The sequence below is a fragment of the Myotis daubentonii genome, chromosome 11 (assembly GCF_963259705.1).
Source record: "Myotis daubentonii chromosome 11, mMyoDau2.1, whole genome shotgun sequence".
NCBI lineage: Eukaryota > Metazoa > Chordata > Mammalia > Chiroptera > Vespertilionidae > Myotis > Myotis daubentonii.
The window spans coordinates 61317277-61389365 of record NC_081850.1 but is presented as its reverse complement, the minus strand read 5'-3'; the positions used below and the strand labels follow the sequence as shown (position 1 = coordinate 61389365).

The 72089-nt window shown below is 42.4% G+C and overlaps 1 protein-coding gene and 1 long non-coding RNA gene across 2 annotated transcripts; one reads left to right on the top strand and one right to left on the bottom strand.

Annotated features, from left to right (window-relative positions):
• Positions 1-15330: 15330 nt before the first annotated feature.
• On the bottom strand, positions 15331-62871 carry RAD23B (RAD23 homolog B, nucleotide excision repair protein). The gene is made up of 10 exons (XM_059657579.1): positions 62435-62871; positions 45363-45444; positions 43624-43703; positions 35485-35843; positions 31903-31958; positions 27441-27568; positions 25298-25430; positions 23118-23245; positions 22275-22451; positions 15331-17730 (listed from the first exon to the last, which is right to left on the bottom strand). The coding sequence occupies exons 1-10, from the start codon at positions 62498-62500 to the stop codon at positions 17617-17619; spliced, it is 1323 nt and encodes a 440-aa protein (XP_059513562.1). The 5' UTR covers positions 62501-62871; the 3' UTR covers positions 15331-17616.
• LOC132212236 (uncharacterized) lies at positions 52859-58984 on the top strand. Its single transcript, XR_009447690.1, has 2 exons — positions 52859-53094; positions 58592-58984. It is a non-coding gene; the product is annotated as an uncharacterized LOC132212236 (long non-coding RNA).
• Positions 62872-72089: the final 9218 nt, after the last annotated feature.

Here is a 72089-nt window from a genome sequence, read left to right as displayed (position 1 = left end):
AGATTAAACGTTGCTCAGCAAACAATTCCGATCATTTACAAGCAATGGGAAAGATTCTAAAGGAAGGAAAATGGGTGCCACATCAATTGAATGAAAGACAAATGGCAAACCGAACAGTCATCAGTAAAATGTTGCTTCAACAGCATGAAAGAAAGTCTCTTTTGCATCGACTTGTGACTGGCGATGAAAAGTGAGAATTTCAAATGCACAAAATCATGGGTTGGATCCAGGTCAACCATCAACATCGACTGAAAGGCCAGATCGCTTCGGAAAGAAGACAGTGCTCTGCGTTTGGTGGGATCAGGAAGGTGTGGTATATTATTAGTTTCTAAAACCAGGTGAAACCGTTAATACTGATTGCTACCAACAACAAATAATCAATTTGAACCACGCTTTGATCATAAAATGACCAGAATGGGCCAGAAGACACAGCAAAGTAATTTTGCTTCATGATGACGCACCATCACACACTTCAAAACCAGTTAAAGACACGTTAAAAGATCTTGCCTGGGAAGTATTAACCCACCCACCGTATTCACCAGACCTTGCTCCTTCAGATTACCACTTGTTCCAATCGATGGCACACGCACTTTCTGAGCAGCACTTCAAAACGTACGAAGAAGTGGAAAATTGGGTCTCTGAATGGTTTGCCTCAAAACAAGAAAAGTTCTATTGGGATGGTATCCACAAATTACCTGAAAGATGGGGCAAATGTGTAGCTAGCGGTGGACATTATTTTGAATAAAGCACTTTTGATGTTTCTCTTGAAATTATGTTTTCTTTTATTACAAAATCCGCATTTTTAACCGGTTAATAGCTACTCTGCATTCTTAACCGGTATCCGCAGCCCTGCTGACACTTAGATTTTATCCTTGTGAGACCCTCTGACATCCATAACTATAAGATGATAAATCCGGGCTATTTTAAGCTGCTAATCTCGCAGTGACTTGTTGCAGCAGAAATGGGAAACTAACATAATGCCCTTACTTGCTGAGCCCTTCCACCCACCCCAAGTCTCAGTGTTGGTTCTGGACAGGCCTCCTGGGCTGCCTCACGAGCTCGCACAAACACCAATCCACACTTGTCCACTCCAGCTCCTTCCATGATGGGTGATGCCGACATTGCCTTTGGGTCATGCTTTGCCCTGAGAGCACCAGGCCCACCCGAGAGGACCACCTCACAGGACACACAGAGCATGAGCTGCTGCATTCCCAAAGCGGCACTCTGCCCCCGCGCTGTCCAGGAAGGAGCTGAGAGAAGGCTCTCCCACCTGGGGATTCACTCAGGCATCTGGTCTCAAGGGAGTGTGGCCGTGTCCCTGTACACCTCCAGCCTGCATCCCGGTCCCCTCGGGGGGCAGTGTCCTGGCAGGACTGGGATCTGTGCCCCAGATGCCACCCTGACCATCTGTCCTACCCTGGTTCTCCCCAAGGCTCTTGCTGCAACCTGCCCTGCTCCTTCAGCCAAAACCCCTCACTCCATGAATTTCCACACACGCACCCACTCTCACCAGACCGGCAGATGCCGTTACATCCTGTGAAGGCCACATGACCCATCCATGCCCACAGAAGAGCTTCTGAGTTTGACCTGCCCCTGCTCCCTAGCCCACGTTTCCAGAATCTGGAGTTCCTCCACGGTGAACTCGGCCACCTCGGGAGTTTTCAGGACCTTGGCCTGACAGGAGGGAAGAGCCACTGAAATCCGCCCATCCCAATTCCCCGCCGCCCCATCTTCCGACCAGCCCACCATCCTCCTGCCGCTGGGCACGCTGAGCTCAGCGGGAGAAGTCAGCAAGCACCCTGCCCCGGTTTGTGCCCTCAAAGACTTCATTGCCAAGGCAGCCTCTTTGGGGTGAGATGAGATGACAGGAACTAAATACTATTGCCCCCCAACTTCATCACTCCCCCAATTTCACCCACAAAGCTCAGCTGCTCACCCCTGATGGCCACCAGGAGTAGGGAGGGACGACCCCGCCTCAGCCCAGGCCGGGCCTCTGGCGCCCCGGGTGGCTGCCTCTGGCTGACAGCAGTGAAGGGGAGGGAGCAGGGCCCCCAGCAAGCTGGGCCAGAGCCCACCAATCAAACCCTGCCTCTGCAGCTGTCTCTTGTGCGCTCATTTGCATAATTTGGTTCAATATTTAAGGAGCCAGCCTCATTTTCTGGGCCGCCTCCATGGCCGACAGCTGGGAAGGCTGCAATTACAGCATTACAGGCACGCAGGGAAGCCGCTGCGAACGCACACTGGGAGGCAGCTGCCAAAGGAGCGCAGCCCTGGGGGAGCCCCGCCCTGGTCTACCCCGGGGGTGGGCCCCTGCAGCTGGAGCTCCCCTGGGCCACATCTGCAAGCCACAGCCAACAACAACAACAACAACAACAACAACAGCAACGGCAATGGGGACAATTACGGTTACTTTTCATTATGCTAATCACAACAGCTGACTTTGATTGGGTGTGTAAGTGCAGGCACCGGGCAGAATTCTCTACATGAAATCTTTCACTTAACCCTCCCAGCAGCCCTGGGAAGGACTGAATCAGTTAGGACTGTCTCAAGCCACTATTTAGACAAAATGATTTCCTATGGACTACTTGTGTCCCCCGATACAATAGTTTTAAAAAAATAATAACTCAAATCATTTTTCAGCATGCTTTGCCATTTACAATGCACCTTGACAGTAATCTCATTTGTTCTCTAAACACCCATGTGAATTAGATGATAACTAAATATTTGCAGGGCTTATCCCTGCCAGGCACAGATGCTCAGCACCTGTGAATTCCCTTCCTCTTCACCACAGCCCTATCCAGTGGGTGTTATGCTTCTCCATGTGACACATGAGGAAACTGAGGCACACAGACAGGGGTCACATAGCTGATACACAGCAGAGGCCCAAATCATCTGGCTTCAGCCTGCCCTCTTTCACAAGACGCTGTTCTCGTGGGTCCCCTGAGAAAACTGGGGTAACACACAGGTCTCACCCGTGGTGAGTGGGGGAGCTGGGAACGGAGTGCAATCAACTGCATTGTTCCCACATCCCAGTGGCCAAGTGGTGTGGTGTGGGGGTGAGAACAGGAATCCCCTCCTTAACTATCTTTGCTTCAGGGCACACCTGCAGGGCAGGGAGCCCTTGGGTTGGCAGGTCAGACGGAGGGACATGCTAGCTGGGTGCCCTGGTGCAGCACCCACCCCCCCCACACAGGAGAGCACCAGGAAATGGCTGATGGGCCACATCAAAACAAGCACAGGACTGAGGTGGGTCCTGTGGGAGTTTTTTCCACGCCGGCAGCGAGGAGACACCGAGAAAACAGTGAGCAGTCAGATGCTGCATTCTGGGGCTGCCCACACACACCTGCGGCAGCGAGCGGCACCTGAATGGTTTGGGGCCACAAAACCTAGTTGTGGGAACAGCAGGCAGTAAGATCAAATGTGTACCCCTAAGAGTCCAAATCTCTGCGCAGCTAAATGCAAGGCAGGATCTTGGATTTGACCTTGGAACAGTAAAAGGACATCAGTGGAAATCCGCATAAAGTCTGCGGTTCGGTTAACAGTAAAATACCAGCATTAATTTCTCTGCTGTGTCCCATTATTTAATGTCCCATTATTTAAAATGTCACCATCAGGGACACTGGGTGAAGGGTATACAGCTCTCTGCATTATCTTTTTCTGAAAGTTTAAAATTACTCCAAGAAGATGTTATTTAAAAATATTTTAAATGCTCTGGGTGGGATCCCAACTCCAGCACATACTATGCAACCTTGACTGATTTTTTCACCTGGACACACAGACGTAGGGATAACAATGGTCCGTGCCTTAGAGTATGAATGGCGGTTAGCCTTGTCCAGCACTGTAAATACTCAAATGCTGGCTATTACTGTTATCCACATAGTCTGCTCTCAGGGATTGTGGTAACCATGGGGACTGCTCCCAGAACCCCCTTCATGGAAAGACTTACTGCCCAGCTACAGGGAACAGCCTTGTCCAAGGTCACGCCCTTCCTGGGACAGCTACATCTGAGACCGAGGAATAGGGTATGATTGACAGGGTCTAAAGGCCCAGCCACTTCAGCCAGAGGGGCAGCTCTGCCCAGCAAGGCTTGCTCCAGGTCTGCCCCTTCCTCCACACAGTTCCTCACAGGCGTTGATCCCTCATACACATCTTGCCCCCTGAGCCCCATTTTGGTGTTTGCTTCCTGAGAGCCTTACCTGGGGCAGCTGGCTCTGGCCTAGTCCAAGAAAGCAGGTGGTTAGATGGGGCTCTGGAGCTGCAGTACTCCCCTCTCGGCTGGCAAGGAGGCCCCCAGCACGGTGGTAGGTGAAGCACAGGCAGCCCCCGCACAAGGTGACTTCCAATTGTTTAACTTGCACAGGTGGTGAAGTGCATGGTGCATGGCGGGGGGGGGGCAGAGTGTGCTAGCCGGGGGGGGGGGGCGGGGGGGGGCAGAGTGTGCTAGCTGGCGCGGCATGTATCAGGCATTTGAGGCTGAGGTAACTCTAATGGTCCTAGTATTAGCGAGCACAGCTAAGCATTATCAACATCCTTTAGAAAGATGATGAACAGCTAATGGAAAGCCAGGAGTGAAACCCGCAGGGCCTCTTTAATTGCATATGAGGAAACGTTCATCTTCTACCAAGGGAAGGGGGAATGAACTCAGGACAAGCCTGAGATTAATAGTCCAAAGTGGCTAAGCTTCAAAGACAGTTAACTGCCCAACCAGGGCAAGTCCCTGAGGCCAAGGTAAAGTCCCTGGGACCCTGACCAATGGGATAGGGTCATCTGGGCAGGTGCCTCTGAATGTTTCAATACCCCAGACTCCTCTGCACCTTTGGGGCAGTGGCACAATCCAACCCACCCCTCCCCCACGACAATACTGAGTCCTCTTCCTGAAAGGGGCCCACCTCTACCTCCTCTTCTCCATTTGGGATGTTCTTTAAGAAATCCTTTACCTTTAGCCACAGCAATCAGAACAGAAGAAATAAAAGGCATCCAAATAGAAAAGGAAGAAGTAAAACTGTCATTATTTGTAGATGACATGATAGTGTATATAGAGAACCCTAAAGATTCCACTAAAAACTACTACAACTGATCAATAAAATCAGTAAAGTAGCAGAATACAAAATTAATATCTAGAAATCAGTTGCATTTTTTTTACACCAATAATGAACTATCACAAAGGAAAACTAAGAAAACATCCTATTTACAATTTTGCATTAAAAAACAAATCACCACCGCCCTAGCCAGTTTGGCTGGGTGGATAAAGTGTTGGCCTGAAGACTGAAAGGTCCCAGGTTGAATTCCAGTCAAGGGCACATTCCTGGATTGAAGGCTCAATCCCCTGAGTAGGGGATGTGAAGGAGACAGCTGATCAATGATTCTCTCTCACCATTGATGTTTCTCTCTCTCTCTCTCTCTCCCTTCCTCTCTGAAATCAATTAAAACACACACACACACACACACACACACAAAACACTTACTGCCCTAGCCAGTTTGGCTCAGTGGGTAGAGCATCAGTCTGTGGACTGAAGGATCCTGGTTTCGGTCAAGGGCACGTACCTTGGTTGCAGGCTCCTCCCTGGCCCGAGCCCTTGTCAGGGCTCCTGAAGGAGGCAACCAAGCGATGTTTCTCTCACATTGATGTTTCTCTCTGTCTTTCCCTCTCTCTTTCACTCTTCCTAAAAATCAATGCAAAAATATCCTTGGGTGAGGATTAAAAACAAACAAACAAACAAACACCTAGGAATAAATTTAGCCAAGGATATAAAAGACCTGTACTCGAAAAATTATGACACCGAGGAAAGAAATTGAAGAAGATACAAATAAGTGGAAGCAGATACCATGTTCATGGATAGGAAGAATTAACATCATTAAAATGTCCATACTACCTAAAGCAATCTATAGATTCAGCGAAATTCCTATCAAGGTACCGATGGCATATTTCACAGAATTAGAACAAATATTCCAAAAATTTATATGGAAACACAAAAGATCCCGAATAGCCACAGCCCGGGAAAGGGACTCATGAGCCACCTCTGGAGCACAGGCTGGGTGAAGGTGGAGTTGCTTGTCTGGCCGGAAATCTGCAGAGCTTGACGGACAGCCTCCAGCTAATGTCCTGGCTATTAGGCTCCTCATGTTGAACCTTTTGGTCCCTGTGGCGGACGTGACTCCCATGATGGTGCCTCCTACTCAACCAGGTCTGTAAAGTCCTTTCACTAGTTTTTATAGTGTTACCTTCCACACTTAGGTCTTTAATCAATCAAACATAACTGAAGACACACACACACACACACACACACACACACACACACACACACACGGTAACTTCATTTTTATCCAGGTAGAAGCCAGTTTCTCCAACACCATTTGCTAACTAGTCCATCCTTTGTCACTGATTCTTTTTTTTTTTTTTAATGTGTTCTTCTTGATTTCAGAGAGGAAGGAGAAGGAGAGATTGAATCAATGATGAGAGAGAATCATTGATTGGCTGCCTCCTGCATGCCACACCTTGGGGATCGAGTCCGCAGCCTGGGTATGTGCCCTTGACTTAGAATCAAACCCAAGATCTTCAGTCTACAGGCTAACACTCTGTCCACTGAGCCAAACCAGCTAGGGCTGTCCACTGATTCTTGATGCCACTCCTCTCACATGGCAAGCTCTCAGCTATTCCTAGATCTGTTTCAGGATGTTCCCTTTTCTTCCATGTGCCAGCTTCGTCCTGTGTGTCTTCTTCAGCTCTGGCTCTGTCATGTCTTAATAACTGGAAAGTGAGGTAGGTGTAAGTAATCATAATTATCATTACAGGTGAGGACGCTCAGGCCAGGAAAATATGAGTTGTCCAAAATCACATGGTTAATAAGCGGCCAAATCAGGATTTGAACCACATTTGCATTATTTCAAAGACTGGGCTGTTTCCACTCCACCAGGCTATCCTCCATGTTATCTCTCTCATGGAAAGGGGTTGGGATGGTATTCTGATTGCTTTGGCTTCATGCTCTCAGCCTCAAAGGAGGTCTACTTCCTTCCAGAGGGAACGGATATTTCCTTTTGGCTCCTGGAGACAGAGGGAGAAGCCTGATTATCTGCCACTATCTTCTCCTGGGAGCATCCAGCAGGTTCAGAGAACCAGTCCCAAGCTCAGACCCAGAGTTCCCTTTAGTGGGCTTCCTGCTTCCTGTACTGTGGCTGCAACAAAAGGCTAAGAAGCCACATAATTATCTTTATCTTTTTGAAAACAGATCCGACCACATCTGTCTCCCTTGTTGAAAACAAAATAAACAATGATACTACGGGCACCCCCCCCCCCCCCCACCACCCACCAAGAAAAACAAAATGTGCAGTGACTCCCGATGAAGCAATAGGCTGCAGATTTGTTTTTGTTGCTTTTCAGCCAATAACCCTCTTTCTTCCTATAATAGAATCATATGCAGAAGCCTCAAATAGAAAACATTAACATGTAGCTCTAAAGGCAGGTGGCCTGTTCAGCCCCCTCCTTGTGCCTGGCAAACAGTAGATACTCACTAAACATTTATAGACATGATGAAGCAGGCTTTGCAAGCTGTTCATGGAAGCCATTTGGCTGTCCACTGACCTTGAGCTCAAGTGTGAGGCTTCAAAATGGCATTTGAGCGCCTTATAAATTTGGCTTTATCCTAACTTAACCTCCCACTTCTTAGACCAACGCCTGAGCCACACTAACAGTTTCATCATTCCCAAATCTGCCTTTTTTTCCCTTGCTTTTGTGCCATTGCAAAAGCTGTCCCTTCATCCCGGAACACCCTCCCTCCCATTTTCCCTGCTGCGTACACTCCTACCAAACCTTCACAGCCCAGCTCCAGGAAGCTTTCCTGATTTCCTGCCAACTACTCTGTAGCCCCATCTTTGTGGTGATTATGCATCTACTATCGTGCTTGTTATAGCAGAGCTGTCACAGAGCTCTTTGGGGCAGGGAATGGGCCCTTAGTCCATGTCCGCAGCCTAGTACTCAGCCTGGCTTTTAGTGCTCAACAAATACTACATGAATGAATGAATGAATGAATGAATGAATGAATGAAATCATTAGCACAATCTCAGCACATGAATATGAAGATACTAGTCAATCCATTGGAAACCTGTCATTGGAGGAATCAGTCCAGGTCAGACCTCCCAGACAGAGCAGCAATGGCAGATAACTGGCAATGTGGTCAAGCCCTAAGAACACACTCTCTCTTTAAGTCTGGGAAGGGTAGCTACCATCTCCAGGTAAGAGGTAGCAACCAATCAAGAGTCAGCTCTTACAGGAAGGGGGAGGGCCTCTTCCCACCTTCAGACACCTCTTCTCCAGCACTGGATAGCCCTGGGGAAGATCCCTGAGAACCTGCCCAGGTTCCCTTCCTAAATGGTGATCCTTTTGGAGGTCTGGGGCCCTGCCGCATTAATCATTTTCTTTGTTGGCCCCAGGGGGTGCCTAGTGCTGGGCTTTGCCTTTGGGCTCAATGAATACCCTTTTCCCTGCACAGCTCAGGGCAATAGAGAACCAGGATGAGCTGGGTGTTTTTAGACCAGCATCTTCCCTCCCTCCGCCTGGCCTGAGTCCCCATAGGTTGCTTCAACTGGTCCATATACCAGGTGCTGGCTGTTCCTCACCTGCTTGGCTCTTCCCCACTTCATGCTCCCACCTGCTGCATGGCTCTCCCCCGCCACAAGGGGGCGTGTCGGAGAGCATTTTTCTCTGTACCTTTCCAGTCTGTTAGCCAGGTCCTGGCATTTCCCCTTTACTCACTAGGGCTTTTCGTTTTACTTTCCCTCTGCAATGCCAGACCAACCCTCCTTCTACCCCAGCCCTTAAACCAGCATATCAAAGCAATTCATTCTAGTGCTGGTTAGCTGAGCTCCTACTGCTGCTGACTGATATGGCAAGTTTTGCTTTTGGCTTTGACACATCCATAATACAAATGTGCAAATAAATAATTATGGTCAGATATGCAGAGTTTATGCATCACAAGTTCAGAGAGTAAACAAGAGAGCAGTCGTCTGCTGGCTTGGGTAGGAAAACCTTCACTGAAGTGGGTTTTAAAGGTTGAGTAGGAGTTCAGATTAGGAGAGAGGAACATGGGAGAATTTCTAGGCAGAGCGACCAGCCTTCCCACAGCTCCACACATTTACAGGAGGCAACACCTCAGCACCCTAGTCACCTTCCCAAGCAGGGCTTTCTGGGCCACTTCCCGAGTCTAAAGTTGAAAAACCATCACTAACGCAGCAGTTCCCAAATTTCTAGTCTCAGGGCCTCTTCCTCTCTTAAAAACTGAGAAACCAGTTTTTGTTCATATGGTTTATATCTATCAATATTTACTTGATTAGAAATTAAAGTGGAGAAATCTAAAAAATACCCTAATTCATTTAACCTGAAGTAATCCCATGACTACAGGTTAAGTTTGATTTTTGCAAATCTCTTTGTCATCTGGCTTACTAGAAGCCAGTGGACTCTCTCACACCTACTCCTTCATTCAATCTGCTGTGACAGCAGGTCATGTAGCCGCTGGGAAACTCCACTCTACCTAATAGAGCAGAGTCTTAGTGTTATGAAGATAGTGCTGGCCTTACAGAACCGCCCCCTCCCCAAGTAGTCCCTAAGCCACATTTTAAGAACTACTGGTCTAATAATAGCCAGGCAGATCTGACAAAACAGAAAGGTTTAAAGAAAAATCACAGGAGGGAAAGACTTCACTCAGAGGAAGTGAAGAGGCAGGGATGAGAGCAAGAGGGTTACCAAGGTGTCCTTGGCGCCTGGCGGGGCACTTAGGAGTATGTAACTTGGGCCTGGCTGACATCAGTTAATCCATAGAATGACAATAATGCTAGCATTTAACAGGGTGGGACACATGGACTTGTAAGTTCGCTCCCTTCGCTTGGGCCAGAAGAGGACTTTGTAAAAACAGCACCAGCTCATAGCTGGGAGGTACATGTGAGTCTGGGGTAGGCTGCTTTTGCTTTTGTAACATGGATCAGATGTGGACTCAAAATGCATGGACACCTAAAAACTCTGGTACATTAGCACAGCTGCCCAATCCACAGCCACAGGGTAATGTGGCTATCAAACAAGCAAGCTCAAATTTAGGCTGCATCAATAGAGGTATCAGGCACAGAACAAGGAAGGTGAGAGCTCCTATAGTTCATACTACTCAGACCCTCCCTTAAGTACTGTGTTCATCAGGATGGGGAAGGGACTTGACATAACTCATTCCAAGTGAGAGATTTCTTTTTAGTATTGAGAAGACTTGGCCAGAGGAGGGGAGGTGGTCAGGGAGATATACAATCACTCTTCTTGAAGACCTGAAAGGTTGACAATTGGCTTAGACTGACCCCAAAGTGAATTAGGGTCTGAAGATGGTCTATGGAAAGGCAGAGGGGAGGAGAACCTGACCATCTCTGGAGTGTCTGAACTATAAGAAGCCTGAGCCGGCAGCAGTGAGCGCACGTCACTAGAAGTGTTCAAGTGGGGCTAGAGATCGGGCATGAGAGGACAGCGCTCCGTCACTGAAAGGCGCCCACAGCCCCTCCACAGCTGCGTTCCTGTGCCTCTGGCAGATGGGAACGACCGTCAGCAGAAAGCAAAAGCAGACATCGACAGTCCTGTGGGATGGGTGAAAGGAACAGTGGGCATTTTGAGAGGCCGGTCTGCTGGGATCTGACAGGAAAAGATTCAGCATTGCTCAGAAACAGTTCACAGAAATGAAAACCGGGTGCCTAAAATGTTTAGTGTTTGAGCTGTGCTGCCCAGCTGAGTGGGAGGCCCACCCGTTTCTTGGGAACACCGAGGTGCTGAGGCAGGGAGGACAAAGGCACTTAGAGATCAAGCAGGCGGACCCCGCGACCCCCAGTCCTCTAGTGGCAGCCTTCTCATCCCTGGAGGGCAGAGCACTTCTGCGACTCACTTCCGGGCAGCAGTCAGCAGCCACAACAAAGCTGGCCTGGGCAGAGATGTTCTCCAAGCCACTCACCTGACCCCCATCAGCAGCCAAAGTTAAAGGCAGGCTCCACCTTACAGGGAAGAAAACCAGGTTGCTCACTACTTGCTGAATGTATGAACCAGGGAAGCAGCACGTGCATGGTTCTGGGGGAACCACAAATAGTCAAGTGTGCAGGCTGCATTCCTCCAGTCCGCTCCTCCTGCAAAACTCACCCAGCATTTTGACTCCACGTGCTGAGACTCCAGGGCATCTAGAGAACGATCTGGCGGCTCAGCAACAGGACAATATGTAAGGCCTTCTTCTCCCATGTATAGAGGTGCTGTTACTGGAGTGCTAAATTCAGAAGAAATCTCCACACATTTTCACCTCCATTTAAATCCAGTGAAAATAACATTTAAAACATTAATGCTCCAGCTGTGCGAAGACAGTGCCAAGAGGATAGCAACTCCGCACTCAAACAGGACAGGCAGCTGGGTGCCCAAGATCAGTGACAGAGGGGAGGTGACAAGTAAGGAAATGGACTGGGCACAATGGGAGCCAAGTTTCTCACTGCCCAAGAGAGGGGCTGGAAACATGGAAAGGGGCAGCAAGCAGGCACGCTGGTGTTGGATCAGAATTAAAGGTGACTGTGTGAACTCAAGTTTTCGACTATATAGATACAGAAATACAGACGTAAACGTGTGTGCGTTAGGTTCTATGAGCCTAGACAGATGGCTTGGGAGCAATGAGACCCCAGCAGCTATGAGCACAAGTAGCATGAAGTTTGGTTTCTAAACACAATCTCTATGAAAGGGAACCGGAGCCCCTTGAAGAAATGGTGACTTCCAGGGATGGGGCACAGAAAGAACAAGAGCCTGGAATATATTGTTATGCCAGAAAGCAAGGAAGTACTCAAGGAGACTGGAAACTTGGTCTGGAAACTGACAGGAGAACACGCCAAACACAGAGCTGGCTTTAAGAATGCACACATCGGCAAAATCTGGAAAAATTCGAGCATCAAAATGGTCCTATTGGATTATGTAAGATTGAATAAAAGAGGAATCTGAATCCATAGAGAAACAAATTATAATTGGGGGAGAGGGATGTCAGAATACAGAACATGAGCTAATAAATGTAGAAGTGGAAATTATGTAATCTGAAAATTACCACTTGGCAACCATCTTCATCATAACCCAGGCAAGAAATATTAGTGGACAGTAAATCTGATGGGCACAATTTCGATGAGAAGATATTTACAGTATAAGAATGTCTCCCCATAAAGTAGGTATTCCATACAAAGGGACAGACAGTGACTGTCCAGTGAAGCTTGGCAGACACCACCCTCCTTCAACACCCAGTGAGCATTGTCCCCCTCGGGATGCAGTCAAAGAGCCCAACAGCACTTCTACGGCACTCCTTTCAAACACGTCTAACTCGGGTCCCGAGGCAACACCAAGCAAACCGAGGGGCATCCTATAAGACAACTGTCTTGTAGTCTTAGAAAAGCATCATGGTCCTAACACGGAGGGACTGAGAAAGAGTACGGGCTGAAGGAGACTAACTAAATGCAGCGTGTTAATCTGGATTGGACCCTTCTGCTATGAAGGGCATTACTGGGTCAACTGCAAAATTTAAATGGTTTTGGGGCAGGGGTGATGGTAAATGGGAGCTCTTTGTACTGTTCCGGCAACGTTTCTGTACGTTTGACATTAAGAATGAAAAAGTTGTTAAATGCTCTTTGCAAAAATGTTATAAAAATTGTTAACACCAAAGTTAATGATATAAATATTTTATAATTAAAGCAGTAATGAATTTGTTAAAATATTTAACTTTCCTTTAGATAATTTGCTTAGAACTGGAGATAATAAAAAAATTAGTCAAAATGCTATCAACAAGCAGGAGCAGGCCTGACCAAAAAGAAATATGTAAACAACCCAAAACAACAACAAAAAAATCATAAAGTAGACTAAAATTCAAGGAAGTTGCAAAAACCACTCCAGGGTTCACAAAATCACTCAAAAACAAGAACCCTAACCCCAAGCTGTTCTAAGGCATTGTGTCACCAGCCCCACACATTCTCATCCAATTTTTAACCTATCAGTTTTGAATTAACATATCAGTGTTCTTCTAATCTGCTATTGCAGGCAAATAAAAGCCAGATTGGCTCCTATAATTTATAGCCAAACTTTAAGTACATTTTGAAATCATTTTGGACTTTGTTATAGGGGTAGAAACTGTCAATAACCCAAAGCCAGGATCCATACCAAACATTCTTTGTGCCTTAAAGTGGCTACTATGTGGGCAGTAACTAGCCATGGTAGATGCTTAAGTGTGGACGCACTAACAGGCAGGAGGCCTATCTAGAGAGTGTATGTGTAGGATAGGCTTCCCAGCATTTTCATCACAGCAAACACAGTACTTGTACAAAACACTGGGGGTGGGGTGCGGTGGTGGTGGTGGGGCAATATAATGCGGGTTGGGGCTAGGGTTGAGGCCAGGTTCCTCAGGTGCCCTGAAGACTATCTCATGAACTGGAGAGGACTGTTATCCAATTCATCCCGAGTCAGATGTAAAGAGTAGGTGACAAGGACATGATCAACAAGAACAGAAAACTGTGTGAGACATGAGGCTGGAGTCTAGGAGACTATTTTTCTAATTTGTACTAGTAAAAGACAAGTTACACGGTTTCTATTAAAGGGTCCATTACTATTCAATGGTATTTTCAAGCTCCCTAGCAGAGACCATGTTCCCATTCATTTTGGAATCTGCAGCAGGACACATAAGTTCGTCATCACTTATTTCTTTGGTGCCCCAGTGTCCTCTCCACAGTGAAAGCCCTACTTGAGGACCAGTTTTCCAAATCTAACCTCATGACAGGGAAGGCCTTTTACAACCTATTATCACCACTGCAGTCCCTGTGGTTTCCAAAACATTGCAGTGCTGCATCTTTTTCCTAGCAGCCCAAGACTTCCCTCCCTGCCCTTCCCCACTACCTACACAGTTCTGGAAACTAGTCTGCCACCCAAACAGGTCCAACTGCTACACTTATCCCTCTAGTGCTCCACCCACTCTTTTTCCAGCTGTTCAAACTGCCCCAACTCTGATCCAAGGCCCAAAGACTCATCTGGCTTTCTGTGTTCTGACTGATTCATCACTCTGCCAGGTGCTTTTACAGTCTGAATTTCATTATCTTCTGGTAAGAGCGAGAAAGTGTAGTAACAGCAAATAATAATTTCAAGACACCACATACATAATAGGCCAGCACACCAGGCACACAATGTTCCTTCCTTTGTCAGTGCAGATGCGGGGTGGTACCACTCCTCTGGAAAGAACCTGTGACAGTAACTAACAAATCAAACTGAAGCCAAGACCGGAAGTCAAGAATGCCAAAAAGGATCAAAAAGCATCACATAATTTAACATATGATGGGCTAGCTGCAGTTTAGAACAGGGATGGCAAGCTTTTTCTGTAAAGAGCTAGGCAATGGTTATTTAGGCTCTGCAGGCCTTAGCCTCTGTTGCCAACTATTCAACATCAAACCTCCATAGCACAAAAGTAGCTATAGATAATATATACAAATGAGCATGGTCGTGTTTCAATCAAAGTATTTATGGCCCTGACCAGTTTGGCTCAGTGGCTAGAGCGTCGGCCTGTGGACTGAAGAGTCCCAGGTTCAATTCCGGTCAAGGGCATGTACTTTGATTGCAGGCACGTCCCCAGTGGGGGGTGCGCAGGAGGCAGCTGATCGATGTTTCTAGCTCTCTATCCCTCTCCCTTCCTCTCTGTAAAAAAAATCAATAAAATATATTTTAAAAAAAAACTATTTATGGACACTGAAATTTGAGTAATTTTTATATCAAAGAAATTTTAAGCCATTTAAAAAATGTAAAGGCAGATCATTCTTAGCGTACAGAATATTCAACAGGCAGTGAGCCATGAGCCAGGTTTGGCTCATGGGCTGTAATTTGCCAGCCCATGGCTTAGAACTAAGTGAAACAAAATGGAAGGGGAGGTCAACTGAAGAGACAAATGAGCCTTGTGGTGGGGACTCACCAAAGTGCAGACTTGTCAGGAAGCCCTTACTCCAGCAGCTGCTGGCGTTTGGTTGAATATTTTGTAGCCGTCTTAGGCTGGCTGCTTTAAGACATGAAGTATGGGGACAATGGGGATAATGAAATCTCTTAAAGTCCTCATGAAATTTGATTGACACTCCATTAGGTATCCCATTTCTATACTGATGCTTTAGTTGAGAAAACAAACAGGAGACCCAATAAGACCGATCTAGTGCCTGGCCTTCTACATGCTGCCTTCACCATTCACTGAAAAAAACAGGATCGGTGACAGAGGCACTGGTAACTTTCAATCTTAGATTTTATGGCAAAATCATTTAAAAAATGAGAAATGCAATGTTGGATGTATTGAAAATATTTTATAATTGTCTAGAATCCTAGCCTTCTAGTACAGGAAAAAAATTATTCGATGGAACACTTCAGTATTTTTTAAACACTGTAAAGACATGTTTGACTTGGGGATGGCAGTAAGATTTTAACAAATATAAACGTAAGCTTCCTCACATTTTCCACAGAGCAACTAAACAATAAAAACATTTCAAGGAATAGATGACATACCTCAAATGCGAAATTCCAAAGTCAAATAGGTCACTTACATTAAGAGATTTACCAAAACTGTTTGCAAATTAAAAGACAACAAAAGGTCACAAAAAGCCTATTTCTTTCATAGTGTTTTTGTCTGGTTCTTTAAGCAGATAAACAAGGAATGGTCAAAACGGCCTGAACTGTCCTCCGGTAATCATTAATCCCACTATTTGTAGTTTTGTTGTCCAAGGACAAAAGCTCCACGCCACCAACTTCTGCTGTCACTTTCCAGAGTAAGGAAGAGGTTGCTGTTGTTTTTTAATCCTTTTTCCAGTTTTCGCTATCTGTGAGCAATCAGGTAGCAGGTAAAATGTCATAAAATAAAGTATTCCATGATCCGACCAGAAATGCCACCCCTCTTCCCAACTCCTCTGCCTTGAAAGAGGAACATATTTACAAATTCTCATTTTATTCTCCTGAGATATTTTGCATGATTCAGTATAAAACATACAGGTGATACAAAGTCCAAAGGCCTGTTGAGTTTACGGAATAAACACATGAAGATTAAGTCACATGATTTAACATTGTGGGGAGAAACCATGATTTCATTTACTTTCAAATGAGATAGGTTATGAGTGCGTGATGTCAAAGCTTAAAAGTCATCACCAAACGATGCTAAGGATTATTGCAAGAGATTACGCAGGGAGAAATCTGTGCAAATTCATCTTCTTAACTCAGTATCAGATGGCGGAAAAAGAATTTCTTTCAAGTCTTGTTTATAGTCAGGAAAATAAATTTGGAAAACTGAACAAGTAGACATCTGCCCCCTCTTTATGATTAAATAACAATGCCAATGAAGAAGATTCCAAAGAAAAACTGAGATGAAAAAATCCAAATAAAAGCCAACATTGCTATTAAGAGTTTTCCTTTAATGTGCTACGAGATATCTTGATTGTATATTTTCCAAAGTACTTTTCCAGCCTCAACTCCCAACCCTTCCAAAAGATTTCCTCAGTCTTTCAAATAAAAGCTGCTGGATGATAGTTCTGTCCACCTTCTCTTTTTGAAAGCAATTTAACAGCCATACATTCTTTTCTAATAAGGAAAAACACTTACAAATATCAGAAACCCAGATTTAAAACATTTGCATTGATTTTGAACTGGATCAGCCTTTGTGGGTTTAAGAAAGGCAGCAGTTTGAACTCACAACTTGGTGACAAGCACGGTTCTGCTGAGGGAAGGGACAAAGGAGAGTGAGCGCTGCATTTCTCCATTGGTCCCAAAGTGCTAATCCACAAAAGGACACATCAAAAGCAAACATGCAATGGTGGTTTTAAAACTTTTACTGCAATATAACAAGGAAGTAAACAGTAATTAGACACCTACCAATTTCCCCCCAAACAAACCAAAAAAATGTAAACAGGAAATAAGTCTGCCTATACTTGTACAGCTTCTCAAATCATGTCAGAAGGGTCTCACATTCATTGATCAAGAGATTTTAAAATAGCAGTATTTTCACTTTAAGAAAAGGTTCCCCTTCTTCTCCACCCCAACCCAAGTATTTAACATGAAAGAATGGGCTTTCTTGACATTAATTTTATACTTATTTGGAGCAGCAACAATAACCATCAATTATTTGGCATCTCTTCGCAGTTGTTCCAAATTTGTTTCAATTTCATAAAGCCATTATCCAGTGTTGCCATGAAATAGAGACTGTAGATTCTAGGTAGCAAAGATTCTTTCTGAAACCAATGTTAATTCAAAGAAATATAAAGCAGGGCATTACACTAAATTTCTGGATCTAGTACACTAAAAAGAGTGAAACCTAGGAAGTTACCTACTGTTTTATACAAGAGATAGAGACCTGCAAAAGCTGCTTTTTGGTTGTCTATTTTACACACTGTGTGGATCTGCAGCATCTGCTAATTGAAGCAGACATGCATTGTATTTATCCTAGATCCCTCCCTCCCACCCCCAACAATCTACTACCTTATACAGGTATTGTGGATATGAGCCCAAGTCATCCCAGACAATCCAGTGAACAAAGTTAGTGTAATGCACTGGTGTGAAGTGTGAAATTAAAAAAAAAAAAAAAAGAGTCCCTTTCAATCTTCATCAAAGTTTTGCTGTAGAAGAAAATTGGCAGCCAAGTTCTCATTCTTCTCACAAGCAAAGTATGCTTGTATCACAAGTCCTTCAGGAAATCCTAATGCCTTTAACTGGAAGAAAAGAAAGAAAACGTATCATTCCAGCACAGCACTACTGTAAAAGACATAAAAGCTCTTGAGAATTCTACATGAATCCATCCCTATCCAGCCCAACGGATCAAATGGAACTTACACCCTTTCTTTTAACAACCACCTACAAAATTATTTGTTCCTAGTTAAAGCTATTCGACTAACAGATACTTTACTAACAACTACTGGCATTAACACTAAAAATTAGCTGCTTAACTATGGCGATTTAAACATAAGAAATTTGTAAATTAAATGGCTTTTAGTATTTGAGGGGTGGGTGAAGATATGGATGAGAACAAATGGAAATAAGTTTAACTACTTCACCTAATTATTTGTAAAGAAAGTCATATCCTTCACTAGGGTCAAATATCATTCTCAATCTCCTTGCCTTATGAAACACTCCATATTAGAAAAATGGGTGATCAATTATTAGTAATATTACATAATATTTCTGAGATAAAGACATATGGTGTTCTATTCTTATCTGCTTAATTTTTAGAGCATTATAAGTGGTGACACAAGCCACTTTCGTTTTCCTAATCTATTAGAAATCACTTGTAACTCAGTAATCACTGCTTTCACAGCCCTGAAAAACTAAGGTCAATGATCTCATTCACTAGATACTGTAAGTTTGTCAGCCAATGTTAAGAACCTTCTTCTAAACTGCCTCAATCAAGAAATGACCTTAAAAAACTGGGCACAAGTCCCAGTTCAGCATGAATATTCATCTGTGGAAGGAGAAGAACTTTCAATGATTTTGTTACCTAGCTCTTATTCAGATTAAAGATGGGCTAGCTGAAATAAAAGGTAGAGAAGGCAACAATCCAACTATATGCTTCTATAAGATACACACTTTAGATTCAAAGACACAAATATACTGAAAGGAAAAGGATGAAAAAAGACATATACAACGCACAGTTACAAAAATGGAGCTGAAGTGGCTATATTAATATCAGACAAAATAGACTTTAAGATAAAAATTGCGACTAATAACAAAGGACATTTTAGTATGATAAAACATCGGAAATACTTCATTATACACATATATAAGTAAGTTCCAAAATTAATGAAACAAAAACTGATGGAATTGAAGGGACAGAGAAACAATTCAATAATAGTTGGAGACTTCAATATCCCCACGTTCAATAATGGATGCACCAACTAAAAAGAGGATCAAAAAGCAAACTGAGACTTACCAACGCAATAAACCAACTAGACCTAATGGACACTTACAGAACATTTAACACCAGAAGATTATACGTGTTTCTCAAGTACACATGAACATTCTCCACAAAGACCATGTTAGGTCATAAAAGAAACCTCAGTGAATTTTAAAGGATTAAAATCATACAAAATGTGCTCTGATCACGATGGAATAAACTTAGAAATCAATAATGGAAGGAAATTTGAAAAATTCATAAACATGTAGAAATTAAAACAAATCCCAAATAACCAATGGATCAAAGAAGAAATCACAAAGGAAATTGGAAAATACTTTTTAACTCTCCTTTCCTCTCTGTGAAATAAAAAAAAATATTTTAAAAAGGAAGAAATTAATTTCAAAGCAAGCAGAGAAATAATAAAGATCACTGAGAAAATAAATAAAATGGAAACTTACAAAAACAACAGAGAGACTTAACAAATCCAAAAGTTAGTGTGTGTTTTTTCTTTAGATCAACAATACTGACAAAACTTTAGCTGACAGGGAAAAAAAAGAAATCTGAGGATTAAAATGACTAAAATCAAAAATGTGAAAACATTTCTATTTTTTATAGAAATAAAAACTATTAATAAGGAAATATTATGAACAAATTAGATAACAGATTAAAATAGACAATTCCTAGAAAGACAACAGAAAAAACAACAACAAAAACACAACCACCAAAATTGGCTCAAGAAGAAACAGGAAATCCAAACAGGCCTGTAACAAGTAAAGAGATTTAGTGAGTAATTTCCCAAAAAGAAAAGCTGGGCCCAGATTACTTTACTAGTGAATTCTATCAACCATTTAAAGAAAAATTAACACCAATTTTTCATAAACTTTTCTAAAGAGATGATAAGGGAACATTTCCTAAATTCATTTTATTACACTGATACCAAAACCAGACATAGACACAAGAAAACTACAGACCGATATTTTGTATGTAGATCCAGAAATCCTCAACAAAGTACTGGCAGACCAAATCCAGCAACATAAAAAAGGGTTGTACACCATAACCGAGTGGGATTTATCCCAGAAATACAAGGTTGCTCCAACATACAAAAATCAACCAACATAATAAAGCATATTAACAGGAAAAGGAACAAAATTACACGATGATCTTAATAAACACACAAAAAGCATTTGGCAGAATCCAACACCATTTTGTGATAAAAATACACAACAAACTAGGAGTAGAAGGAAACTTCTTCAACCCAATGAAAGGAATTTAATAAAACCCATAGCTAACATCATACTTAATAATGAAAGACTGAAATGTTTTCCCTAAAGATGCAGATTAAGACAAGCAATGTTGGGTCTCGTCACTTCTCTTCAACAATGCACAGGAGGCTCTAGATAGAGCAATTAGTCACACAAAACAAATAAATAATGCAGCTATATTAGAAAAGAAGTAAAATCATGGCTACTTGCAAGTGATATCTTTCATACAGAAAATCCTACGGAACACACCCAAATGATCAGAATTAATACATGAGTTCAGGAAAGTTGGAAGATATAAAATTAAATAAATTGTCTTTCTATATAACTAGCACTGAATAATTCAAAAATGAAATTAAGAAAATACACTTATAATAGCATCACAAACAATAAAAATACTTAGGAATAAATTTAATACAAAAAGTACAAACTGAAGACTATAGAACATTTCTTAAAGATATAGAAAATCTAATAATGAATGGAAAGAAATCCCATGTTCATGGCTTGCTAAGACTTAATACTACTAACATGGCAATACTCCTCAAACTGATCTACACAAAAACACAGTATCTATCATAATCCCAGCAAGTTTGGGGGGAGAGAGAAGGCACAGAAATGAACAACTTGACCCTAAAATTGATATGGAAATCTTAAGAAATACAAAATTGGAGCACTCACACTTCCTGATTTCAGAACTTACTACAAAGCAACAGAGTAAGTAATGAAGACAGCGAGGCCCTGGTTGGTGCGGCTCAGCTGACTGGAACACCGTCTGCACACTGAGGGTCATGGGTTTGATCCCCAGCAGTGTGCATGTGGCACACAACCGTTCAATGTTTCTCTCTCTCTCTAACAATTAGTACAAACATATCCTCAGGTGAGGATTAAAAAAAGAGAAAGAGTGAGGTACTAATAGAATAAACATATAGATCAATGGAACAGAACTGAGAGCCCAAAAATAAACCCTCACATTTATTATCAATTAATGTTAATAAGAATGCCAAGACAACTTAGTGAGGAAAGAGTAGTATTTTTAATAAATGGTGCTGGGGCAACTGGGTAGTCAGATGCAAAAAAATGGAGCTAGCTACCATAAACAAAAATAACTCAAAATGGGTCACAAATCTCGATAAGTATAAACTCTTCAGAGAAAAGACAAAAGTAAATCTTTTAACTTTGTATTAGGAATGCTCTCTTAGTATGAATTAAAAGCACAAGCAACAAGAGAAAATTTCTCCAACACAGAAATCAAGAACTGATAACCCTAACCTCAAAAAAAAGTTGCTATGGAACAATTGAGGCAAGTGTCATTTACTCAGAGGGGAAAATATCAGCCTGATATATAAAGTATCTTTTAGGAAATACCTAATTATAAACTTTAAACACTTGATATGTTTGTATCATAAACAAGGACAAATTACTTTCCAGATGATTTTCCAAGTTAAAATGCACTATACTGAATTTCCATCTCAGAACACCTTGTGAAACAGGCAAGTACTAGGATTTCTTATTTATAAATGTTAACAATGAGGCCAGAGAATGAATGACTAGTCATAGTATCATAAAAACCAGGTTATTACAGTGCCATGACCTACATTGGTCACCCTGGTAAGATGAGAAGAGATTCAGGATAGCAGGGTCTGATATTTACTGTATGTTATTTTTTATAAACTATATATATATATATCTCCCTTAGATTTTAGTAACAGTAGTGAAGTTAAGAAATCTGAAATATAAATCTAAAAATGAATCATCTTAAATTGGGCACATTCCTAAAGATCATTTTCTGCCTGAATTTTAAAACATCAATGAAATTTTTAGTTTCTTAATATATTTACAACTATTTCATGCTAGAATGGTACTCATTGCTGGTCCCTGGGCTTCACCAAGGACAAGGTGGGAGAGCAGGCCTGAGAAGTCTGTCTTTCCTGCAATCCCCCCCGCCCCCGGGGGCAATGCTCTATTCCGCTCTAAAAGAACTCCACCTGTGATGGAAATAGATCAGTGCTATTCAATGTAGTGGCCACTAGCCCCGTGTGAACCCTGAGCATTGGAAAGGTGACTGTTTTGTATGAAGAACTGAATTGTTAGTTTTACTTAAACTTACCCTTTCTATAGCTTCTTTTTCCTGAGGCGTTACTTGAATGTAGTTCATGTGACCACTTCCAGCTTCGGCAATTCCTCCACTGCCTCCTCCACCCCCTCCTCCTCCTCCTTGACCACCAGCTTCTTGAACTGGTTCATTTAACATCTGAATAAAATGCTCCTGGTGTTGGCTAATTTGCTGTGATTTGAAGGACAGAAAAAAATAATACATTGATATAAAGCATCTTCAGGAAAAAAAGAATTCTAAATACAAATAAGAGAGAAGCTATAACTTTTGCAACTGTAATATTTTAGATTGATTCTAGATTATTACGTTTTTATGGGGATATGATGATTCCTTGCACATTATTCAAGAAGCTCAGTTCTTTTGAGTGAGATAAACAGTGAAGAATTAAGAGAATTCAAATTCTCTTTCATAAATGTATGCTGTCAAAAAATAAAAGCAATACTAAAAAACCACTTGCTGACGGTAAGAGGAAAGAGAACTTACATATATCTTCCACACTAGCAGGCAGTACAATGATGTACCAAACTCAAATACTTTGTGACCTAAGCATTAATTAAGCCCACAAGTATGTTTCCTAAGGGCAGAGCTCTACTAATAAGCTTGGGAAAAAAGACAAATTAAAAGGTTTCTTTACTGGAGTTTCTCAGATTCTTTAATAAGGTGTTTCCCAAATTTATTTTTTGAGCAACTAAAGCTAACCCAACCTCCATCCCCCAACTCTTTTTCTAGTACATCTATCTATGCAGCATAGTCTACTGAAAGTAGCTTAGAAGGTTTAGAGTTGGTGGAGGGGAAGGGGGTGTTGATGGTCTTTTTCAAAATGGGATACATAGTCACCTGCAGTAATTGAGGATTTTCTCGACCTATCTGTTGTAGCAATGCTGGAAGCAGGGAAGGATTCTGTTGAATAATTTGTCTCATCTGTTGAAACTGAGGTTGATTCCGTAAAAATTCAAGGGGATGTCCTAAAATACACAGAAAACATTGTTAAACAAAAGTACTGATTACATATACCAAGAATTGGTTCAAACATAATTTAGACAGACACTGAAAGTAACAAATAATATCGAGGACGTGTGCTTTGTATGCTCCCTATCAAAAATAAAAAGTACTAAGAGCTGTCCCTGTTGCTCAAAAGTTATTAAGAAAAATATATAGCAGGACTAAGAAAACACCCCCCTAAACAATCTGAGATTGAATTCCTGGGAAATTTGTAACAGGGGTGGACAAAAGTATGTTTACAATTGTTTGTATGGAAAAATACAAATTAATAATAATACAAGAATAAACTGTGGCCTAGATGGTTTGGCTCAGTGCAGAGCATCAGGGTTCCAAGTTTTGATTCCCGTCAAGGGCACATGCCCAGGTTGTGGGCTTGATCCCCAGTGGGAGGTATGCAGGAGGCAGCTGATCAATGATTCTCTCTTCTCATTGATGATTCTATCTCTCTCCCCCTCTTCCTTCCTCTCTGAAATCAATAAAAATTTATTTTTAAAAAGAATAAGAGTATATTTCATATACTCACACTGTAAACCTACTTTTGCCAACCCCTGTATTTAAGAATTAAAAGTTAAGAAAGAGTTCAGGTTTGCAGATCAGATGGAGTTTTATTAACACAAACTGAATTATTGTTGGAAGATTATTTTACTGCCATCAAATTTTAAATATTTATAATCTATAAAAACTTGAGATAAGCCGCAAGACAATCTAGTAATAATATTTAGAACTCTTTCGTCCAAGATCCCTTTATAATAATAAATATTAATAATGCCAAATAAGGTATAAGATCTAGAACTTGTGATTTTTGTGTGTGTGTGTGTGGGGGGGGGGGGAGGGGATGGTATTTGTCTGGTTATGCTATACAAAATAAAGAATTGTTTTGAGGTCACTAATGAATAATGAGAATATTTTGTATGTTATTTCCTAAATTTTAATTCAAGACAATCATTCAAATTAAAGTGACCACATAACACAGATATTTATTCTTCTTTGTGTAAGATCAGTTTTATAGATGAAGAAAATGAGACTCAGAAACTAAGTTATTTAATAATTGTTGGTGAATGGACAGCACCCTCAATCTGAATCAAAGCCGTGCCTCCCCTTTCCATTCCCATGCTAATTCTCCAGAAATGACAAGTCTGTCCTGTCCTCTGGGAGACTGTACACAAAGTGCTTAGAAATTTTTATCAACCAGAACTGACTGCCATAATTAGAACTAGAATATGCATTAAAGAATGGCCTCTTCAAAATTAACAGTTTGAATACTTTCTCAATACACAGAAGAAAGAATGAAGGAGAACACTAATTCCTGGGCCTACCAAAGGCTCCAGGCCTTGCTTTGTAGTCAAACTTTTGGCAACAGAAATGTGGGTGTTGGCCAGTAGACACTTGAATTCAAGTTTGCTTTCACATAGAGACACAAGATTTTAAACCTTTCGAGGTTTTAATTCCTTGGTTGTATAATAACCACCAAGCTACCACTGGTTTTGGAATTATACATACTCGATGACATTTATAAGGAGAGAAAGAGACATGGTGAGTAAACCATTCGCAATGGTTTCAGAATATAACAAGGAATGCAAACTGGCAAGTATCTCTTCCTTCGAATATGCTCTCTACCAAAATGGCAGCAATGATGTGGAATATAAGCAAGAATATCTTAGGCCCTAACCGGTTTGGCTCAGTGGATAGAGCATCGGCCTGCGGACTCAAGGGTCCCAGGTTCGATTCCGGTCAAGGGCATGTACCTTGGTTTTGGGCACATCCCCAGTAGGGAGTGTGCAGGAGGCGGCTGATCGATGTTTCTCTCTCATCGATGTTTCTAACTCTCTATCCCTCTCCCTTCTTCTCTGTAAAAAAAAAAAAAATAATAATTAAATATATTATTTAAAAAAAAGAATCTTAGGATTTATCCAAATGCTCTGGGAATAAACCTCACCTCAAAACACTTCAGATTAAATTATTTTACAGTAGAAATTTAGAACCATTTCCTCCCCATCTAAAAGCTTCCACTTTACCTCCAGAACTTGTTGTTGTAGTTGTTGCTGTCGTAGTTGCTGCAGCTGCAGCCACTGAAGACTGAGGAGGCCCAGTAGTAGCTACCGGAGGGGGATCAACCACAGCCTGACTTTCTCTGTCTCCAGGAATTCCCTAAAATACAATTTCCAAGCTTTAAAATATTATACATACAGACTCAAAGACTTACTAATATATTTAATATCCTTGTCTAATTTCCAAAAGCATCAAAGAACTGTATGCTTCAATTAAAAGTAAAGGCTTAGGCCCTAGCTAGGTAGCTCAGTTGGTTAGACTGTAGCGGTCGACAACCGGTGGCCCTCGGACCACTGGTGGTCCATGAAAGGTTGGTGACCGCTGGGTTAGAGCATCCGATATCACAAGGTTGCAGGTTTAATCCCCAGTCAGGGCACATACAAGGAGCAATCAATAAATGCATATATAAATGGAATGACAAATCGATGTCTCTCTCACCCCCCCTTCCTCTCTATAAAAAAATAAAATAAAATAAATAAGTAAATGGGGGTAGGAGGGAGCAAAGGATCAAGATTTACCTGAAAACTACATATATTTAAATTAGGTTAGAAATGGCCTGAGTGTGGTGCGGAACAGCGGTCGCCAACCTTTCGGACCTCACAGACCACCAGTGGTCTGTGGACCACTGGTTGGCAACCCCTGTGTAGAAGAACCTACATTTCTGTAATATAAGGCAGCAGTGGCACTGTCCAACAGAACTTTCCATGATAATGGAAATATTTTCTATAGCTCTGCTGTCCAATAAAATACCCATTAGCCAGCCATATGTAGCTACTGAGAACTTGAAATGTAGTTGTTACTCCTCCACCCCATGGTGATTATCAATACGATTCCTCAATTCCAAACTAATTAATAAAATGAACTGCTAGCATTTTAAAGGCTCTCATCAAGAGGACAATGGAAAAGAGCATTCAAAAGATTAAATGATACGCTAAGAAAGGGTTTGGTGAATCTCACATGCAAATGAGTATGCAAATAACTGGTGAAAGCAGAGCATTTGTTGGCTCATGACTCTCCTGAGCAAACTATTATCTGAACAGGAGTTTCTAACAGAAGTACAAGCTGGAAAGAAAGGAATGGGTTAAACTGTGGACTGTATTTCCCATAGTTAGTTTAGAATCATGAATGATATTTAGGGCAAATTAATACTTTGATGATACTTCAAAACACCAGACAATTCTAACATAAAATGCTAAGACTAAAAAAAAAAAAAAAAAAAAAAAAAAAAAAAAAAAAAAAAATCTAATGTTATTCCAAAATTCTATGCTGTTACTTTAGTCTATGCCACATCTATAAAACTAACAGACATTGTCATAAAATATCAAGGGTTTCAGTCCATGCTCACAACAATCTATTTCTCAAAAACCTTTATGCTAGTAACAGACAGTAACTTACTTGAAATTCCCTCAGTTGCTACCAACTAGAAACAAGCTAACAATTCAAATGTCAATAGAACCACGTAAGCAACATGATATGTTAAATTAAATGCACAACATTATGTCCGGTAACAGTGAATGAAAGGGGAAGATAGTGAATTAAAGATCTATGATCGAAAACTTTTCCTAATCTCTTGCAAAAATCTGTGATTCAACTTGTCCAGGTAAATCAGATTATCTGAATGTTTTAAGTGAAATCTCCTAATTTCTAAAATTTCTACATATTTACTTCATACAGTAATAAAAAATTATATAAGCAATTAATTAGGCTTCTAACAACTTGAAACTCCTGCTTTAAGTAGTACATCTAGGATTACATTGGCAGTAAAAAAAGCTACTAAAATGTTAGATTAGATTACATAAAAAAGAAATCTTCCTCTATATCCCCAAACACAACTATCAGCCTTTGAGGATGACATAATTGGGGTAGAATGATCTACTCCAAATGGATAGTTAACTTTACAACTCAGCCATTTAGTAACTAAAAATCCTTTCAAAATCTTTTAAAGAGGTCATTTTATCAACACAAAACATTAACATACTAAGAAAAAGCATGGTGTAAATTATCTAGCATATATTATTATTCTCCTGTGAATTGTTACTGTTCCTTCAAATCTTTGTTTCTTTGAGATTTTGGTCTTAAACTAGAATGAAGAAGTAAAATGTTTCTCACCATTAAAAGATACTCCACTGCTCGGTCAGGGTTGTTGAAACTGGCTCTCAGGGCTGCAATTACTTGCTCTCGTTCATAGCCCATTGACATGATCTCAGTTACCATATTCTCATAAGACTGACCTGTCACTACAAAAAGTTGAGAGCAAGGTCGTAGGAGGGAAAAGAAAGAGAATATTTAATGCCAAACACTCTCCATACTTCTTGAATGCATACAATGTTTAGGCACTAAAGTGTTAGGAATACAAAGATGAATAACAGTATGAACTACAACATGTATGTGCTAGGTCAGTGGTCGGCAAACCGCGGCTCGCAAGCCATATGTGGCTCTTTGGCCCGAGTGTGGCACTTCCACAAAATACCGCGCCCGCACGTACAGTGCGATTGAAACTTCGTGGCCCATGCGCATAAGTCGGTTTTCGGTCTGGGCGAGTCTATTTTGAAGAAGTGGTGTTAGAAGAAGTGGGGGGTGTCGGTCGGTCGGACGATGGGAGACGCAGCTGGGAGACGCAGCACAGGCAGGCCGAGGGATACGCGGGGGAGGCGCACGCGATTCATGCACGAGTTGAGTGAGCCAGTCAGTCAGGAGTACCCTAATTAAGTTAATAACAATGTACCTACCTATATAGTTTAAGTTTAAAAAATGTGGCTCTCAAAAGAAATTTTAATCGTTGTACTGTTGATATTTGGCTCTGTTGACTAATGAGTTTGCCAACCACTGTGCTAGGTAAATAATGCCTCTCCACCCATGCCAATGCCTGGAACCTATGGATATGTTAAATGACCTGTCAAAAGGGAAGAAAGGTTGCTTATCAGCTAAATAGGGAAATTAACCTGGATTATGTGAGTGGGCCCAACACAAGGGTCCTTAAAAATAGAAGGGAAGCAGATAAGAGGATCAGAGAAACAGATGTAAAGAAAAGGAGAGAAAGGCAGAATAAGAGATGCTATGCTGCTTTGATGATGATGGGCAAAGGGGCTATGAGCCAAGGAATGTGGGCAGCCTCTAGAAGCTGAAAGGGCATAGAATAAATCCTCCCCGGAGTCTCCAGAAAATAACGCAGCCCTGATTTTAGCCCCGTAATTTAGTCCTTTGGTTTTTGTCCAGTGAGCCCCATGTCAGACTTCTAACCTATAGTACTATAAAGTAATAATAAATCTGTTGTTTTATACCATTAAGTTTGTGGTAACTTATTACAGTAGCAATAGAAAACTAATATAATGTTTGATAAGTACAATAAAAATATAGGGTATTAATGTAGCACAAATATAGGATAGAATTAGCAGATCACACAGGACAGCGTCGTGACTTTGAAATAAGAGGAGCATTTCAAGCAATTAGCTCTGCCATAAAGTTCAGTTTTCCTTTGACACCTTTTATTATCAAAGCAGAGGGGAAAAGGAGGTTAAAAGCTAGAAAGTTAGAATTTCAAGCACCACAGAAAGCTGGTACAATGAATCAATCCCTATCATTCAGTATGTCACTTTTACCTCACTTAAGCCACCTTTTCTTCCACTCATGTTCTGGGTACCATTCCCTTTCTTGTCTCCTCAAAGAACGGGTCTTTTGGTTATTTTCTCTTGCCCATCTTCCACCCTTCTCTCTCCTCTTAAATATCCTGACCAGAAGTTAACTATGCTCTTGAATGTCATTCTAAAAACAAAAACATGCCTCCCTTCATCATATCCCAATTCCTCTTTCAAGAACTGGTCCATTTGTCTGTTCTCTCCCATTACAGTCATAGGTGCCTGCACATACTGTGTCCATTTCCTCACATTCCACTCACTCCTAAACCAATACCAACACAACTTAGATGATCCCTCAGTATGTCCCATTACCTGCGATGTCCATTTCAATGAATAGCACCACTATCCATCCAAATACTTGAATCAAAAACCTCAGTGGTTTCAATTCCTTTCCCCCTGTTTTCACATCTAATCTATTAGCACCTCTGGTAGGTCCCATTGTGGCAGGATAGTAAGAAGCTAGGAAAATCCCAGGCCAAGTGCAACGGGGAAACTGAGATAATAAAATTCAATAAGGCCAAACAGTTTGGGCAGCTTGTAGCCAGCTTGTGAATTGCAAGACCTTATCATACCTAACCAAGGACACTTGAGAGCAAATGGTTTATACACTCCTCCCTAACCAGAAAATACATAGTTTAAGTCATCCTGGCCTGGGAAAATAGAGAACAAAGACCCCATTAATGCCATTCGGGACAGCTGAGAAGTCATGGTGCAGAGACACAAACACAAGCTGTCAGACTCTAGAGCCCCTACACCTAATCATGATGTGTCTCTTAAAATTATGCTTCCTGATTAATCAAGTTGCATTTTGATACTTTTTAGATATTAAAAGTACAAAGGCTGCCATAGCTAGTTTGGCTCAGTGGATAGAGCATTGGCCTGTGGACTAAAGGGTCCTGGGTTCGATTCTGGTCAAGAGCACATCCCTGGTAGGGGCATGTAGGAGGCAGCTGATCAATGATTTTCTGTCATCACTGATGTTTCTATTTTTCTCCCTCTCCCTTCCTCTCTGAAATCAATAAAAGAAAAAAAGTACAAAGGCTAATGACTCATAAAAAAAATTAGGGACAATGGATAACACAAGACAAGAGCTAAAGTAGTAGTGATGGCCCAGCCAGGGTAGCTAAGTGGTTGGGCACATGCCTAGGCCCAGGTTGTGGGCTCGATCCCCAGTAGGGAATGTGCAGGAGGCAGTCAATCAATGATTCTCTCTCATCACTGATGTTACTCTCTCTCTCAAATCAATAACAATATATTTAATTAAAAATAAAAAGAAGTAATGATGAAGAACCTTTGGACTTATCTTCTAGGTCACTATGAGCTGTGAAACGAACTAACAATGACATTACTAGATTTACCTTTTAGAAAGTCCACTATGGCAGAGAACAGGCCAGTTAGAAGCAGATAATTCAAGAATATCAGTAAGGAAAGGACATAAACGAAGGCAAATAAACGGCAGCAGAGACTTTGGGAAGAAGACTCCTGGTCTCACTAGGCCAAAAGGCAGAGGGCCAAGGATGTGGATGATAATACAAGCAAGGAAGGGAACAAAGAGGAATCAGATGGCAGAATAAAACATGAGTCAACTGGAAACGAATGAGTTAGTGGAGATTATAGTTTTTCTAGTTGGCAGTTTAAAGAATGAAAAAATGAAGGGAAAAACAAAATTGATTTTGATAGAATGGGTATGGAGACAAGATGGAAAGACATTATTCAGTAGGTAAAATTAAAAGTTGGAATAAAAAGGCATTTCCACTGCAAGTACAATATAAGCAACAAGATATACTAGTAAATGGGAACCTACAAGGCTATAAGCTGAAATAAAGTCTAGAAGAGAATAAAGATGAAGTGTGAGACAGATTTTAGTAACATTTAATACCCATTTCAAAGACATTTTATAATACACAGGTCAAGCTTTTTTAAAATAACATTTAAAGTTCATCTGGAAAATAAAATGTATGTGCTTTAAGGAAAAAAGTACACTTAACTCTAACAGTACAATTTAAAGGATTCAATGTATACTTCTGACAACATGAATGGATCTAGAATGTATTGTGCTAAGTGAAATAGGTTGAACAGAAAAAGATAAATTCCATATGATTTCACTTAGATATGAAATCTGAAAAACAAAATAAAAGAACAAGCAAGACAGAAACAAGCTCATAGATCCAGAGAATAAATGGATGGTTGTCAGATGGGATGGGGATTAAAGGGTTGGGTCACAAGGTGAAGGAATTAAGAAGTACAATTGGCAGTTACAAAATAGTCATGGGGATGTGAGTGGACATCCTATATAATACAAGTGTAATGTGCTAAGTGACCGTTCATTCGACCATTCCACCAGTTGCTATGACACCCACTGACCACCAGGGGGCAGGGATCAGGCTGAAACCAGCAGTCCTACATCCCGAGGGATATAGTAGTGAGTGAAGTGGGAGGTGGCCAGGGAGGAGCCGGAGTGGGCCCCACACTGCTCCTGCTCATCCCCTGCTCCTCCCCATCCTGGCCCTGCTGCTGTGGGAGTGCACTGACCACTAGGGGGCAGCTCCTGCATTTAGCATCTGCCCCCTGGTGGTCAGTGCGCATCATAGCAACTGGTCAAATGGTCACTTAGGTGGATACAAGACTTACTGGGGGGAGATCACTTTGTAAATTATATAAATGTTTAGCGACTATGCTGTACACCTGAAACTAACATTATATTGAATGTCAAATCTAACTGAAAAATTTAAAAACAAGCCATCTTGAAAAAAAGGAGTCAATGTATGAAACATTAATTTACAAAGCTATTAGTAACTATAATTAAATTATCTAAATCAACTATTTAGCAACTTGATTATAAGCAACCATAACAAACACATTACCATGATCCAGAGAAATAAAAATTAAACATCTTCCCTATCTCTTATATGGTTACTTACAATGTAGATACTTACCAAGTGCACTTGTTGCATCTTCAAAAAGATTTGACCGAGAAGAATCTCCTGATGTACTGTAAAAGGTTTTAGAAAATCATATCAGAAAGTATGTAAAATTTATATTAAAGTTTAGTAACTGTCTAATTTGTAGAAATTCTTTGATTTTTAATTAAACTTAAAAGTCTGGCTAAACCCTAAAGCTTTATCCATAACATGTATGGCTTGGGAGAACTTTCAATCTTAATACTCATTCTGTTTTGCAAATCCATCAGTTTAAATGTCCAAAGATTTAAAATAACATCCTCACAGATAGCTTACTATTTAAGGAATACAAAAAAAGATAATGAACAACTATTCCATGAAAGAATTTACATAAGAAGTTAAATAATCTGTAAGTCAAATCACAGTAGAAATACCAAAAGAAGTACATGATAACTAGCACATATAGGAACTACATTAAGCTAGAAAGACCTGGAAAAGTCTTTACGTAGCGGAATTTAGTTAGCTCTTAAAGGTAAGTTTTGAACACAAAAACTGGAAAAAGAAGGCATCTAAGTCAAGGAACACAGCACAGCATAACCAAAAAATGCAGAAGAGAGTTAAATCCAAGTTGTAATTGAAAGTAAACCAGTTTAAAGGGACTAAGTTTCTGTTGGGCAATTGCTGCTGAGTCTGAAAAACAAAGCAGACAAAAAAAAAAAAAAAAAAAAAAGATTATAAAAGACCATGAAGAGTGGGCTGAAGAAAAATAAACCTAAGTTTACAAAAGCGGTAAAGGTAGCAGTTAGCAGTTTAGATTAAAACATACAGATAAGACGACACACACTTATGCCTTTGTCCCAATTTTAAAAACAAACACAATATACTTCAGCTCTGTATGTAGCATAACAAAAGTAAGGGAACTACTTAAGTTTGAATTCAACTTTCTAAGCCTTGGTTTATCAATACAATGAGGTCAACAATAGTATCTATATATCCCAAAATGTTGTGTACAGGGTTATTGCTGGTAAAGTGCTTAGCAGAGTGCCTGGGATGGTAATACCCAATAAGATTATTTTAATTCTTTGGTATAATTTCTAAAGTATCTTCATTCACTAGACAGTGAAACTAACATAGAAGGCAAAATTTCCCAAAGAAATATATACCCAGAAACTAATTCTTCTGCACAAGACCCCTGCCCAGAGACAACCACCACTACCAGTTTTTATAAAATAATCACTTGTGTCCTCTTTTGTATGTGTTTTCATTTAACTTAACAATTATTCCATGTCAGCAAAACCACAACTATGGCAGGTTTTTCCAACAGATGCAGTATTCCATTTACTTGACCAAATCAAGCTTTTATTAAGGAATTTTTAGTTTGGCTGCCAACATTTAAATTCTTTCTGTAGTCAAATTTATTAATTGCTCCCCCTTTATGACTTTTTAAGGTTATTTTTATTTTTCCTATGTTCTCTTCCAGTTTATGGTTTCACCTTTACATTCAATCTTTATCCATCTAGAATTTATTTTTGTGAATGTAAGGTCTGTAATCCACCCTCCAGAAGACTAGGCATTTATTCCAACAGCCTTTTTCCCACAGTCGTCTGAAATTACATCTTTATGGTATATTAAGCCCCTATGTATTTTAGTCTGTTTCAAGACAACTATTTCACCGAGCAGTCTTTTTATTAAGAGCCATTCTAAATTGTTGTAATTGTTACTGTACATAATACAGTAGGTAGGGTTAGCTTCCTTCACTATTGTTCTTTAACAGAATAATGTGTGCTGCCCTGGCTGGTTTTGCTCAGTGGCTAGCGCATCAGCAGGCCAATGGGTCCCGGGCCCTGGTCGGAGCTCGTGTAGGAGGCAACCAATTGATGTGTTTCTCCGTCTTTCCCTCTCTCTAATAGTCAATGGAAAAATATCCTTGGGTGAAGATTTAAATAAACAATTTTTAAAAAAGGAATAATGTGTGCTATTTTTTTGCACATTGTTCCTTTTTTTTAAAAAAATATTTTTATTGATTTCAGAGAGGAAGGGAGAGAGAGAGATGCAAACATTAATGATGAGAGAGAATCACCGATTGGCTGCCTCCCACCACTGAAGATCGAGCTGCTACCAGAGCATGGGCGCTGACCAGGAATCGAACTGTGACCTCCTGGTTCATAAGTCAACATCACTGAGCAACACCAGTCAGGCTGCACATAGTTTTAAAATTTATTTTAAAACATTATAGTTAAGATTGAGGTATCATTTAACCACCTTTTTTCATTCTTGATTTTGCCTCACCACTTCTTTCCTCCCTATCCTCAGAGGAAACCACTTATCTGTCAGTCAATGTATTATCTCTTTGGTTCTGTTTTTCTACACATTAATATGCACTCCCATAGAAATACATAATGTCATTTGTGGCTTATGTTTGGTTAATGGTTATTATCTGTATTATTTTGCAATCTGCTTTTATATTTGAAACCATATTCATTTAATACAAATATATATTGCATATTTTCACTGACCCGTGGTACTGGATATCAGAGCTTCCCAAACTTTAGGAAGCCTAAGAATTCACCAGGCTTGGTAAAATACTGACTTCTGGGACCATCCTCCAGATAATTTTGATTTAGAGATCTGAGGTGAAGCCTAAGAATTAAACTTAAACAAGCTCCCAGTGATGCCGATGCTGCCTACTGACCGCTGCATTTTGAGTAGCGCTGTTCTCTAATATGAACAGGTCACAAATCAAGTCATCTCCTTACTAATGAATATTTAGTGTGGTCAAATTTGTCCTCAATTAAAAACAATATAGTTCTTGTGCACAAGTACAGTTTCTCTAAGTCAGCTATCAACCTTAGAGAATGAATTAAGAGTGGAATTTGCATTTTAATAGTTTTTGAAGAACAAAGCTGACCTAAGAAACAAATTCCTATTAATAAAATGTCAGGTCAGTGGTGATGAAAAAACTTTCTTATACCCCTCAAATTCATACCAGAATGCCTCCTGAGAATCTTCGCACTAAGTTTTGTGCTTCACAGGCCCACTGAATGTTTTACGGCACAGACGAAGGGACTAAAGCACAGCTGAGTAGCCTGATTTCTGAGCTCCTCTCACTCTTCCCCTTCCTGTATCATCCTTCTCTGAGCTGTGTAATTTGGGGAAATAAGAGTAAATTGCTACAGTTTTCCATTGTGACTGGTTCTGATTCCAAGGGCTCTAGCAACTGCCATTGAGGTCCTGAGTTGCACTAAAGCCACAAAACAGAAACAGCTCCAAAGACCACACTGGACATAATACTACTCATGCAAGTTATTTATAATATGTCAAGCTATAATATATTATTATTTTATAGTTCTTCTTTTTGGTCATTTGTATTTCCAAACTTTTCTACACAAAATAATGACTCTGATCCTCTTTCCTTTTCCCTCTGGAAAAATAAAGCGGAGCATACAAAAATTTGGAATATGGAAAGTTAGACAGAAGTGATACCGTTTTTATCAGAGTTCAAAGTTTAGAAAAAGCTTAACATAGTAAAAAGTTAATTTGGACAGAATAAAAATAAATACATGCATGAAGACCTTGTTATGAACATATTTTAAGATACAATTTTCTAGCAACCCTTACCTGTCAGTTGATGTCGGGCTAGTAGCCACTGGTGTTTCTGCTGGCTGTTCTACAGGGTTCTCCTGTTTTGTGGCACTAACAGGTGCAGGTTCAGAAGATGCTGTCGCCGATGCTGGAGTGATAGATGTAGGTGTGGGAGTAGGAGTAGGAGTGGGAGTGGGAGTGGGAGTAGGAGTAGGAGTAGGAGTAGGAGTAGGAGTAAGAGTGGGAGTGGGAGTAGGAGTAGGAGTGGGAGCCAAAGCAGGGGTGGGGGTTGGGACCTGAGCCACAGCTGGTGCTGTGGAGGAACTAACTGTGGTAGTGGTGGTAAGATTTGATTGCTGCGTCGTTGTTGGTGCTGGTGTTGTCACTGCTTTGGGCTAAACATATTAAAAAGCAAAACAATGAATGATGATAAAATACAACATTATTACCTGATCTCTAGTTAGACTGTATTGTTACAGGATGCTACAAACTCAATACTATAACAAACTTGTAACTTGAAAATAACTTTGTAAAGTGACATAATAGTCAACATTAAGACTCTGAATCACTATGTTACTCTTTCAAAGCTCTTGACAGCATATATATTATCTTAACTATCAATCTCAATTAGCTTTAGCCAACAGTTTCAGCCTTTATATTAAGTTAATATGAAAAAAAAAAGTCAGTATTAAAACGGACAGGTATAAGTACAAAGAGGTTAACATAACTTCTGAGATCTGTATGTAGTTAAACAGAAAATGAAGGCCAGCCCGGACAGCATGGCTCCATGGTTGAGCACTGATCTATGAACCAGGAGGTCATGGTTCGATTCCTGGTCAGGGCACATGCCTAATTTGTGGGCTTGATCCCCAGTGTGGGGCCATGCAGGAGGCAGCCAATCAATGATTTTCTCTCATCATAGATATTTCTATCTCCCTCTCCCTCTCCCTTCCTCTATGAAACCAATAAAAATATATTAAAAAGAGAAAAAAAAATAGAGAAAAATAAAGGCCAAATAAAGTTATATAACCACCTGTTCTGAACTTTCTGAACTAGAAACAGAGCCATAATGATTCCCACAAAACAAAAAGCAATTATATGTGGGTAGAAATCATACTGTTACAAGTCTTTTTATTCTCCTAAAGGCCTATCAATGTTCACTACCTATTTTGCTCATAACTTTCCTAATGACAAAAGGTAACTGTTTTAATGGAAGATGGTAAAATTCAACACAATTTGCTTCAAGTATAAAACAACAAATTGTAAAGCAATTAGCTGACTTATGTCTTGTTCAATTTGAGCCAGTACAGAGTGCATTAGAAAAAGGTGTCTAGGGGACTCTTGGAGGGAAAGAGAGGGAGGGTGGTAATCAACCAAGGTCCTTGTATGCATATATGCATGGCCCACAGACACAGATGAGACCATGCATATATGAGGTGGTGAGGGCCTGGGGCAGGGAGTGGGCTGGAGGGGGTCAATGAGGGGAAAAGAAGGAATATGTAATACTTTCAACAATAAAGAATTATTTTTTAAAAAGTAGCTAGTGCAAAATAGGGAACTTGAAAAAATAGTAATAGCATTAATCACCTCCTTTTCCTATTCTAAGAGTCTTGTATTTTGCTCTGTAACTTTTTAAACTGCCAATTTAACATTGCAGATCATTAATGTTCTAAAACTCCAATCTAGATTAAAATGTAGTTTAAATAAATGCATCTTGGCCATTTAATATTTCCCTTAAGACCATTTGTTATCACTACAATGTTTTTACATACCTTGCCCTCAAGGTCAGTATTGCCACAAACAGCAATTTAAACTTCCTTCTAAACTAAACAGTACCAAACCAACCTTCCTGAAGCTTTTCTGCTTAGTTTTTACTTTAATTGCTTTTTCCTGTCTCTTCTTGGTAATGAGATCATTTCTCATTGCTTCCATAATGCCTAATTATATCAGTCTTTGCCTTCTCATAGCTAGCCTCTACTATTAACTTGAAAATAAACCACAAATGTCACTGGAATCCTACGTAAAACTAGAGGCCCGGTGCACATAATTTGTGCACAGTGGGGTGGTGGAGGGGGATTGAGGGTGTTCCTCAGCCCAGCCTGCACTCTCACAATCCGTGACATCCCTCTTGCAATCCAGGACCACTGGCTCCTAACCACTGGCCTGCCTAATCACCCCTAACCACTTGCCTGACTGCCTGATACCCCTAACCGCCTCTGCCTGCCTGCCTGATTGCCCTAACCACTCTGCCTGCCTGATACCCCTAATGGCTCGCCTGCCTGCCTAATCACCCCTAACAGCCTCTGCCTTGGCCCCCACGGCTTCATCCAAAAGGTCATTCAGCAGTCTGGTCTAATTAGCATATTACGCTTTTATTATCCTACTAGAGGCCCGGTGCACAAAAATTTGTGCACTCGGGGTTCGAGAGGAGGTCCCTCAGCCTGGCCTGTGCCCTCTCACAGTCTGGGACCCATCAGGAGATAATGACCTGCTGGCTTAGGCCTGCTCCCGGGTGGCAGAGGGCAGGCCCAATCCCTAGGTGCAGCCCCTGGTCGGGCTCAGAGCAGGGCCAATTGGGGAGTTGGGGCACCGCCCCCTGTCATGCACAGAGCAGGGCGGATTGGGAGGTTGCGATGCCACCCTCAGTTACGCTCAGGGTAGGGCCGATTGGGGGGTTGGGGCACCGCCCCCTGTCACACTCAAGGCAGGGTCCATAGGGAGGTTGCAGCGCCACTCCTGTCATGCACAGAGCAGGGCCCATCAGGGGGGTTGGGGCTCTGTACCCTGTCACACACAGAGCAGGGCCGAACAGAGGGTTGGGGCTCCGCACCCTGTCACACTGATCCCGGTGCTGGGAGGCCTCGCTGCTCTGCTGATCCCAGGGCCAGGATGCCTCTTGGCTCCCCTGATCCCTGGCCTGGAGGCCTCTCGGCTGCTGATAACCATGGCCTGTAGGCCTCTCGGCTCCGCTGATCTCTAGCCAGGAGGACTCTCGGCTGCTGATAACCTGGCTGGGAGGCCTCTCGGCTCTGCTGATCATGGGTCCGGGAGGCCTCTGGGCTCCGCTGATCGCGGGGCCTCCAACTCCGCTGATCACGGGCCTGGAGCGGGCCGGGAGGCCTCTTGGCTGATCACCGGGGCCGGGAGGCCTCTGGACTCCGCTGATCACCTGGGCTGGGAGGCCTCTCAGCTCCGCTGATCACCTGGGCTGGGAGGCCTCTTGGCTCCGCTGATCGCGGGGCCTCCGACTCCACTGATTGCGGGGCCAGGAGCGGGCCGGGAGGCCTCTGGGCTGATCACCGGGGCCGGGAGGCCTCTGGACTCCGCTGATCACCTGGGCTGGGAGGCCTCTCGACTCCACTGATCACCTGGACTCCGCTGATCACCTGGGCTGGGAGGCCTCTCGGATCCGCTCATCACCGGGGCTGGGAGGCCTCTCAGCTCCGCTGATCACCGGGGCTGGGAGGCCTCTTGGCTCCGCTGATCTCGGGGCCTCCAACTCCGCTGATCGCGGGCCGGGAGGCCTCTCGGCTCCGCTGATCACCTGGGCTGGGAGGCCTCTTGGATCCGCTGATCACCTGGGCTGGGAGGCCTCTCAGATCCACTGATCACCGGGGCTGGGAGGCCTCTCAGCTCCGCTGATCACCTGGGCCAGGAGGCCTCTCGGCTCCACTGATCACCTGGGCTGGGAGGCCTCTCGCTCCGTTGATCACCTAGGCTGGGACGCCTCTCGGCTCCGCTGATCACCTGGACTCCGCTGATCACCTGGGCTGGGAGGCCTCTCGGATCCGCTGATCACCGGGGCCGGGAGGCCTCTCGGCTCCGCTGATCGCGGGGCCTCCTACTCCGCTGATCGCGGGCCGGGAGGCCTCTCGGCTCCGCTGATCACCGGGGCTGGGAGGCCTCTTGGCTCCGCTGATCTCGGGGCCAGGAGTGGGCCGGGAGGCCTCTCGGCTGATCACCGGGGCCGGGAGGCCTCTGGACTCCGCTGATCACCTGGGCTGGGAGGCCTCTCGCTCCGCTGATCACCTGGGCTGGGAGGCCTCTCGCCTCCGCTGATCACCTAGGCTGGGAGGCCTCTTGGCTCCGCTGATCTCGGGGCCTCCGACTCCGCTGATCGCGGGCCGGGAGGCCTCTCGGCTCTGCTGATCACCTGGGCTGGAGGCCTCTCGGCTCCGCTGATCACCGGGGCTGGGAGGCCTCTCGACTCTGCTGATCCCAGGCCCTGAGGCCTCTCTGCCCTGCTCAGGGCTGTTTGGCTTCGCTCTGCTTGGAGCCTGAGTATGCAAATTAACCGCCATCTTTTAGCTTCTATAACTGAAACATTGTATCTTTTGGAGTTGTTGCTTCAGGAGCTCAGAGCCCCGCAGCTGAGGGGATCCTTGACTTTCTCCATCGCTGGGGCAACCAAGCCTCCTATTCTCAGCTGCCTGGCTGCCAGCCGCCATCTTGGCTGACAGTTAATTTGCATATCTCACTGATTAGCCAATGAAAAAGGTATCGGTCGTACGCCAATTACCATTTTTCTCTTTTATTAGTATAGGATACTAGAAGCCCTATGAACAAAATTCGTGCAAGAGTAGGCCCTAGCAGCCCCAGCTGTGTCTGGAAGGACTTCCGATGGTCGTTCTGCTGTTCGGTCGATTTGCATATTACACTTTTATTATTATCCTATCTAATAAAAGAGAAACCTGCAAATTGACCATAACCCCAACACCCTTCCCATTGGCTAATCAGAAGGATATGCAAATTAACTGCCAACCAAGATGGCAGCTGGCAGCCAGGCAGCTGAAGCGAACAGGCGGCTTGCTTGCTCCAGTGATGGAGGAAGCCAACATTCCTGGCCTGCCGCTGCTGGCCTCTGAGCTGCACTCTAAGAAACAATGTTGCAATTATAGAAGCTAAACAAGCTCCAGGGACCTGCTTTCAGCCCTCAGAGATGGAGCCAGCTCTCAGTTCCAGTGACAGCCATAGAAGGTAAATAAATCCCAGAATAAAAAAAAAAAGAAAGAAAAAAAGGAGAGGCTGGGAGCTTAAGTCTCCCTCCAGCCTGAAAACCAGCCTGGCAACCAGGCTGGCCAGGCACCCCAGTGGGGACCCCCACCCTGAAGGGGGTGTGACCAGCTGCAAACAGCCTTCAGCCCATCATCCAGGCTGGCCAGGCACCCAAGCGGGACCCCCACTCTGATCCGGGCACTTTCAGGGCAAACTAGCCGGCCCCCACCCATGGACCATGCCTCTATCCTATACTACAGGCAGGGCGGGACAGCGCGAGCTGCCATCCGGGCCCCATGTGCAGCCCTGGGCTGTGGGGCATAAGCCCCGCCCCCAGCTGGGACCCCTGTGTGCCACCTGAGCCCCCAACCGGGATCCCCGTGCCACCTAAGCCCCGCACTGCTAAGCTCCGCCCTCAGCCGGGACCCTATGACTATTGGAGAGCAGGAAAGTGCCGCTGGGCCCTGGGTTGCTGTGGTGATCCAGCCATCAGTAAGTAGAAAAGTGTGGCCTGTAGGCAGCGCCCAGCTGCGCCTGATCTGGGAGCAGGAAAGCAAGCCCAGCCTGCGGGCAGCCCCAAACTTTGCCTGCTCCCCAGTTGCCATTGTGATCCGGGAGCAGGAAAGCAAGCCTGGCCTTAGGGCAGCCCCCAGCTGGGCATGATCCGGGAGCAGGAAAGCAAGCCCGGCCTGCGGGCAGCCCCAAGCTGGGTCTGATACAGGAGCAGGAAAGCCCGGCCTGCAGGCAGCCCCCAGCTGGGCCTGCTCCCCGGTTGCCATGGCGACTTGGGAGCGGGAAAACCTGGCCTGTGGGCAGCCCCCAGCTGGGCCTGCTCCCCGGTCGCCATGGCGATCCGGGAGCAGGAAAGCCCGGCTTGCAAGCAGCACCCCCATCCTGGCCATAGCTCAAGGGAGAGTACAACATGCAGTGGAGGCCAGGAGCCTGAGAGATCAACACAGAGGGGCTCCTGCTCCAAGCCTCCATGGTGTGGCTGGGGGCAGGCCCCCAGCAGACACACGCACACACAGGCACACACGCGCGCACACACACACACAGTTCCTGCTGAACCTCCAATGTGAATAGGGGCAGACCCCCAGTGGGGACGGACACACACACATACACACACACACGGCAACTGCTTCGAGCCTACGTGGCACGGCTGGGGGAAGGCCCTAACAGGCAGGCAGGCAGGCAGACACACACACACACACACAAGGGACGCCTACTCCAAGCCTCTGCTGCCAGACTGTGGCCATCAGTAGGACATCCACCGAGGGCTCCCGGACTGTGAGAGGGGCAGGCTGGGCTGAGGGAACCCAACCCCCCAGTGCACGAATTTCATGCACCGGGCCTTTAGTAGATAATAAAAGGCCAGAGGTGTCATGACCGAAACGACCAGAGATCAGACCACCACGGCCCCTTGCAGGCTGGCCACACCCCCAAGCAACTGGTTAGGGGCAATCAGGCAGGCAGACAGAGTGGTTAGGGGTGATCAGGTAGGCAGGCAAGCAGTTAGGGGTAATCAGGTAGGCAGACAGGCCCTCGCAGGGCTAGCCCTGACCCCCAGCAAAGAAAGAGGGAGGTCCAGGCCAGCCAAGCCATCGCACCCCATTCTGTCACCTGCAGAGGGAGGCCACTGGTGGCAGGGAAGGGGGGGCAGCAGTGCACAGATGGCAAGCAATGGCAGCGGCAGGGGTGGGGATGGGGCCAGCTGTCTGCAGCCTGGGGAAGGATAGCCCCAATAGACCCTGATCTCAGGCCAGGCCTATGGACCCTATCTGAGGGGTCCCAGATTGTGAGAGGGTGCAGGCTGGGCTGAGGGACCCCGCCGAGTGCACGAATTTTCGTGCACCGGGCCTCTAATTATAGATAAGAACAGGCTAGGCTCCAAGCAGCTATTCTTCAAATGCATGCACGTATTCTGAACCTATCCTGCTAATCCTTAATTATATTCTAATAGTCAAGGTTACTATAATACTAACGGTAATAAGACTGATAACAAATACATATCCAAATGTGTTCCCACCACAATTTTCATATGGACTATGTATGATAAAACTAGGTGAGATAATGGAATATTATTCAGCCCTAAAAAGGACAGCAAAGCTACAACACGAACTGAAATAAGTCAGTCACTAAAATAACAATACTGTATGATTCCACCTACATTAAGTATGCAGAGGTGGAGGGCAGGTATGGACATAAAGTTACTATTTAATGGGTACAGTTTCAGCTTGGGAAGATGAAAAAAGTTCTGGAAACTGATGGTGGTGATGGTTGCACAACGTGAAAGTTCTTAATGATACTGGACCATACACTTAAAAATGGTTAAATTGGTAAATTTTGGGCTATGTATATTTTATCATACTTTTTTAAACACTAGATGAGACAAAGTTTCCTCATGTGATTTCTTTCTTTGTATTTAAAGTTTAACATTTAATGAATAAGTACTTGAACACTGCAAAATTAATATGGTTCTTAATGGTTTAAAAAATTTTCAAGTCCAATTCATATAAACTGTTACTTAGTACAAAAGTATTTAGTCAAATGTTAGTTGTTGAATTCTATTTCCTAGTGTATGTATCAATTATTTTGTGACTTTAAAACCCATATTTAGGCCTGGCTGGATGACCTAGTTGGTTGGAGCGTTATCTCATACACCAAAAAGGTTGTGGATTCTGCCCTAGCTGGTTTGGCTCAGTGGATAGAGCGTCAGCCTGGGGAATGAAGAGTCCTGGGTTTGAGTCCAGTCAAGGGCATATGCCTGGGTTGTGGGCTCAATCCCCAGTAGGAGGTGTGCAGGAGGCAACCAATCAATGATTCTCTCTCATCATTGATGTTTCTATCTCTCTCTCCCTCTCACTTCCTCTCTGAAATCAATAAAAATATATTAAAAAAAAAAAAAAGGTTGTGGGTTCAATCCCCAACTAGGGCATGTACAGGAGGCACCAATCAATGTTCCTCTCCCATACTGATGTTTCTCTCTCTCTCCCCTCCTCCTCCCTCCCTTCCACTCTCTCTAAAATAATAATAAAGTTAAAAAAAAACAACAGAGTTAAGTGCACACTACTATGGATGTGCATAACTGTATTCCCTCAAAGGTATAATGGCTGCACTTGGCATCATCATTATTTAAAAACTCACATACACGAAGATATAAAGAATAAGGCTTAAACTTACTTTTGTCACCATAACCACCACAAAGTTTTTCTCATCAATTTTATATTCTTTTAGAGCAGTATCATCATTGAGGATTTTACCTGGTATATTAAAAAAAAAAAAGTTATTTAAGGCACAGTAACCTTTGTCATAGATATACCTGAAGTTAAAACAATCATCAACATCAATTCTATCAATTAAAATACTTTCCCAAAAGAAAAACATTAACTAATCAGCCAAGATGAGGATAAATATAAATGGAAACACAGTTAAGAAGGCATAAGCATTTGACTAAAAGATAACAAACACATATATAGTATATAGATATCCCAAGCAATTCTTAAAAATTACTTATAATAAAAATACTTGATGGTTAAGGAAATATTAACAAGGTCCCAAGAAAAAAAATTATAAAGACAAGCAAAATTTAATATTCAGATTGCACAAGGATTCCTCCTGGGGAACAACTTATAATCCTTCTTCCTGGAGGAAGGAGAAAAGAACAAACTTCCTGATCCCACAAATACTAGATGCCTGGCAAGACAGAAATGTTCCAATGGTATAAAAGTGATACTCATAATAAAAAACACTTCTGCTCTCGCCGGTTTGGCTCAATGGACAGAGCATCGGCCTGCGGACTGAAGGGACCAGAGTTCAATTCCAGTCAAGGGTTGCGGGCTCATTTACCGGTCAGGACATGTAGGAGGCAGCCAATCAATGATTCTCTCTCATCATTGATGTTTCTATCTCTCTCCCTTCCTCTCTGAAATCAATACAAACACACACACACACACACACACATACACACACACACACACGTGTACATATATATATATTTTAAAGTACTTCATAAAATGATTTAGTATACAGAAATGACAAGATGATATAGAGCTGGGTAAGACACAAAGAAGTACATAAGACTTCGATGGGCAAGAGTGGCGGGGGCAGGGAGTCAATCGGGGGAAAAAGAAGACATATTAAATACTTAAAAAAAAAAAAAAGAGCCAAACTGGTTTGGCTCAGTGGATAGAGTGTCGGCCTGTGGACTCAAGGGTCCCAGGTTCGATTCCAGTCAAGGGCATGTACCCTGATTGCAGGCACATCCCCAGTGGGGGGCGTGCAGGAGGCAGCTGATCGATCTCTCTCATCGATGTTTCTAACTCTCTATCCCTCTCCCTTCTTCTCTGTAAAAAATCAATAAAATATATGAAAAAAAAAAAAGACTTCAGTAATGCTAAAGGTCAAATGTTAGGTCAAGATTCCTTCAGGTTTCCTTTACCTTTAACTTGTTTTCTGTTTTTAAAAAGTTCTTGAATAAAAGGCTACAGATACTAAAACCAAAAAGAATAATCTATCTACTCTATGGAACTGAGAAAACAGACCAAGACTAGGAATCAGAAATTATAGTTTTATGTCTGCCATCAACAACCTGCCTCTTTAGGCTGCTGTTTCCTAATTTTGGGATTAGTGTTTTTTTTAAACTATCTCAGTTAAGAAAATACTACGAAATCCCTATCTAGAAAGAGATAAGAATCCATGGGCATCTAAGACCTACCTTACTGAAATCTACAATGATGATGTTATGCTAATTTTGAAGAATAAGAAAAAGCATTTTCTCCACAAAAGTCAAATATCAAGTCTATTTTTAAAATACATTTTCCTGGTTACTATAAGGCTAGTAGTGCAATTTCTTTTCTAAAATTAAAAGAATGTCACAGGAGGAAGAAAATAGCACATTAATTTCAATGTTCAATCCATACCTGCATAAATTAACTTCTGACCAGCTACAGGAAAGGCATCTTTCCCCTTTTCAGATTCAATCTTCTCTTTCAGTGCTTTCACCTGTAGTAAAAATAAAGATTTTTGTTTTGGAAAGTCTAAACAACAAATGACAACACAGAATCTGAATAAATGATGCAAGAAAAAATTTTTATATACATTAATGCTTCAAAAAACTTAATGATCATACCTTTACAATATTTTATCGAAAGACCGATTAAGTTAAATAACACATATTTGTTTCCACACTTTTTTCTAGAAATAAAGAAGTGATGCAACATTTGCAACTATGACTGCTTGGTGAAAATCATGAATTACAGACCACACATGTTACTATGACTGACTCCAGTACTCAGAACAGTAGTACACAGTGGTTAAGCACATAGTAGGTGCTCAGTTATTACTTGCTGAATGGGTAAATTAATGTAGCATAAAAATGTTTAGAAAAAAATAAAAGAAACAAGCAGGAATCTCATTCTTTGACAAGTCAGGATAAGTAGGCAACTAAGATTTAAAGGAGATATATATTTTCTACCCAATAAAAACTGTATTTTCACTTCTAGGACCCATATAGAATATATCTTTTAACAATTTGTTTTTTTTTAAAAAATATTTTTGTTGATTTCAGAGAGGAAAGGAGAGGGAGAGAGAGATAGAAACATCAATGATGACAGAGACTCAGTAATTGGCTACCTCCTGCTGGGGATTGTGCTGGCAACCAGGGGCATGTGCCCTGACCTGGATCAAACCATGACCTCCTGGATCATAGGTTGATACTCAACCACTGAGCGACAATGGTTGGGCTCTTTTAACAGTTTAGTCCATAAAGACTATTTCACTGTTTCCAAAAGCCTAAATAAGTAATGACCACTCTCTTCCTTTGCTTATTAAAAGAAAGGATTAGGAAGAGAGAGGAAAAAAAAACAACAAACCTTGCAAATAAAGCAGGACAAAGACAACAAAACAATTTCAACCATTTACTAATAAGTGACATTTGCTGCAAAGAAATAAAAATTGTGATTAAAGAATATTAGGAAGATAACAATGAAAACTCTATACACATCAATACCTATATGATTTGGCTAAGAAGGTAATCAGACTAACACTTAAAAGTATTTATTATTAAACAAAGAAGGAAAATTAATAAGCTAAGCACACAATTCAAATAGAATAAGATAAATACTAAAAGGAAAAATGCAAGTCAAAGAAATTAATTAAGAAAAGTGAAATGGTAGAAAAAGGTTCTTGTGCCAACAGAAAAATAAACAAATGACAGGGGCAGGCAAATCACAATTACAGTAAAAAAAAAAAAAAAGTTCAATGTCTTTATTAACCAAAGCATGTATCAGGTGTCCCCCAAAAATGTAGACACACTTTAACAAGCTGATAGCTCAATTTTGAAAATGTAATGTATTTTAATAAACACTGCCTTTATAATTATTCAAAGTGTGTATATACATTTTTGGGGAATATATATATATATATTTTTTTTTTGGGGGGGGGATATATTAGTAACTCTTTGCCTTGATATCACAGTTGCAGCACAGTAGCTTCATCTGTGGTACCAGCAAGTCCAGCACCTACAGGGCAGCCAAAAGCGTATCTTTCTTCTTTTTCTTTTTAATATATGAACCTGGGCATGTGCCCTGACTGGGAATCAAACCAGTGACCTCTTGGTTCCTGGGTCAAGGCTCAACCGATGAGCAACACAAGCTGTGACAAAAACATGGATTTTAATGTCAGACCTATTGAACAATTCTTGGTATTAAGTGTGAAGAGATACATTCTCAGAATGAGAGTATCAAATGATAAAGGGCAATATGCCAAAATGCCTCAACTCTTTTTTTTGGGGGGGGGGGGGGGAAGGATTTGACCCAGCAATATCACTTTAGGTAATGCATCAAAGAAAATAATTAAACTATGACTTTGGAACCGGGTTCACTGACCTGTCCAAAATTCTGGCATTGTTCCTTAACCTCAACACAATGATCTTTACTTTAATCCACTTAAGTCATCTAGTAGTCACAGGACACAGGCTGAATCTTGTTATCCCCAAACTTTTCCATTTTTGAAATTTTAAGTACCAATGCCATATTCCTACTAGCTCTCTCAGAACTGTTCACTACACCTGGTCTTGTACCTCATTAGGACTTTGGTCCCTAGATCGTCTACTTCCATTTTTATCTTTACTGTTAGCTCTACTCAGCTTAGACAACAATGCCACTGCTTCTATCACTTTCTTCTCTATCACACACTTTCTTGTCTTTCTGCTGCTCCTGCAAGGCAAAATTTCATATTTGGATTGACACAATTAAATCATCAGTACTCAACATAAAATTATTTCAACCACTCTGTGGTGTCAGTCTCCTCTCTCTCACTTAGGTAACGAATCTTACCATTAACTACCTGACTGCCAATCCACATTTCTATCCAGTCTTCTAAATGCCACTGGTGAAAATGAACGATATCCTCCCTCCTTCTATTCTCCTAGTTAGCCCTCTCTTCCATTCTCCAAGAGGTATTTCAAAGCTGTAGTCTCCTCTAAATCTGATTCCCAACACAACCCACCCCATGAGCATCTTCTACTTCATTCAAAACATAGAGATATCAGAGGAACTCACCCTCAGCTTTCCGGCACAAATGGCACTTCTTTTTTTGCATCTCTAATCTCCTTCCCACCTAGTGGTCCCGGGTTCTTCTTCCTATGTTCCCCAGTACCTTGCTAAAGTCATTATGTTTCCTACCCCCCACCCCACCTTGATTTTCAACTTCTCCATCAAAGCCAGTTCATTTCCATTCACATTTATTTATTTTTTAATACATTTTTTATTGATTTCAGATAGGGAGAGGGAGAGATAGAAACTCCATGATGAGAGAGAATCATGGATCCGCTGCCTCCTGCACGCCCCCACTGGGGATGTGCCCACAACCCAGGCATGTACCCTTTACCGGAATCGAACCCGGGACCCTTCAGTCCGCAGGCCAACGCTCTATCCGCTGAGCCAAACCAGGTAGGTCTCCATTCACATTTAAACAGATCCAAATCTCTATCATCTTAAAAACAAAACAAGCAAACAATAAATTCACAACCCCTTGTCTCTGTTAGCTACACTCTCCTTCCCTTAGTCTCAAGCATGTTTCAAAAATTTAACTACATACATTGTCTTCACTTACGGTAACTCCACACCTATTTCTCCTGTGCAATACAGTGCTGATAAACAGATGCATGAACTTTGTTCTCATTTTGTTGCTTATTTTCTCTAGTAGTGCCTACTCCCACAATTCCGTTTAGACTGCACTTACCAGTATCACTGATTTCAGCAATCATAATCAGACATTTATCAGTCCTTCCCTATTTTACTTGACCTTCTGTCACATTTGACATTAACCATCTTCTTTCACACTGTCTTCCTTTGGCTTCCACAGCACCATACTCTTCTGGTTTTCCTCCTATTTATTTACTCCTTTGTGAAATCCTCTTCCTTAGCCAGCCCTTTAAGGCTGCCTTTTCTTTTATTCCAGGATAATCTATCCCATCTACTCCTAGTTTTAACAACCATCCAGAGGTTAGCTGTATCTTGCCTAAGTCTTCCCTAACCCAAGGAAATTGAGCACACTTCGGAACCGCTTATGAAAGTCTTCTTTCTAGATGTTGCAAAGGGATAGGTAGCAACTGTGCCCATGGTTTCTCTTGGGAAGGTTATGGCCAGCAACGTAAGCAGTTATGACTCCTGTAACTGTGTTGAGCCTGTGTCAATGCTCCTCTTCCAGTAAGTCATCTCAATGGGTGGATGGAAAACTGAGCTCCACACTCCCAGTAAATAACCAGGGCTACTTTATCCAAGGGTAATAAGCAAGCAGGGACCAAACTTTCATTTTGCTACTTATCCCCTCCTAAAGAATGGGAGTTTATCACTAACACAACTAGAAACAAAGCATGGTTAACACTCAAGAAATCAAACTTTTTTTTCCTAGCCACATACTTCTCTTATGAAATTGTGCACTCTGAAAGAAAAGCATACTTGATATCTAATACTAAACATAGTTGACATGGCTTCCCGCCCCCTCGCCCAAGAGGGAGACAATTATAATACAGGTATACATCATTTCCATGTGCTTTTACTTGATTGTGCTTCATAGATGTTGCAGTTTTTAATGAACTGAAGGCAAGATCCCCCCGCACCCCCGCCCAAATATTACAACTCACTTTATTGTGGTGGTCTGGAACCGAATCAGCAGTATCTCTGAGTTATGCCTGTAGTCTATTAAGAAGTGCTAGTGCAAAAGCTGATAGGCTGTCTTTTTTATCCCATTCTCTTGTGAGGTAGTTTTCTCTTGCTTCTTCCATACTCCTCACATTAAATAATTTACCCAGTGGTTCCAACTTACCATATAACTATTTTCCAATGTGAACACTACATTGCATCCCATGGCACTACCCTAGTTCAGGCCAACAACCATTCAAAGTAGTCATTTTCATTGAACAAATTTAAATTTTATGTTTCAGATATCAAAATGTCTTATAGCAGTATAACGTTTTACATGTCTGTCTTCTTAACATAGTTTTGCATAAGACTTCTAAAACTACTGCTTACTGATTAGGTCAACAATTAAATATTTATAATAACTCAGCTTCCTCAATATTATTTTCTTTATTACTGTTGTAACTATGTTGTTTCTTATTACTGTTATAACTGTACACAGGAAAAAGTTATGCAAGCTGCCCCAAAACATCCCAGCTAAATGACTAACAGGTCATAGGTGCTATGTGCTTACCATATGCCAAGCGGTATACAAAGAGCTTCACAATATTTAACTCATTTAACCTGTGGTGCATCTCTGTTTGAATCCCAGCTAGTTACTCATGTGGAAGTTGGTATTTGTAAACAAATACCATTGAATACTGCTATAGGCATTTTTGAGGCAATATGCAAGCCTTTGATCCAATAATTCCCTACCTAGAAATCAATGCTAGAGATGCTCACACAAGTATTTCAAAGATATATGAACAAAATATGGCACTACATTTCTGTAGGTAATACTGAAAATTACCCAAATATCCATCAATTGTGAATTGATAAAATATACTATTGCACATGCATTCATCTAAATACTATGCAATACAAGAATGACTATATATGTAAGGCATTCAATGAATGCATGTACATATGAATGAGTGAATGAAAAATCTGCAATTATCTTTAAAAGACAATAGCTAGTTGCCAAGCAATTTGTTTTCTTTAAATATAGTGTAGCTGTGTTTATATATTACATGTAGGTATAAAAATGACTAGGATACAGAGTCTAGTGGTTTCTTAGACCAGTGGCGCAAAGCCTATCACTTTTTACTTTATATACTTTACTTACTATAAAAGCCTGAATTATTTTAGTAATCTAAGAGAAAACTTAGAGCTTAAAAGAAAAGAACTCCACCTCACTGCACTCCTTCAACCATTGCTTACTAGTATCACACAAGAATATACTGCAATTTGGGGAGCAGATTCCATTATTAAAGTAAAGTCTGAGGCAGTAGTTCTAGTATTACATAGCTTAGCAAATTAAAAAAAATAAGAGCAACTAAATTAACCAATTTACTAATGGTTAACTGCCAAAATGTTTCCTGAATCTCTCTCCCAAAGTTGGTTCCTGCTAATTCTGAGAATAGAATTGATTATAAATATGTTAGTTGGTTTCAGTGCAAGTGGAAAAATCTCCCCACGGGACCCAAGGAATGAAAAAATATAGTACAAGAAAAGTGATTTTTAAAAAATGAAACAGTAACTGAGACTAGAATATTTTTTTAAAAATATATTTTATTGATTTTTTACAGAGAGGAAGGGAGAGGGATAGAGAGTTAGAAACATCGATGAGAGAGAAACATAGATCAGCTGCCTCCTGCACATCCCCCACTGGGGAAGTGCCCCCAACCCAGGTACATGCCCTTGACCAGAATTGAACCCGGGACCCTTCAGTCCGCAGGCGGACGCTCTATCCACTGAGCCAAACCGGTTCCGGCAAGAGACTACAATATTAATAATGTGCAAAGAGACAGTAAACAAAGGAATTAATTCTTTTTGCCCCTCAAAGGCAATTAATTCTTAAAGTAGGGTCAAGAATTTAAGAGGTATGCCTGTGGTCCCAAAATCCTACTTTAAATATAATATCCAGGTATTTAGGGTCCTAAGCCAACCTAGTCATGCCAATTTAATCTATTCTATTATAAAAATATATTCCTAATAGTATAATTTCAACAAGATCAAAAGATGTACAGAGTTTGAAGACTAAGTAGAAATGTAGAAAATCCCAAGATACTGTAACTTTTAAAGTTTTTATGCAGGCAGAGAATGTGCACCGGGCCACTAGTCCACTATAAAAGGAGGCTAACAGGTAGGTAGCTCTGGCAGGCACTTGTAAAAGTTGTCTCAATTGTTTCTATATTGTCAAGAAAATATAAAATCTGGGGTCATCAGCTGAAAATAAGGAGAGAAGATATGAAATCTGCCTAGGGCAGTGGAAGAGTTGAATGCAATGGGGAAATGTGTGCCTATCAGGCAATACATAGGGTCTAGTTAAGGCTGATGTTTATGAATTTATTTTTATCTTTTTCTAGGTTGAGAAGTAGTATCTTTTTTTTTAAAAAAAATATATTTTATTGATTTTTTACAGAGAGGAAGGGAGAGAGATAGAGAGTTAGAAACATCGATGAGAGAGAAACATCGATCAGCTGCCTCCTGCACATCTCCTACTGGGGATATGCCCGCAACCCAGGTACATGCCCTTGACCGGAATCGAACCTGGGACCTTTCAGTCCGCAGGCCGACGCTCTATCCATTGAGCCAAACCGGTTTCGGCGAGAAGTAGTATCTTTAATGAAGAAAATCTGGAGAGCACAGAAAAGTCAAAAGAAATAAAATTTATCCCTATTTCCACCTTCCAGAGATAGCTGTTGGCTGTGAAAACAGCACGAGGTGTTATAGAGCGGTGGAGTCAAACCGGACATCTGTTCAACAACCTTGGTACTTGAGTTTTGGCTAAGAAAGAATTCAGAACCAAGACTTGGCTACAAGAGAAAGTTTATTTAGAAAGTCACAGAGGTAGAAGTGACCCAGCTGAGCTGCATGGGCTCAAGGAGCAAGTTACAAAGGCCAATGTTCATGAATTTAAGTGAGACAAGACAATGTGGCTATGTGTTCATCTTCCAGCTGCACAGATGCAAGCACAGACATAGGGCTGAATTTAATCACACTTGGAGTTTTACAAGCAAGAACAATGGAGTGTGAGTGGGATCATATTGCCAAGCACTGTCACAGTTCTAAGCACTTGATGTATATTACCTCAAACTCATATAACCTTCAAAACAACCCTATGAAGTTAGTACTTCCAGTGGCAGTGCTCTCATTTTACAGTATGGAAACAGGCACATTAATTGAGTAACTTGCCCAAGGGCACATAGCAAATGCTACAGCCAGGACCAAAACTCTGGCAGCTTGGCTCAAGAGAGATGCTATGCTGACCCTTGCATGTGGATGATTTTAATCACCAGCCTATTTGTGGCTGGGCATGAGTGGAAGCAATAACATGATGGAAGGAGTGAAAAGAAATATGGATAAGATGGATTATAGGTCTCACTAGAACTGAAATCAGAGAGAAGGTAAAGTGAGATACCAAAACCAGATACTGGAAATGGGAAAAGAGCTACAGCCAACAATAATGGTAAGTGATAGTTGCTAATCAATGGGATTGAAGTAGAGTGGAAGGAAAGATCACTGGATGAGAATTTAAGGAATAGAAGGCCAGGGACCATCTCTCACACGTATTGAAACTACATACCAAGGTCATTGACTATGTGACCCCAGGCAAGTTACTAATCATGCTAGGCGTGATTTCTTCCTTTTAAAACATACACTACATATTTTTCATTATTCTCGTATGGATTTCTTTTTAAAATAACACCTACCGCAAGCTGTGAAGCTCAGCATATTGTAATCATTTTCATGTTTTTAACCCACTGATAAAAACAGCTCTACCAAGAAAAGGGGGAATGTCAAGGATAATTACCAATATATGTCTATAGGTACTCTCTCCACTTCCTCATCTCCCAAGCATTCATTCCTCAATCCACCCAAATCTAACTCTGGTCCCACCACTCTATGGAGACTACTCATCACGGTCAACGATGATCCCCAAGTTGCCAAAACCAAATGTCATGTAGTTTTAAATTTCACTTTTGATTTCTCAATTATTAGACACATTTGACCTTTTCCTCCTTCTTGAAACATTTTTTCTTGGATTCTTCCTACCTTAAAGATTTGTTCTTTGATTGACCTCATCACTATTCAATCTTCACATGTTAGAGTATCCCAGGATTAAGCCATAGGCCCTATCCTATTACCCAGCAATACTCTCATCAAGGTTCCTCAATTCCAATAGCATAGATGTTAGTTAAATTTATACAATGAATACTTTAGGCATTAAGGCTCAAAAAAGACTAGGCATTAAAAAATACTGGGTGAATCCTCATCTAGTCCCATGGACTGAAGTCAACCATCTATGCTGTCTACTGTCAGTATCTATCTCCAGCCCAAACTTCTCTCTGGAATCGAGATTCATAACAAATCTCCTTATCCCCACTTAAATGTTTAATAGGCATCTTAAACTAAGTCTTGTGGCCCCATCCCAACTCCCAAACCTGTTCCTCTCCCAGCCCTGCACAGGAAAAGAATTTAAGTATTCACATAATTTATACAACCAAAATCTAGGTTTAATCTTCTATTTCTTAATTTTTCCCATGCCAACCTATCAAAAAAGTCTCAACTCTACACTCCCAAGCTATCTCAAATCCATCCACTTCTACTTCCTTGGCCAAAGAATGCACTGCTTAAGACAACTGTGCAAGCCTCCTAACTGGTCTCCCTGCTTTCACTCCTGCTCATTCTACTATCTCTTCTCCATATAGCAGTCCAAGTAACTCTTTAAAATCATACAAGAAATTATTTCCACCTGTTTAAAATTCCCCAAAGGTTTCCTATTCTACCTTGAAACCCCCCAGATGATTAGAGAGCCTTACAGATTCTGGCCCCTAACCTAACCCTCCATCCAATCTCTAATCTCTCTGCCCACCCCTACCAGATTGGCAATACAGGCTTTTTGGTTCCCTAAATACACTCTTCTAAAGGTCTTAAACACACACACACACACACACACCAAAAAACCATTCTCTTTTTCCTAAATTTATGTTTTAAAGTTTTTTTTAAAATTTATTTATTTTTTAATTTTCTTTTTTGTTTTTGTTCATCCTCACCTGTGGATATTTTTCCATTGATTCTTAGAGAGATTGGAAAGGAGGAGGAGGAGGAGGAGGAGGAGGAGGAGGAGGAGGAGGAGGAGGAGAAGGAGGAAAGGAGGGAGGGACAGAGAGAGACAAACATGGATCGACTATCTCCTGGGAATCGAGCCCAAAACCCAGGCATGTGTCCTGACGGAATCAAACCAGTGACCTCTTGGTGCATGGGACTACTCTCAACCCATTGAGCCACAATGGCTGGGCCACTGGTTGCTTCTAATTTGTGCCCTGACTGGGGATCAAACCCACAACCTTGGCATATAGGGATGATGCTCTTACCAACTAAGTTCCCCGCCAGGGCTTAAGGATCTTTACCTATAGAAAATACTCTCCCCATCTGAGTGCTTATTACTACTCAGATCTCAGTTTAAATGTAACCTTATTCAAAAAGGCTTTTTGTGACCAATTTAAAAGTAGCCACCCTGACATGCACTAACGCATTACCTCACCCTATTTCAATTCTCTACATAACCATTATCTGGTTTTAAAAATTTGATTTTTGACTGATTTATTCCACTGTAATGTATGCACCATGACAGCAGGCCGTGACATTTAATAAGTACTCAACAAATAGTAAATAAATGAATCAACAAGCAAACATGAGGGATCACTGACTTGATAGTTCACCAAGAATGCATCGAATTCATTCAAAAGAACTTTATAAAATGCTTACTGTGTGCCAGGTATAGAATGAGCAGAAGTCTGGCAGAAACCATACCAGATTTCCTAGGTCCTCTCCATATTTTGTTTTACCAATATGCCAAGAAATCTTAGTTTGATCTCTGCAATTTAGATTTTAATATACTTACTACTTGATGTTTTAATAATCTAAGAAACATTTACCATAAGGCACTATCTCCATCACAACTGTATTTAAATACAATAAACCACAATAGGAAAAAGTCACTAATAAAAAATGGCTAGCAAACACCACATATAGGACAAGTACTAGAGCAAGAGCATAATCAACATTATGTGGACGAAAGGGGCCAAATGCTAACCTGACAAGCTCAGGGAAGGCCTGCATGACAGTCTTGCAAACTCTTAAGACCTAAAGTAATCACAAAGATGGTCTGAAATTGAAAGGGTCGTTCGACTGCTAAAGGGGACGCGACCCACAGGTTGAGAACCACTGTCCTAGGCCAATATCTCCCCTGATAAGGTCAATCTTTACCTTAACTGAGCCTATTCTCTTTTTGGATCTATGATAGCATATCCTTGAAATGTCAGGGTAACTTGTAACTTCCCTTTTTCTGGAACCCTCAGGACACAACCAAATGCCCTGGGTGCGAGGACAGATCCACAAATTCATTATTATTATCATCTTAACTGTTGACTTAAATATCCTGTACCCACCTAAGTAAAAGAAGTATGTGTCTATCATTTTACTTTTTATCAAAATTCCAGAGATTTCCCCTGCTTTCTTCCGCCTCTCTAATTTATCACAAATAGATTTCATGTAACCCACTTACATCTCCTCCTTTGATTGTAATGTATAAAAATAGGTGAAAAACCACCATTCTCTAGAGCAGCGGTTCTCAACCTGTGGGTCGCAACCGCTTTGGGGGTCGAACGACCCTTTCACAGGGGTTGCCTAAGACCATTGGAAAACACATATATAATTACATATTGTTTTTGTGATTAATCACTATGCTTTAATTGTGTTCCATTTGTAACAATGAAAATACATCCTGCAGCCCTGACCGGTTTGGCTCAGTGGATAGAGCGTCGGCCTGGGGACTGAAGGGTCCCTGGTTCGATTCCGGTCAGGGGCATGTACCTTGGTTGCAGGTACATCCCCAGTTGGGGGTGTGCAGGAGGCAGCTGATCGATGTTTCTAACTCTCTATCCTTCTTCCTTCCTCTCTGTAGAAAAGTCAATAAAATATATTTTAAAAAAAAGAAAATACATCCTGCATATCAGATATTTACATTACGATTCATAACAGTAGCAAAATTACAGTTATGAAGTAGCAACGAAAATAATTTTATGGTTGGGGGTCACCACAACATGAGGAACTGTATTAAAGGGTCAAGGCATTAGGAAGGTTGAGAACCACTGCTCTAGAGCATTATCCCAATCCGTTGAGATTCTGCTTTCTGGCAATTGTTGAGTTTGGCTCAAATAAACTCACAAAAAATCTTTACAGGTTTGAATGTTTTGTTAACAACTAGAGGCCCAGTGCACGAAATTTGTACACTGGTAGGGTCCCTAAAGACTGCTAGTCGGGTACTCCCTCCCTTCCCCCGGCTGCCTGCTGCTGCGGACCCCAGCTGGCCCCACCCCTGATTGAACTCCCAGACAACTCCTGGTCAAGGGGACAATTTGCATACTACACTTTTATTATATAGGACTAGAGGCTCGGTGCACGAAATTTGTGCACTCCGGGGGTGGGGGTGGGGCACGGGGTCCCTCAGCCCAGCCTGCACCCTCTCATAGTCTGGGAGCCCTCGGGAGACATCCTACTGCTGGGGAAGCAGGAGAGGCTCCTGCCACTACTGCTGCACTCACCAGCCGTGAGCCCAGCTTCTGGCTGAGCAGGGCTCCCCCTGTGGGAGCACATTAACCACCAGGGGGCAGCTCCTGCGTTGAGCGTCTGCCCCCTGGTGGTCAGTGTGCATCAGAGTGACTGGTCGTTCTGTAGTTCGGTTGATTTGCATATTAGCCTTTTATTATATAGGACTATATAGAAGCATGGAATAGACTGTCCAATCTCAGAGGCAAGGCGGGGGTGGGTGGGATGAGATCAACCTAAGAACTTGTATGCATATATGCCTAACACATGAACACAGATAATACGGTGGTGAAGTCCTGGGGTGGGAGCGGGCTAGAAGGGATCAATGGAAGAAAAGGAAAACATATGTAATACTTTCAACAATAACATTAAAAAAAACAAACACATGAGCCCTAACTGGTTTGGCTCAGTGGATAGAGTGTCCGCCTGCAGACTGAAGGGTCCTGGGTTTGATTCCAGTCAAGGGCACATCCCAGGTTGTGGGCTTGATCCCTAGTAGGGGGTGTGTAGGAGGCAGCTGATCAATGATTCTCATCATTGATGTTTCTATCTCTCTCCCTCTCTTCCCTCCTCTCTCAAATCAATAAAAATAAATTTTAAAAAATAAAGTAATGGGTCCGCTTATAGAGAAATCTTAAACTTTCAATGAAGCCCTAGCTGGTTTGGCATTGAGCACTGGCCCACCGACTGAAGGGTCCCAGTTCGATTCCGGTCAAAGGGCAGGTACCTCGGTTGCAGGCTCAATCGCCAGCCTCCCCCCTCCAGGGGGCGTGTTGGAGGGAACCAATCGATGTGTCTCTCTCACATCAATGTTTCTCTGTCTCTCTCCCTCCCTTCCACTCTAAAAATCAATGGAAAAAATATCCTCGGGTGAGGATTAATAACAAAAAACTTTCAATGTATATACCCAGCTTTAAGGCACTAATATAGTAATATAATTACATTTCAGCTTGTGCATTTAAAGTCTCATGTCAGCTGGGTTGTTATTTTTTGTCTAGTTATTGAAAACACAGAGTGGCAGGGGTTAGCAGACTGAAGGATTAAATCTGTATACCACATATTCTTTCTTGTCATTTTCATTGATACAGGAAGATCTGCACTGCAGTAGAAGAATATCAACTTTTCTTTAATCTACCTGTTCCCCCCCTAATGGGTTTAATAATGGCAAACCAAAAAAATTAAGTGACTATGGATCTGAGCTTAAAAAATCTTTGTGCATTCCATTTCCCTCTAAATATCCATCACACCACCAACCTTCAGAATTTTTAAGAATTTTGTATAAGTATCAGTCTATTATATATCTCAAAATGCTTTATTATATAGCTTAAATTTATCCTTTTCTTTTTTTACAGGAAATCATGTATTTAAAATAGAACTCCACACAATGAAGACTGCTCTTTCAGCAAAGGGTTCTCCATCCTACCTCTTCATTTTGTTTCTATATTGTTTGAATATTTAATAAGAGGAGATGCATTACTTTTGTAATAAAAAGACTTTTGCAATGGTTCAAAATGGCTAGTGTTTTGTCAGCTCGACCAGCATGGCTCAGTGGTTGAGCATCAACCTGTGAACCAGGAAGTCATGGTTTCGATTCCTGGTCAGGGCATATGCCTGGGTTGTGGGCTCAATCCCCAGTGGGGAGCATACAGGGGGCAGAACCAAATCCTCTTGCCTTTCCTTTTACAGTCCTAAGCCAAGACTAGGTCAATTAGGTTTCCAGAAGACCCAAACCAGGTCCTAAAAGTCCCTGTACTCGTCCAGTCCCTCCAGTCAAAGCTCACTCAACAATTATTTGTTCTACAAATGAATCACTCCCCAAATTATTTTTATCTCTCAATTCTTTCTTTCACTCATTTTTGTTCTGCTCATCCCCCACAAGTTTATCTACTGGCAACTTCAAGTTACTTAATTTCCTCAATTCATTCTAATAAAAAATTAAACAAGGACAAACCTTTGAGCAGCCAAAATAGGTCTCAGAGACCAAAATCTGCTCATTTTACGTGGGGTTTCCCTGCAAGTCTCACTATAATCCATTTTCATCATTATTTTATACTAGAGGCCCAGTGCACAAGTGGGTCCTGCACTGCCCCAATAGACAGATGGGAGCCGGGTTGGCTATGGAGAGGGGCCGCAGGCAGTAGGCCGGCTGGCCCCACCCCAAATGCGGTGTGTGTGTGTGTGGGGGGGGCAGATTGGGGGCCAGTGGCCTGGGGGAGAAGCCATGAGGGGTTGAGCGACCAGCCCTGCCCCTGATTGGAGTGGGGGGGGCAGTTGGGGGTGGAGCTGGCTGGGGGAGGGGCCGCAGGAGGTTGGCCGGAGGCCCGTGCCTCTATTGGGGTGAGGGGCAATCAGGGGTGGTGTCAGCCTGGGGAGGGAGAAGGGGGGGGGGAGTTGGTTGGTTGGCGGGCAGCCCCTCCCTCGATCAGGGTGGGAAAGGTTGATCAGGGGCAGGGTGGCCGAGAGGAGGAGCTGCAGGAGGTTGGTCGCGGGCCCCACCCCCGGATTGGGCGGTTCGCTGGCAGCAGTGGGTGACCGGTCGTTCCAGTCGTTACAGCATTCTAGCCACTGGCTTTTCATACACACACACACACACACACACACACACACACACACACACACACACACACATATATATATAGAATACTATCTCTAATATCCTTGGTTACCTAGTTTTCTCAGGGGTGGGGGCCCTATAAGGCTAGAGAAATAATTTGGTCTGGCCCTGCCAAGGCAGTAGGGGTGAGTTAATTAAATGTTTGACCAAATATAGCGGGCTAATTTTTAAGTTGATAATTTTGTATTGCCTCTGAATGTTGTTATAAATATCTAAATGGCCCTTGGCAGAAAAAAAGGTCCCCATCCCTGATCTATACTCATATGGTCTTCACTATTTTCTTTTCTTACTGTAATTCTACATTCAAATTCTGTTTTGAAAATATTAACTAAAAACCACTAAAGATAAAATGTTCTATTTTTAAAACATTTAAGAAATTTAAAGTCATTAAATGAAAATCTACAATTCACTTTAATTAAAATGTCCCATATAGCAGGTTAAATGTTTTCATTTCTTGCCCCAGACTAAGTGTTAGTTTTTACATTTCTACAAGTAGGAAAAAAAAAAAAAGGTAGAGAAACTACTTTGTAACCATGAGCTTTCTGAAAATATGAACTTCTAGAAGTTTTATAATTCATATAACTAATGCATTGCCTTGGAAATAAACTGGAAAATAGCAAATAGTTAAAAATCTATACAAATACAAAATTGGCTCAAAGATTATGTACAAAGTGACCAAAGAGCTATACAAATCTTATAAAATATAAATATTTCAGTAGAGCTGTAGAAAGTCATTGAATAACTTAAATGAACTCACAGATATTAAAAAACTCTTTTGTTTCAATAATTCTGGAATTGATTTTGAATATTATAAGCTGGTCAAATTCCTGCAGCACCAACATTCAGTACTACAAAGAACCAAAATCAAAGACATTTAATGAAAAGTTTTACCTGAAAACATTAAAAAGACAGATGCACTTTAACTTGCATCCTCTAACTTACTACTACACACTAAGCAGTAAAGGAATATTCAAGAATCTGGTTTCTATTAGTAATATCAATCCACAGGGTATTGTCAATTACCTCTGAGGACACTGAAGTTTCTCACCTATAACTGATATCTTCTACACCTTTAAAAGTTTAATCACAGCATACTTCTACACATATCTTGAAAAAAATCATTTTGTAAAACAATTCCAAAAAGGTTGGGAACTATGCCTTTTAAATGTTTCTTAAATGACTAAAGATGTAGAAAACTTTAGATTACATGAGACAGATAAACATACACTACTCAAACCTCACTCAAAGGTAGCCACCGATTAAAAATCAATTCCATTTAGTGACCACCAACTTAAATACTATTTAATCTTCACATCTCTGCAAAGCAGGTACATAACAAGTACAAAGTCACAATGAAACCCATATCTACTTAATAAACACCATGGCCCCTGGTCTCCAAGAACAGAATTAACTACTTTTTAAAATATAGATGGACAGAAAGTTGCTGGTTTAAATTTAGCATTATGACAACCTCAACGGGTGTAGTGAATGGCAATTCCAAAACATAAGCAGTAAATGTAAGATTATGGCATTATTAGATTCTTGGTGTAAAGTTGTTCTGCTTTCAACAGTGGCTCCTTTTGCAGTCACAGATACAAGCTCGCACGGTAATTTACCATGTGGACTTCTGAAGTGTTCAAAGGTTTCATTAACTGCAGAAGGGATTCCAAGTTTTTATTTTTTCTCTCCCACAAAGTGCTATTATTGGGGGTGAGGGGGGATGCAGGGTTCTGCAATTCCGAGGACCCGTTAATCTGGACGTGAGCTTGAGCCTGGGTTTGAAGGGCTCTAAAGCAAAAATCTTCACCACCGGAGGCCTCAGAGTGCACCTATGGGTGCGGATTCGGTGGCGGGAGAACTGCAGCCAAAGGGTTCAGGATATATAGGCACATAAAGAAGTTACCAATTCTGGGGGGACGAGGGCACAGAATTCACTTTCTCCAACCCTCACCCTCACCCTGAGGCAGACGGAACCTGACACCCCCTTTTTAAAAAGCTCATTATCTCCGGTGACCATCTCCCAAGAGCTGCCTAACCAGGTCCACGCAGTGGCAGTGGCGACGCCTACATCTGCCTCCCCCACAACCCCCAGCACCCACACCGGGGGGGCCGGGCGACACCGCCACGGAAGCCGTGGCCCCACCCACCCACCCAATCTCCACTAAGGACTCCTAGGCCAAGGCCCTCTGCACCCCGCGCGCGCGTGCTCCACGCCATTGGCCACCAGGCCCTCGGGCCCGGCCACTGCTTCCTCTTACTCCTGCCACAAAGCCCGAGGCCAACTCCGAGGGGTCGGGGCGGCCGCACGCCATCAGGGCCGGGACGCTGGGACCCCGGGCCCAACCAGCGCCCGGAGCCCTCAGGCCTCATCCAGCGCCTGGGGCCCGGGGCCCACGCACACCGAGCTTTCCCGGTGCACCCGGAGTTGTCCCCGCTCGGGCGCGCCGCCGAGCCCGGCTCGGAGCTGAGGCGGGGACCCCGCGCCCTGCCGCGCCGCCCCCCGCCCAGGCCCGGCGCACCCCTCGTGCTCCCCGCGGCCCCAGCGCGCCCGCCCCGGCCCCGCGCTCCCCTCCGCTCGCACCGTCTCCTCGGGGTCGATGTCGATCTTAAAGGTCTGCTGCTGGAGAGTCTTCAGGGTGACCTGCATGGTGCCGCCGCGCAGCTCCGCTGCCGGGCCTGCTCCAGGTGCTGGCCGCTGGGCGGGGTCTGTGGCCTGGCCTGGCCCTGGGGTCGCCCGCGCTCCTCGTGCGCTCGGAAGGAAGACGGTGGGGGTGGGGATTTGTCACATTCGCCCAGCGGGGCGGCCTCTCCCCCCGCCGTGGCCTCGGGCCGCGCGGCTGCCTCCGCGACTGCGGCCTTTCCCGCGAGATCGGGCCGCCTAGCGTCCTCAGCACCAGCCCCTGAGTGTGCAGGAAGCTCGAGAAGCGCTTCGAGACAAGCAGAGAATCCGCTAGCTCACCACAGGCTGGTGGCCGCCATCATCGTGACTCGCCGAGAGGTGCCCCCTCCCCCACCCGAAAAACCTGGGGGATGGGGCCGGGCTGGCGCAGCGCGCAGGCGTAGGTTGCGGCGAGGCTGTGCGCAGGCGCAGCTAAGAACTCCGCCCCGGAATTGGGGCGGGGCGAATGCGGCTGCGGGACGCCCGCGGCGTACGCAGGCGCAGTGCCTGTGTGTCGTGGGCTTTAGGGCTGCCTCGTAGCGTCGGCAACCTGGGCGTTCTCCCGCTCGCCGCCGCTCCGCCTACGTCCAGGCTCCGCCCGGCGGCTCGAATTGCGCAACCCGTTGGCGTAACCGGGAGCGCAACGTGGAGACCCGACTCGGTGGATTCCAAGCTCTGCAGCTGGGGAACTAGAGGGCGGTAGGTCGGGGCCGGGCTTAAGTGAAAGGATCGTGGTTACCACGGAAATGAGCCCGGCGCCTACCGGACGCTTGCTGTGTGGCTGAGCCCTTGTGGGGGTGACTGGTGCTTTAATCCTGAGAGCACAGACCAGCGCCAGACAGCCTGTGTGGGCCCGGAGCCTAAAGAAAAGGGCCGGTAACGGGAGGTCAAGCTCTTTCAGTCCTTTGGGCAGAACTGTCCAGTGGTTCCTCATCTCACCCAGAGTAAAATAGTTGTTAAAACTCGGCCCTGAGCTCCTGCCTCTCACCATGTCTCTCTCCCGCTAGCTCTGAATGGTGGTGATGGTGGATGTTCAGCACCTGCTTCCGGCTGCCTTTGCACCCGCTGTTCCCGCCCCGAGCCCTCTCTCCCCAGACACCTGGGTGGCTCGCTCTCTCGCCTCCTTTGAATCTCTGCTCACGTGTCACCTTCTCGGTGAGATCTACCTTAGCTGCCTGACCTAAAGCCGCAACTTGCCTAGCTCCATGAACCAGCTCAGTTTTTTTCCCCCTGTAGCATTTATCATCGTATGTTTTTCACCTCCCTTTTTTTTTTTTATTGATTAAGGTATTATATATGTGTCCATATCCCCCCATTGCCCCCCTCACCTCCCTTTTCTAAACCCCAGACTGAAACCGCAGGACGGCAAGGATCTTGTTTTGTTAACGGATATAGAAACGCGCCTGGCACATAGACACACAAATGTTGGTGGAATAGGTGAATGGGCTTCCGGTTCCTCATCAGTGGGATAGGAGAACCTCTATTGTATCTCCTATTATACTCACTACTCAATTATTACTCTGAATACTTCCAGTCACCAAATGTGTGGGATTTCCCCCCCTTCACTGAGCATTCTTCCATTATCTACAGACATCAACTAGATGCCCTACAGTTCAACTAAATTCTGACACTCTCTACCTTTGAGATAGCATCCGATCCCACAAGCTAAGGGCTCAGTCCCATAAGACTGCCCCCACTTCAGATGCCAGTTGCAAATGCCAGCTTGTTACCGGTACTTCAGCTGACTGGCTATAAACTAGAGTTCCTACAACTTCCTTCTTGAGTTTGATCATTTGCTAGAACTTGGGGAAACACATTTACCAGTTTATCCTCCTATATAATAAAAGGCTAATATGCAAATTGTCCCCTTGGCCAGGAATTGACTGGGAGGCCGACCGCCAGCCGCCCTCAGCCCCTCCCCCCAGTTGGCCCCACCCCCAATTGGCCCCTCCACCCCATAGGGAGCAGGCCAGCTGGACACACCCCCCCCACCACCACCTGTGCACGAATTCATGCACCGGGCCTCTATAATCTAATATAATAAAGGATATGATACAAGATACAGCTGAACAGCTGGATGAAATACATAGGGCAAGGTTTGGAAGTGTCCTGAGTGCAGGAACTTCTGTCCCCATGGAGTGTATGGGAATGATGTTCTCATAGATTGCTGGTGAGTTTACAATTTTTTACAACCTTTTCAAAAGTCATTTAGCCACACAGATGGTTCTTAATATCTAGAATTTAAACTGTCATACATACCACTTAGATATCCCTAAAAGTATTTTTCCTCTACTTAGCTATTATGATTTGAAAAGTTGGTTTTATGGTGCAGTCAACCAGCCAGTGGGGCAAAGGCCTGACATTCACAAGTTCTATGTTTAAACAGTATCCTTTACACAACCCAACATTCCTTTTTCTCATTTGACCTGATTTTCTCATTAGTTTTGCAAGAGTAGAAAAATTGTTAGCAATATAAATTGTGAAATATATCTTTTGCTAAAGTTCAATGTGTTCAAATAGTTTTGTGATTATTTTTCTTGTTCTGTTTTTCCCCCAATTCATTCTTTTCCTCATTCAACAGGTTTTTCATTTCTAGCTAAAGCTGATTTTAATGCATTTATTTCAAGCATACCAGGCTTGCCTTTTGAACTAAAAATCATAGCTGACTTTTTGTTGATAGCATGTTTATTTGTTAATTGGTGTATTATAATTTATTCTCCATATTTATTGGGAAGCGATTATATTCCAGGCCCTACCTGTGTCGATGAATCTCTGAATCTTTGCCCTCAAGAGGTTACTAGGATGCAGAGAAATTGCAACCTTTGTGCAGTGCTGGTAGGAATGTAAACGGTGCAGCCATCATGACTGTTCTTCAGAAAATATTAAGCATGAAAATACCATTTGATCCAGGAATTCCACTATGGTTATATATCCAAAAGGATTCAAAGCAGATTCAAACAGATATTTGCACACCCATGTTCACATTAGCATAACTCACCTTAGTCAAAAGGTAGAAACAACCCAAATATCTATTGAATGGAAAGTGAGGGCTCCTTTTTCATGGACCCATGTTTATTATTTGTGGTTTTGCAATACATGCTTGCCTCTATTTTGCAGAGCTTTTATATATTAACTAAGAAGAGCCCCAGGACCCAAAGTGTTTAAAATAGAAAGTTTGAAGATAGCCAAATGTGTGCTAGTTGATTCACAGACTGGACCACAAAGTTTGGATCCCAGTTTAGACTTCAAAAGGAATCGGTAACATCTTTTCAAATTGTAGATTTCAACATAGTCTTACCTACTTTTGCGTTTCAGCCCCACAATTGCAGTCCTTGTCAGAGCCTAAAGGAATGTGATATCTTTTCAGAAATAGTACATCCTTCTTACCATTTATTGTAATTCCCTTGGTCCCATAACACTTTTTCTGGTCCTTACATTTTTACATGCTTTGATTCTTCCAGGATTTTAACATCACTGCTACTATTTATGGTTCTATGTCACTACCATAGAGTTGTCATTTACCTCCATCTTTTTGAATGTTCATCCTATACCCTCGCTTAAAGTGCTGTACGCCATCATGCTAACTTCTTTAAGTATCTCCTCACCTCTTTTCTTTTCATTGGAATTGCCCATAGTCATGTTTCTGAGCACTTTCTGGTACTGTCTCCTTTTGGAAACTTCTGGAATTATGCCTATATTTTCTTAAAATATTTTGAAATCTAGCTTCCTAAAGTCCTCTGTATACATTTTATCCATCTCAACCTTGCCCTCCCTTGAAAGATGCTCATCCCTTTCACTCCAACAAATTACTTTTTCCCATTGGTTGGAATCAGAGTACAGTTATTTTTATACCTTCCTCTACCTTATAGGACATGAAATTGTTAGGAAGGCAAGTAAAAGAATCTGCTTTTATCTGAATGAAGTACCCAGAATGGTATCTCCATTGTGTGTGTTCTGCCAATTGTGTGGCTTTCCTCCAAGTGGCTCAGCTCTGCTTCCCTAACAACATTACTTCTGCTCCTCTCTCCTTTCATCTTCATCCAAGTGTTCAGGAGTTCCTCTGACTCTATTGTTATCACAGCCTACAGTGCTGCTCCATCTCCTTCCAACAGGTCTTTTGCGCACAGCACACCCTTCTATCAGTATGTTCCCATGGATCCATTCCATCACGCCAACCCGCAGTGGTATCTCTGAGGTCTTGTTTGTCACCCTGTGCTGTAATCCCAAGGTTACTCTGTTGCTCATGTTCTGAGCATGATATCTGGATATCTGCTGTGTATGTTTGTTTCCTGATGTCCTTTCCAATTGTTTTCTCATTAAATTACCCAGCATCTCCCTCCTGTTGAAATTCTTCCCAGCCTTCTTGAATGTCATCCATGGAAACCCATTTCAATTTTGTCTAGGTGTTTTTTTTCTCCTTCCCATCTGTTTTCCATTTATAGCCCTTTTGGCCAGAGGAGTTGGTCTCTGACTAAACATTCTTTTCAGTCTTTGAAAAATGCTCTTCATTCTTAGTCAGATATCTGTCATTCCTACATTTGAAGCTATGGCCCTGAAATAAAAAATTACACCAACGTGAAAAAAAAATTACACCAATGTGTATCTAATAGTTCATATTTCATTTCATATTTTATTCTCAACATTTGTGTGTTTTAAATAAATAAGTCCTTTATTTCTTTAGTTTTCGAAGTCTTTTATACCCCAGATTTCACAGTATCTCAAGATACTTCCATACTCTGTTTTCTATTTTGATCAGTTTTCACTTCCCTGTAACTTGGCAGTTGATAGCTTTGACCTTCCACAGAAGTCTCTGCCATAAGCTAGATTCATACTCCATGAAAATAACACCCCTTCTTGCATGCATTGATTGTGTCAATTCTCAGACATTACCATATCCCTCACAAGGGGAGTCCGCATGTCCCAGCATGTAACTTTTCCTCCATAGCTTTCCCATTTCATGTGCCTTCCTCCTCTGTGGGAAAAGAATATTATGGGTGTAGTATAATAGAAAGGAGGCTTGCTCTGCTACTTCTTGCTAGGTAGGTAGAAAGAACAATAACTAAGTGAACTTGCCAAACCTCAGCTTCTTTATCCTTTATGTGGGGATGTCATACTGACTTTACAGGGTTATGATGATGATTTAATAAGATACTATATATGAAACCACTTTGTATGCTGAAAGTAACACAAACTTAGACTTTATTATTATGTTTTCAATTCTGACCCAAGGATGTGTTTTTACTGATATTTTAGAGAGAGAGAGAGAGAAACATCAATGTGAGAGAAACATCGATCAGTTGTCTCCCGTATACGCCCGGACCTAGGTATGTGCCGTGACCAGGAACTGAACCCGCAACCTTTTGGTGTACAGATGATGCTCCAACCAACTGAGCCACCCAGCCAGGGCCAAACTTAGATTTTTAAAGTAATCATTGGATTATTTTTCTTTCAACCAGCAGAGCACATGCAGCTTCATGAGAAGTTGCTTCTACTCCGTATTAACTCATTTACTGAGTGCCTTCTAGAAGCCAGATCCTCTTTAAGGAGAAACGCAGGCATGTGCAGGAAACTTGGTGGTGGACTTCTCAGCGGGGAGGAAAGTAAATTTGGGAGCATGTCCTTCCCCAGAGGATTAAAGTGGACATTGTGGTAGCCTGTGCACTACCCACACACATCTATGCTTTGCGTGTTCTTTGGATTTTAATACGCCAGGCACAAGTGTCTCTGGGCGTCCCAGAGGTCATCCCAGCCATGTGCAAGAATCTGCTTATTTTTTAAAACTGTGGGCAGTTCTGACGTGTATCTCCTACAGGATCCACCATAAGCTAACTTCATCTGGGAACATGCCACAGTACACCCTTCTCTACCCTAACCAGGATGGCATAGCATGGTTCTCTCTGTAGTTTATAGGGCAGTAATAACAACTAACCATTTGTAATAGCAACTATAAATGTCATTGGGTATTGAAACCCTATTATGTGTCACATACTCCACTAAGCTCCTTCTATACATCAGTGTTTTTCAGTCATTTAAAAAAATTACTGCTCCCCTAAGGAACCTTTTTAGACATTTTTTTCTTAATATTCCCTCCATGAAATTTTAATACCACACACATACTGTGTATTTGTTTAGGTACTATATGTATGTAGGTACTACCTGTGCTTTATATGTAAAAAGAGTGATACTTTTTCACCGTCTCTCCCAAGAACCAATTTTCACACCTTTGGGGGCAATATTACCCCACTGAGAATTCATTACATATGATATATAAATATATTACTGTAGATATTAATCATATATAAGTATATTAAATATATAATATATAAACAATATATTAATTATATATTTTTTCTTTCATTCCCTCCTCAGTCATTCCCCAAGTAATCTCTAAACTGTTTGCGCATTTCCTGAATGTATTACACAACTGTTGACACCAGCAAAAGAAACCTTGATCCAGAGGTAACAGCAAACATTCCATTTGAGGAAAGGCTGCATTTTGCACATAGGGCCCAGCCCCCAGCTCAAACCTAGACAGACCCCAGCTTGATGAAGTCCTGTGGCCTCTCTCGATGCACACTAGTTCCTTTGTGACCTCTTCCCCCAGGACCTTGATGCTGAACATTCCTTGTGAGAAATCTGAGGCGCATACTATTGAGGAGCCACAATTTTCCTTCTGCCTGCTGCCAAGTTTCTTGAGAGCCCAACTGTTGGGGTAAGATTTTGTAGAATTTTATATATATACCTACACACACACGCACACACTGCAATCTCTGAGGTCACAAATACTGTCTTTATTTTCTGATGTGTCAAAGGGCTAGAAAATGTGGAAATGTGGGAAGGTCTTGGCAGGACTGGAAAGAGGAGAGAGAGGAGAGAAGGGAAGACTAGAGGGATGGGGTGGGAGGAAAGAGAAAGAAAAGGGGGCGGAGATAAAGTGTAACAGAAAGAGCAAGGGCCTTGGAATCAGACAACTGGCTTGGTCACTTTGTGACCTTGGGAAAGTTACTAAAACACTCTGGGTCAATAATGCTTGTTTTTCAAGTTCTGTGTTTGTATAATGTCTGAGCGACGTTAGAGAAGCACATGAGAGAAGCTGAATTGTGTAAGCATTATTATTATCACACATATTGGTAATAAGAGGAATTCTAAGCAAATGAATTTGCCATTAAAGTTTTCTTAACTTAGAAAAGGCTTGTGCATACCAATACATAGAGGCACAGCCACAAGGCATTCTGGGACCTCAAGAACAAAGGCTGATGACAGAGGATCCTTTTGGAATTTCTAAGGGGCCCAATAAATAGCACCCCTTTTCTCCATTTGAACTAACGGAGAAATAAGACAAAGGAGTCAGCAGATGGAAGCCAATATATGGCCCTTATATTAATAATGCTACTTCATAGAGTGTAGCTTCTATCTTGGAGCAAGTGGAGTTCTTAACATGAACTCCAAAATTTGACCAGCTTACTTAGTAACCTCAGGCAACACCAGAACAGGGCAGTCTTCCCATGTGGGGAAAGATGCTCCCTGTGGGTAGCTCCTAAGAATAGGAACAGAGGCAGGAGTTAGGCCAGTGGTTCTCAACCTTCCTAATGCCGCGACCCTTTAATACAGTTCCTCATGTTGTGATCCCCAACCATAAAATTAGTTTCGTTGCTACTTCATGACTGTAATTTTGCTACTGTTATGAATCGTAATGTAAATATCTGATATGCAGGATGGTCTTAGGCGACCCCTGTGAAAGGGTCGTTCGACCGCCAAAGGGGTCGCGACCCACAGGTTGAGAACTGCTGAATTAGGCCATGCATGACTTCTTTCTCCTAAACTCACCAACCAGATAAGTCAGTTCACCTGCCCGGGGGAGGAATGTGAAAGGGAGCAGAAAAAGCCAGGTGTGTTATGCTAATGGTGTCCTTCCACCTGGATAAGATAAATCAAGAGAGGGTTGGGTATGAGCTTCCAACCTCCAACTGTCCCAAAGTCAATAATGGGAGGTGGCCAAAATCAGGAGAGTTTAATGAGACCACAGAACTGGGGATGGAGTGGAAAGGAGGGAAACTGTAGCCCAGCTGCCGTGGCTCAGTGGTTGAGTTATCAGCCTATGAACCAGGAGGTCAGGGTTCGGGCCACATGCCTGTATTATAGGCTCCTTTGCCAGGGTAGGGCCTGCAAGAGGCAGCCAATCAATGATTCTCGTCATTGATATTTCTATCTCTCCCTCTCCCTTCCACTCTGAAATCAATAAAAATATATTTTAAAAAAGAAGAAAGAAAGGATACTGTAGTGTGCTGCAAGATGTTTAACAATTAGCTCTCTGGAAAAAAATGATATCAATTTATACATTTTACTGATGATAAAGGGTGTGTAGCACACAATATATAAATGATAATAAAATATACGATACTTTTTCTTTTAAATTTCATATAGCCAACTGATTCTGACAGTGCTTTCACTGAGTTTTGCTGAATTCATATCTATAGCCAGTGTATGGGTTGCAATTCAACCATGATTGAAAAGTGGAGTAATTTCCACCATCCAGATAACAATAGATGAAAATAACTCACGGGCATAGACAATAGTAAAATGTAGCAAGATTATTAAGAAGTGATGAGTTTTGTGTACTTAAGATCTTTTAATATAAATCAATTGTAAGTTTATGTCATTTAACTTTGAATAATGGCTGCGTTTAACAGTCCAACTTGTAAAAAGCCTGAAAATATATCAGTTGGCACACCGCTGAGGGATATTCCACAGTCCTAGTTATGTTTTTCACAGGAGTGGCAAATAACAGTTCAATCCCCACCTACAGAGATATTTTGGTGACACTTGTGAAGTGAGGGGTGGGCAGGCTGCAAGGATCTCCAGGCAGGAAGAACAGCATCCACCAGGGGTCAGTGTGGTCCCAGATGTAGGGAGCCAGGCTTGTGGTTACTAGATGATTATAGATAAGGGCCACATCTGGAGGCAGAAGGCTGAGACTCAGGGCTTCTTTCTGGGTGTTGACCAATCCGGAAACCAAAATAGAAGTCCTGAGGACTATTGGAGAAGTGATTAGGGGAGAAGCCTCCTGCTCCCCATACCCATCTGGCTATGGAAAGGGCGGCAAGATCCATTCTGGACACCTCTTCTGGTGGGGTGAGAACTCATTCTAGACAAAGGATGAACTTGGGCTCAGGAGCAAGGGTGGGACAGAAGTTTACTGGAAATGGGACTCAGGCCTGTAGTTGAAAGGGCCTAGAAAGGGAGACCAACACTAGAAGCAAAGCAGGATTTTTTACTCAGTTAAATAATTTGGAGCTTGGAGGGCATAAGCAGAATTACAAAAATCCAATTTCCAAACTTTTCTCTTTCTTGCACGTAGGAATTATGGATGAGTTTTTAAACAGGAGCAGATTATATAGCACAACACACCCATCATCAACAGAGGTTCTGATATTTTAAGTACTTTAATTTATCCTAATTTCATTTTTTGTTTTTTTAAAAATATATTTTATTGATTTTTTTACAGAGAGGAAGGGAGAATGATAGAGAGTTAGAAACATCGATGAGAGAGAAACATCAATCAGCTGCCTCCTGCACA

What these genes read in the sequence shown, in the direction of transcription:
- RAD23B (XM_059657579.1), bottom strand. Translation starts at nt 62,500, where the DNA reads ATGCAGGTCACCCTGAAGACTCTCCAGCAGCAGACCTTTAAGATCGAC. An exon ending in TCAGAAGTTAATTTATGCAG is followed by an intron (nt 43,704 to 45,362) that starts GTATGGATTGAA and finishes TTAATATACCAG; the next exon opens with GTAAAATCCTCAATGATGAT. An exon ending in CAGTGGAGTATCTTTTAATG is followed by an intron (nt 25,431 to 27,440) that starts GTGAGAAACATT and finishes ATTGTATTTTAG; the next exon opens with GGAATTCCTGGAGACAGAGA.